The sequence below is a fragment of the Bubalus bubalis genome, chromosome 16, assembly GCF_019923935.1.
Source record: "Bubalus bubalis isolate 160015118507 breed Murrah chromosome 16, NDDB_SH_1, whole genome shotgun sequence".
NCBI lineage: Eukaryota > Metazoa > Chordata > Mammalia > Artiodactyla > Bovidae > Bubalus > Bubalus bubalis.
In genome coordinates this window covers 37,045,410-37,117,498 of record NC_059172.1, presented here as the reverse complement: position 1 = coordinate 37,117,498, position 72,089 = coordinate 37,045,410, and the positions used below count along the sequence as shown (strand labels likewise).

The 72,089-nt window shown below is 39.1% G+C and overlaps 2 protein-coding genes, 1 non-coding gene and 1 pseudogene across 3 annotated transcripts; all 4 read left to right on the top strand.

The window, feature by feature from the left end:
- The first annotated feature begins 27,518 nt into the window (after positions 1 to 27,518).
- Positions 27,519 to 28,454, top strand: LOC112579502 (olfactory receptor 51B2-like). Its single transcript, XM_025265939.2, has one exon. The coding sequence runs from the start codon at positions 27,519 to 27,521 to the stop codon at positions 28,452 to 28,454; it is 936 nt and encodes a 311-aa protein (XP_025121724.2).
- An 8,760-nt stretch (positions 28,455 to 37,214) lies between these two features.
- On the top strand, positions 37,215 to 38,166 carry LOC112579369 (annotated as a pseudogene).
- An 8,722-nt stretch (positions 38,167 to 46,888) lies between these two features.
- On the top strand, positions 46,889 to 47,045 carry LOC112579755. The gene has a single exon (XR_003104090.2). It is a non-coding gene; the product is annotated as a U1 spliceosomal RNA (small nuclear RNA).
- Positions 47,046 to 67,132: 20,087 nt separating this feature from the next.
- HBE1 (hemoglobin subunit epsilon 1) lies at positions 67,133 to 68,967 on the top strand. Its single transcript, XM_006061585.3, has 3 exons — positions 67,133 to 67,233; positions 67,351 to 67,573; positions 68,767 to 68,967. The coding sequence occupies exons 1-3, from the start codon at positions 67,142 to 67,144 to the stop codon at positions 68,893 to 68,895; spliced, it is 444 nt and encodes a 147-aa protein (XP_006061647.1). The 5' UTR covers positions 67,133 to 67,141; the 3' UTR covers positions 68,896 to 68,967.
- Positions 68,968 to 72,089: the final 3,122 nt, after the last annotated feature.

Here is a 72,089-nt window from a genome sequence, read left to right as displayed (position 1 = left end):
TCATATACCCGTCATCCAAGTCTTCAGCAAACATTCAAGGTCCTTTTTAAGTGTGATAAATAGATTGAATATTCTACTTATTCCCATCTGTCCAGAACCCCAGAGAGACAAAGCACTCCCCTCACTTGCACCATAAATTCTCTTTATATATTTGTATCTTATTAAGTTTCACAGTGTATGATTTGGGATAAAATATTTAACTTAAGGAAATTAACCCAGAATATTCACTGGAAGGATTGATGCTGAAGCTGAAGCTCCAGTACTTTGGCCACCTGATGCTAAAAACTGACTCATTGGAAAAGACCCTGGTACTGGGAAAGATTTAAGGCAGGAGGAGAAGGGGACAATGGAGGATGAGATGGTTGGATGGCATCACCAATTCATTGAACATGAATCTGAGCAAACTCTGGGAGATAGTGAAGGATAGGGAAGCCTGGTGTGCTGCAGTCCATGGGGTCGCAAAGAGTCAGACATAACTTAGCAACTGAACAGCAAAAACTTAAGTAACCCACCTACATGTCAGTCCCTTCATCTGTGTATTGGGGATTATAATGAAAAGTAATTCAATTTTCATGCCGCTTAATTAGATAAAAAGACATTGAGTAGCAAAAGTAAGATCTGACCACATGATTGACTTTATCATATTAATGTTTTTACATCCTGAAATCACGTTAGAATCTAGGTTTATAATAAGCTTTTCAAGCCAGCTTAAAAATACCTGTATTTTCCACTTATAAGTTACAGTGTTGAGTCTTAATCTTAAATGCAGTACTTATGCTTATCCCTATTACAATTTACTTTGCTAGTTTTGCTCCCTTCCTTATCTGTCAACAATACTTTTGAATCCAGCTGTTCAACAGTGATAACATTTGATAATCATGCTAAGAGGCTTGGGTGGGCTATCAGAGGAGTCAAGGCTACTGACAGCTATAAGGGGAATCAGTAAGAAGTCAGATAAAGGAAGTGGTTGGGGAAGATTCTCATGGAGGAGTATACAAAAGATGGGCAGAAAATAAAGAAAGGAAGAAAATTATACATGTAATATAGAGACACCAAGGTACTTGTGATTTATATAAGGTGTGTGAGTAAGAGAGGTACCAAGATAGGAGGATCTAGCACTTAAGATTTAGATGTGGGAGATTTCTGGTTGAGAGAAAATGACAGAGAGGTTTTTCCATGTTAAATTTGCTGAAATATTTTTAGAGAGCTCACTGTCTGGGATAGGCCATCATTATGGAGAGTCTCCGAGGTGAGGCAGAGAGAACCTAGACTGGACTTTCTGTTTCCTGGGCTTTGTATATAAGATCTAATCAGAAAATAGGATGTGGGGAGGGGGTCCAAGTAGAAGAACCAACTTAGAAATACAAAGAAATGACAATTTTCGGAGAGCAATGAGCATTACCTTTTTAGATCACATGTTCAGAACTAGGCTAGCTTCATACAGTAGCATAAAAACAACAGCAGATGAATGTTAATTAGCATAACCCATAATATTAGCAACAAACTGTAGGCTATATTTCTTTTTTAAAACTTTTATTGAAGTATAGTTGATTTACAATGGTGTGTTAGATTCAGGTATATAGCAAGGTAATCCAGATATATATGTATATTTTTTTTAGATTATTTTCCATAATAGGTTATTAGAAGATACTGAGTATAGTTCTCTGTGCTATGTAGTAGTAGGTCCTTGTTGGTTATCTTTTTTTATATATAGTACTGTGTATATTTTAATCCCAACTCTTAATTTATTCCTCCACCACTTTACATATTTCTCTCTAGCTTGATGAAAGCTTTTGTATTTTTGTTGACTATTTCAACCAAAATGAATAACAAAAAGACAAAGATTTTGAAGAAAGTTGAAGGAAAAACCTATTCAATCAGTTCATCATGTTACTTTTTCCAGGTTTTCTGTCTTCATTAGCAGAAAAATTTTATAAAGTAAAAATGCTCTGACTTCTTCTCTGTCAGAAGCAAGTGAGGAGAGATGGAAACAGGAGGTGAAACATCAGGAAGCAAATTAGAAAGTTGGAAAGGAGAAAAATTAGTATATTGATGCTTATTAGGATAAAGGAAAGGTGTGCTAGGGGATATGACCTCAAAACTAACTGATAGTAAATTGGTTGGTTGCTATTGAATTTTTAATTGTATCACTTTCCCTTTAATAAAATAAAACATATGGATTTGCTAAGGGAAACTGAAGTTTCAGGAGTAAGTTTCTAGAGCTGTATACATTTGCTAGTTTTCCTCACTTATAAAACAACATTGTTTCTAAGAAAGATTCAAAACATATATATGGGCAAATGATAAATGTATCACTTTAATTCTATTTTATAGGGCACACAAAATGTACCTCCAATTGCACATATATTTTTCAGACTGATCAAGTTTGAACCAGGCTATGTTGTTGTTCAGTCACCAAGTTGTGTCCAACTCTTGTGACCCCATGAACTGCAGCATGCCAGGTTTCCCTGTCCCTCACCATCTCCCGGAGTTTGCCCAAGTTCATGTTCATTGAATTGGTGATGCCATTCAACCATCTGATGTTGAAGCTGAAACTCCAATACTTTTGGTCACCTGATGCGAAGAGCTGACTCATTTGAAAAGACCCTGATGCTGGGAAAGATTGAGGGCAGGAGGAGAAGGGGACGACAGAGGATGAGATGGTTGGATGGCATCATCAATCCAACCATGGACAGATTTGGGTGAACTCCAGGAGTTGGTGATGGATAGGGAGGCCTGGCGTGCAAAGGGGTTGCAAAGAGTCAGACATGACTGAGCTGAACTGATCTTGCTATGAAACCAGATCCTTATTTGTGGCCCTCTCTACCCTTGTGCTTGCAGTGAGACCTCAGTGAGAAGTCTTTAGATGCCCTCACTGACCTGAATTTTGGTTCTTTCCCATTCTTCAGTGCCATAGTCATGAATGGAATTCTTAGCCTTATTAAGAATTTAATCAAAACACCATTCTTTTCATCATCTTCATGAAGTCCTGGCTGGTGGGAACATTTATTTTAGAAGCTCCTCTCCAGGGTGCATTCCTAATTTAGGTCATTCACTGTCCCTCCTTCTCTGTCTTCACTCTCTCCATCCTCCCCTTCCATGCGTCTCTCCTTCTATCTTCTGCATCCTTGTTTAGACCCTTGGCTTTGGAGATCTGGGACTTTGAACAACAGTCCCCAAGGTTTCTATCTTAGCTTTTACTTAAGCCTTGTTGCTAGGAGAGTGATTAGTTATTTATATCTATTATTATATGGGAGTAAAAAGTGAAATATTAATATTTATGAATCTGGAATGAAACAAAGTTTTTAAAGTCCTTAGAATGAGGAATGTATCCAAATTACTGGAGAGCAGGATATTTGTTTTGATGAAGTAAAAGAGCTGCCCAACCCATCCTCTCTCTCCTAGTTTTGATATTGGACTGTGATATTGGACTGCAATCAGTGGGAGCCCAGAGCCCTGTTTCCTGGCAGGGAGCTCCCTTTTCCTGTATCCCTCTGATTATGTCCTCCATATCCATGTTCTCTACAAGGAGACAGTGAAGGATGGATGTCATTTTCAATCATCATAAGTAAGATACAAAAGGCAGGGATTATAATGCCAATTGTCTGGAGGCCAGGTATCTTATTTTCTTCCCATAGAGAACTGGCAACACAGTATGCATGTGATTAAGATCATTAATGTTGGAACTTGAGTACTTTGGTAACGTTACGGCTGTGACTTTTGCTGTGCCACTTTAGACAAGTTATTCAACCTCACTGTACTTTGCATTCATTATTGCAAGAATATATGTAATTGTAATTACTGTTACATAAAGTTGCTGTGAGGTTTAGATGTAAATAGCTTAGGACAGTACTCAATATGTAATAATGACTTAATCAATGTCAGCTATTGTTACCTCTGCCATAATCAATTACACTTATTGTTTGCATTTTGGACCATCTTTCACTATTGAAGAGTGAACTGTTTGAGAAATAGACCCCATCTTTCACAGTTTAATGGCACAAAGATACACAAGTGACTAAACCATAAAATCAATGTCATATTCCCCAATTTCTGATCCTGAAGGTAGATAATAGCATAGACAATTTGACTATGTGTCTCTGATTGATAGAGAATAATTTTCATTTCCAGATTAAAACCACTAACTCATGAACACCATTTTACTTAGCAAAGAGCTTTTAAAAACCTAGATTTTAGTCATAGATCTATCTACAGAAGATATAGAGACAAGCACAGGGATGTATTCCTGCCTTAGTTAAACCAATTATAAGATTCAATTTAATTATCAATTATTTTATTTAATTATTAATATAATGAGAAAGAAAACACCATTGAGATAATACTTTATAAGTAAACCTGAGCTGACAATCAGAAGAGGCCTCAATGAACATTTTTTTAAGTAAAAAAAAATTTGAAGTTAATTTACATAAAGAAATGTTAATGAATTATGAAGGTCTAACACAAGGAATATTATATTTTTTAATTAAAATTTAGTTGATTTGAAATGCTCTACTGGCTTCAGATATACACATAGTGAATCAATATTTTATAGTTTATACTCCACTTAAAGTTATTATAAAATATTGGCTATATTCCTTGTGTTATACATTATATCCTTTTCATTTATTATATACCTAGTAGTTCATACCTCTTAATATCCTTCCCCTATCTTGTCCTCCCACTCCAGCTCTCCCCATGGGTTACCACTTGTTTATTCTATCTATGAGCTATTTTTTGTTTGTTTGTTTGTTTTGCTATATTCATTTGTTTGCTTTATTTTCTGGGTTTCACATGTAAGAAAAAACATGCGGCATTTGTCTTTGACTTATTTCATTAAACATAATAACCCTCCAGGTCCACCCATGCCATTGCAAATGGCAAAATATTATTCTTTTTTACAACCTGAATAATATTTCATTGTATAAGTATGTGAAAGTCACTCAGTCATGTCCGACTCTTTGAGACCCCATGGACTGCAGTCTCCCAGGTTCCTCTGTCCATGGAATTCTCCAGGCAACAATACAGGAGTAGGTAGCCATTCCCTTCTCCAGGGGATCTTCTCGACTCAGGGATTGAACCTGGGTCTCCCACATTGCAGGCAGATTCTTTATGGTTTGAGCCACCAGGAAAGCCTATAATATATATACATATATATATATATATATATGTATGTATATGTTTGTGTGTGTGTGTGTATATATATATACACACACACACACAAACATATATACACACACATATGTCACATCTTCTTTACCCATCCATCTGTTGATGGCTGTCGGTGGATACTTAGGTGGCTTTCACATCTCAGCTATTATAAATAATGCTACAATGAAAATTAGAGTGCACTTTTTTCCCCCCAAATTAGTGTTTTCATTCTCTTAGGATGTATACCCAGGAGTGGAATTACTGGATCATATTACAGTTCTACTTTTAATTTTTGGGATTTTCCAGGAAAGAGTACTGGAGAGGGTTGCCGTTGCCTTCTCTGTTAATTTCTGAGGAATCTCAAAAATTTTCTATAGAGGCTACAACAATTTACATTCTCACCAACAGGGTGAGATATCAGGGTTTCCTTTACTTCATGTCCTTGCAAACATTTATTTTTTGTTTGGGGCAGAAGCACTGAGGAAGCTGTGTTTCTCAGGTGTGATGGGATGGCAGTCTGGTTTGGGGTGTGGCTGGGGCCTGAGGGCTTGGGGCTGTACTACTTCTGTGCTGGTTATAATTTTTCCCCATTGTTTGCTCCTTTGTCAGAGGCTGGTTTGGGGCTGAAGGGGTTGATGTCTCACTACTCATCTGGCTTCGCTTCCTCCCAGGTTTGTGCAGGGATGCCAGGTCTGGCAAGGGGCTTCTACACTGGAGCTAGTTTTGCTTCCTCCCTAGGGGTGTTGGGTGCCTTCTTCCAGGTCAGAGGCAGGGCTGTGGTCCAAGCTCCCTCCAAGTGTGAGCACCTTTGTTGGCAATGGCAGCCTCTGCCTTAGTTGGGAAGCCTCCCTGGGAAAGAGGCTGCAGCAGGCTAGGGGGCATACTAGGGCAATCTTGGAATGCAGGCCAGAGCCCCAGGAAGTTTTCAATTTGCTCTGACTGGGAGGAAAAAAGTTTTTGTGTGAGTGGAGTCTTGGTTTCTTAGAGCCCTCTAGTAAGCTCCACTGGTTTTGTTAACACAAGTTCAAGTTGCTGATGCATAGTGATTTCAAACACAGGGAAATGTCAGAATTTCTAGCAGAGAAAGGTTTATTGCAGGGCCATGTAAGTAACTGAGGTGGTCCATGCCCTAAAAAGCCTTGAGCTGCTAGAGAGTATCAACAAAGCATTTTTAAAATCCAGGTGAGACAGTAGGGGTCACAGGGTATGTGATCAAGTTGTGCACAATTCTCTGACGGACTGATAATGAGGGAACAGGGTGGTGTCACGGGGGTTAACTTTATCAGTGCTGAGGTTCCAGGAAGCCTGTATGCTCACAGTCATCAAGTAGCTAACACCTTCCTTTTGGTGGTTTTCTGTTGGGTGTTTCTGCAAAACAACTCAGGAAATTTGCATCAAATACTATTATCTAGGTACTACTTCAGAAAGGAGCCAAATCAGAGGATAAGGAGGAAGGCCTGTCCTGGGAAGGGCTATACTCGTGGCTCTGGCGGTAAAGAATCCACCTGCAATGCAGGAGAATAGGGTTCAATCCCTGGGTCAGGAAGAACTCCTGGAGTAAGGGAGTGACTACCTGCTTCAGTATTGTTGTCTGGAGAAGCCTGGCAGGTCCCAGATCATGGGTTTACAAGAGTTGGACAAAACTGAGCAACTAAGCACTGTCCTGGGAAAGCCACATAGGGTCCAGCTGAGTTATAGTTTTCAAACTAGTTAAAGGCTCATCTCCCCATTGTTAAACCCCAGTGTTAGAGTGCCTAACATGTGGCTTGAACCCTTTGCTCTACAAAGTAATATCCTCTTCCTCTCTGTGTGCCCCACTAGGGTTGTGGGTCCTAACCGGGTTTCTTCTTTTCTACCAGCCTCTGTATGGTCCTTTCTTTAAAGGCTTCTTTGTGGAAGAGCCATCCTGCTAGTCCCCAGGCTGATTTTATGAGTGGTTTTATGTACCGTTGCATTTTTGATGTTTTCTGTGAAGGAAAGTGAGCCCAGCCATCTTGATCTCTTTCCTCCAATTATAACATCTTGCGTAACTGTGATAAAATATCAAAACCAGCAAAGTGATATTGGTAGAATCCACAGGGATTATTTAAATTTCAACAGTTTTACATGCACTTATTTGTGTGTATATGTGGATAGCTTTATGCAATTTTATCACATGTGTAGATTCATATGAATGACACCACAGTCAAGATACAAAATTGTATCTTGTATCAAATAAGTGTCAACATATCAAGATACAAAATTGATCCATCCTAACAATGAAACCAATTAGTGTCATTTCAGGGATGCTCCGGAAGAGCTTCAATACCATAGTCCTTTATGTTTCTTCTTAAGTGAAAGTGGCCACTAGGCTTCCCTAGTGGCCCAGACGGTAAAGTGTCTGCAGCACAGGAGACCTGGGTTCGATCCCTGGGCTGGGAAGATTCCCCTGGAGAAGGAAATGGCAGCCCACTCCAGTAATCTTGCCTGGAAAATCCCATGGATCGCGGAGCCTGGTAGGCTACCGTCCATGGGGTCGCAAAGAGTCGGACATGACTGAGCGACTTCACTTTCACTTTCACTTTATGTCTCAGAGCAGAGAAGAATGCAGCAAGAGCAAAGTGGTAGATAAGAAATGATTTTTTTAGAATAGGATGCTTGTGAGGTTTACAAGTGGGCAGGTGAGAAATGCCACACCCTGAGAACTTAGTAGGCTACAGTTTTATAATCAAAGAAAAAGCGGGGAGGGGAAGAAGAATGTTTTTGTCTTTCTTGAGTAGACATCATGTTTCCATCATCAATTCCTCCCCCAGAATTGGCAGGAAAGTTTACTTGTTCCATCCTATATGGTTAGGCCAGGACTGTCATAGACCTTCAGAAAAATATTTTCAGGTCTCAATACAATAAGGCTCTTTCATTTTGAAAAGTCACCTTCCCATAAATGATTGTTTTTGTGTGTGCACAGAGCCTATTTTGGGGGTCTTTAACTTACTGAGCTCACTGGACACGATGTGGGTCTCATGCCACCATTATTTTATTGTTTGGGGGCGTGTCTCATGCTTCTGTTGCATGGTTTTATTGTTAAGAAAGCTTGATGGTTTTGTGGTTAAGCAGACCTGCTTTCTCCAGTAATCATTAACTTAGAGGAGTTTCCCATATTTTTCTACTTATAATTCCTTCAGAATAACTATTTAATCACCTATTTTATCTCTTCATTCTGTCCCTATCAATAAAGCTTACTCCTGTTACACCTTTATAGACATATCCATCTTTCTTTCCACCTTTCCCTCATCAGTAACCTCTGGCAGCTACTAATCTGTACTCCCTATCTAAAAATCTAGACATTTTTCCAAAGTAGACATACAAATGGTGAAGAGATATATATCTTTTGGTCCTCAATGTCTCTAATCACCAGAGAAATATAAACCAAAACTACAGTAAGATATTGCCTCACACCTGTTAGGATGTCTACTATTAAAAAAAAAAAAAAAAAAGACTAGAGATAATGAACATTGGCAGGGATATCGAGAAAAGAGAACTCGTGTGTACTTTTGGTGGGATGTAAATTGGTGCAGTTACCATGGAGGTTTCAAAAAAAAAATCTTTATGCCTATCCTTCTACCGATACCATACAGTCTTGATTACTGTAGCTCTGTTGCAAGGAAGGGCCAATTCTGACTACCCGGTGGAACTGTTTCTTTTACCTGCTCTCCGTTGCTTTTTCTATTATAATCATACATAATGGTCTGCCTCAGAGAATCCTGCCCCTCTGGTTGACTGTTAAAATGCCTTTGTTCAGGGCCCTGTCCTCCTGTGGATGGCTGGAAGGAAGAAATGAACAGATCCCTTCCCTGAGGCTTGCCATTCTAGGAGATACTTGAAAGATTAATGGCCTTTTTACTTTGCTTCCTCTTTCCTCTCCCCCTCCATCTCTGTCCTATAAAAGAATCTGGCACTCAGGTCCCAATGAGATGGTTGCCTTGAGACTGTAACCTAACATCTCCTTTGTGAGCTGACTTTCCAAATACAGTAGCGTCCCTTCCCTCAACACTGCATCTCTAGGATTTAATGGCCTCTCATGTGGCAAGCAGAACAAACTTGGACTCAATAAGAGCTAAAAAATAAACCTTAATTTGGAATAGTCTTATTCTTCCCATTTTATTTTTTAAACTATTTTAACTATTTAGATCCCTTTTTCCCCATACAAATTTTAGAAAAAGCTTGTCTATGTCACTAAAAAGTTTTGCTGGGATTTTGACAGAAATTGCGCTAAACCTCCCATTCAATAAGGAAAATTGACATCATTCTACACTGAGTTTTTTGATCCATGAACATAGGTTGTTTGGCCATTTATTTAGGTCTTCTTTGATATTGTTCATCATGACTTTATAATTTTTAACATCTACTCCTGTACATTATTAAATTAAATTTATACCTAAATATACATTCAATATTAAAGAGATTATGTAACTTGTTCATGTTTACATTGCTAGAGTACTAGTTTTCTAGGGCTGCCATAACAGTATTAGAGACTGCATGGCTTAAATCAATAGAGATTTATTTTCTCACAGATCTGGAAGCTAAAAATTCAGGTTCAAGCTGACACAGTGTTGATTTCTTCTGAAGCCTCTCTCCTTGGCTTGTAGATGGCCCTGTGTCTCCACATGTTTTTTCCTCTGTGTATACTGGTGTTTTTCTGTGTGCCCAAATTTCCTCTTCTTATAAGGACACGTGAGATTGGATTACAACCCATTCTAACAACTTCACTTTAACTTAATGATCTCTTTAAAGGTATTTCTCCAAGTACAGTAACATTCTGAGGTACTGAGGGGAAGGGCTTTGGTATACAATTTTTTTTGTGGGGGAAGAGGGGTGGCACACTTTAGCCTTTAACAGTTACTAAAGAGTTGATGATTCTAGCAGAATTCATCTGGTCCTTAGATTTGCAATGCGTGTGTGTGTATGTTAGTCATTCAGTCGTGTCAGACTCTATGTGACCCCATGGACTGTAGCCCACCAGGCTCCTCTGTTCATGGGATTCTTCAGGCAAGAATACTGGAGTGGGTTGCCATTCCCTTCTCCAGGGGATCTTCTTAACATTACTTTAATCTTAACAAAGCATGTCAAGCTCCAAAACATTTCTTCAGGGTTGGGAAATTTGTTCTGGTAATATATATTTATTTTCTGCTAATGGTAAGATTTGGGGACACTCAACTAGAAATTCTTCCTGATTTTATCCTCAACTTTTGGATCCTCTTTCCCTTCCCTATGGTGTTTCCTCAGCTTTTATCTTTTCACTCAAGGTCCTTCTCATAAACCTAGAGAAGCTCCCAGCCTAAGACATGTGCATTTACTACAGCATGAAGTACAATGTGTATCTGCATGAAATTCTTGGGAATGGAGAAGAGGGAACTGAGTTGAAAGCTATTGGAAAAATAGAATTGATCCCTTCTACTTTGTGTAGTTTTTTTTTTTTTTTTCTGTAGTGATACACAGAATACAAGTGAACACAGAATATCAGTGATACACAGATACAAGTGAACACTACTTGTGCTATACAATCTTTAACAAGAGGGGTTTCTTACAAAATTTCAGTAAGAAATTGGGTTAAAGAATATCACTGCTGAAGGGTCAGAAGAACGGAATGAAGCTGCATCAAGAACATAGAAGAGGATCAGCCATGTGGGATCATATTTGCATCCAGTGATTGAAGAATAAATATCATTTATTATATTTTAAATAAGCATAAATTTTGGTTTGTCTCTCACTTCTGGGGACAGAATTGGGAGAATGAGAAGTAATTCTGTCAAATTTCCATTCCTCAGGGTCAATCCAAAAGGGCTGAACTATACCCTTATGTCCAGTTGTCTGGCAACTCTTTACTGCTGGAAATTTGCAGCTCGATCTCATCTGTACATGTAGAAGGTAAGAAGATAGTTTTCTTTGGGAGCATCTTACAGGCGGTGCCTTATATTGGCAAAATAACTTCAAAAAAGCATGTTTGAATGAGACCATCTTTTTAATTTGAAATTAAAAAAAAAGCTTAAAAAAACATTGTAGTATGTGACAGGCAAAAATGTAGAACATGCATTTACTCAAATTCAGGCATATATACTGATGACACTTGACATTTTCACAAGTAAATATATACCTCCCTCAGACTATCCCTTTTGAGTATAAAATTTCTATCAGTCTCCCATTAGTTCAAGTTAGAAATCTGGAGTATTCTCATTTCATTTTCCCCTCATTCTCATTTCCATCATGTCTTGGTACTTCCTCAAAAGTGCATCCTTATCTAATTTTTTTTTCCATTACCACTGCTGCTCTCCTCGTCAGAGTCATCATCACCTCTCATTTAAAGTATTTCAATAGCTTTCTCCTTCCTTTTATCTTTCCTGATAACCCATTCTGTGCTTAGCAGCCCAAGTGATCATTCAAAATGCAAATCATAATATGTCATTGCTCCTCCTCCACTGAGATTTTTAAAACTCTTCACTGTCTTCTAATTGCATTTATAGTTAAAACAAAATTCCTATTAGTGTCTCGAGGACCTATGAAACCTGACCACTGCCTGGGTTTCTGATATTCCCTGTTATGACTCTTCTGTTTGCTCACCAAGCTCCAGGCATGCTAAATTTCCTGTTTTCCTCTATCAATGAAGCAATCTTCCTCTAGATCTTTACATGTCCAGCTCTTCCTTGTTATGCTGGTCTCAGCTCAATGTCACCGTCTCAGAGATGCAGTCTCAGGTCACCCAAACTACTAGGCTAACCTGGAACCTGGATGCAATACAATTTCAAACAATCTATTGAATAGTACTGTTTTATTCTAAAATTACTCTTATATGTATCTAAATTTTTCTCATTTAGTTTTTGAATTTATTTTTAATTGGAAGATAACTGCTTTATCATACTGTGGTTTTGGCCGTATACCAGCATGAATCAGTCATAGGTATACATATGTCCCCTCTGTCTTGAACCTCCCTTCCACCTCCCATCTCACTTAGTTTTAAGTTTTAAAATTTATAAAATCAGGTACTTTATCTTATTACCATTTGTTTCCAGTGCTTAAAATGCTACGCCTATCATACATTGGGTGTTCAAAAACTTCTAGGTGTATAATGTATATAAATATATGTGTATACATATATATGCATGTATGTAGATATGTACACTTATATATGTATTATTGATGTGTATGTACACATATATCTCACATATTAGGTACTTTGCTAGGTACTGAGCATAGCAAATAAAACAAGAAGCCCATAGGCTAGTGGCAGAAGAAATGTCAAAGACTTCTTAAAGGACATGCATTTTCCTCCATTAACAGGAAATACTCTCTTTAAGCAACAATGACCCCCATTTAATATTGGGTAAGATGCATCCAGGAGCCTATGGTTAAATATAAAAGGAAGAAAATCAAGATTTTTTTTTAAATATAAATGAAGAATTTGAAAGGAGAGAAATCAAGTCCTGGGGAGTTATTTTAGAGGGCTGACAGAAAAATAATGGAAAGAGAAAGAAGCTACATGAAAATAAGAGAATAGAAAATTTTCAAATACAAGGAGAAACTATCGTGAGTCAGATCCATCCCTGGCCTAAACATTTATTCCAGTCTGAGGGTCTATGTTCATCTAAATTTGAATCAATTTGAGCCACAATAGTGGTAGGGAGTATTCTGTACTGTCTGGGTGAGGCTGATAATTACTTAAGGTAATTATTTTTGTTCTCCAAAAACTAATCCATGAAATGGGAGGAAAAGAGTCTCTTCTCCACATCAACCTGCTCCTTAGCAAACACGGTGGTGGCACAGCTTCTTTTCTTATACATTTTTCTCTTAGACTCTTGACACTTTTATTGAGAAATCATACATATGCAGGACAATGTGGGTTAAGGAAGCCCTGCTGCTGCTGCTAAGTGGCTTCAGTCGTGTCTGACTCTGTGCGACCCCATAGATGGCAGCCCACCAGGCTCCCCGGTCCCTGGGATTCTCCAGGCAAGAACACTGGAGTGGGCTGCCATTTCCTTCTCCAATGCATGAAAGTGAAAAGTGAAAGTGAAGGCGCTCAGTCATGTCCGACTCTTAGCGACCCCATGGACTGCAGCCTACCAGACTCAATAGACTATCCTGTAATTCTGATTTTCCTAACAGTTTTCCTAGATTCTCTGATTATTCTTTTCTCTTATATCCTGATTCTTAAAAGACTGTCATGGATATGGCCTCTAATGAAAGTGATCCAAGGCCCTCAATACCTGTATCTCCCACATGGTTTGTGTGCTCTTCTTCTAGTCACTGTAATAGGTCTGTCCTTCATCCACAGGTTTGGGAAGAATGTGCCAAAAGCGGTTCACATTACAATGAGCTATGCGTACTTCCTCTTTCTTTCTTTAATGAATCCTATTATCTATAGCATCAAGACCAAACAAATTCAACAAGGCATTTCCTGCCTTTTATCTAAACATAAATTTGGAAGTTAAACTCTCATGTAGGGTATTGCCCATTGAAAATGGTGGGGATATAAAATTCTCTAAGTAGAGGGCATGGAATTCCATAAGTCTCAAAACTTCCTAGACAGCCTCCACTTCTCCAAATGGCAAAATGTCATTTATGAAGCTTATAAGGATTCTGCTCTTAAATTAATAGATTTACCATTTGTTAAATTCCTGAGTTATTTTGTTTCTCATTATCTCATGTTCTTCTGTCTAAATGCTAAGTAAAGGACAGAAATATTTTTGGTCTGCCTGGAAGATTAAGTAGAGTCTGATATTAAACTTTTTGAATATTTGATTAATTTCTATGATTAAAAAGCATAAAAAGTTTTCAATTTGCTGAATCATTTGTATGTCTTACTGACTTCTCTGATCATATCACTCACTCAATGTCCCAACAGGATCTTCATACTTTCTTAATTTATTTGTGGGTATTCATCATAAGTGAAATCCAGTAAGCTATTTATATTGTAAATACTTCCATTTTATTTGTATTTAGTAGATAGAATTTAAAATTTTTTATATAACTAACTTCATTTTTATTTACTTTATTGAGATTTTTATGGCCATATGATAAAAAACCTCCCTGATTCCAGGTTTATTTATATATTTTCTTGTTTTTTCAGTGTAACTTCCTTTCACATATTCTATTTTACCATAGTTTATTATTTGAAGAAAAGTGGGCTTCCCTGTTGGCTCAGATGGTAAAGAATCCACCTGCAATGTGGGAGATCTGGGTTTGATCCCTGGGTTGGGACTATTCCCTGGAGAAGCGGAGGGCTACCCATTCCAGTATTCTGGCCTGGAGAATTCCATGGACAGAGCAGCCTGGCAGGCTATAATCCAAGGTGTCAAAAAGAGTTGGACACAACTGAGCATACTAGCACACAAGGAGTTTAAATCAAACCTCCTTATATCTATTTTCAAAGGTAGTACACTAATATTTAGTCATCCATTTGACTGATATTTTAAAGCATGAGACAAGAATGATGCTAAAACAAAGCTATAACCACAAGCAAACAGATATCGCCTTGTGTATATACAACCTACTGGGGCATCAAAAATAAAGCACACCTAAATTAAAAATAATTGCTGTAACTATTGACAAAATAAAAGGATAAACTGCCTTGAGGATGTGTGTGTGTGTGTGTTAGTCAATCAGTTATGTCTGACTCTTTGCAACGCCATGGACTGTAGATCTCCAGGATCCTCTGTCCATGGGATTCTCCAGGTAAGAATACTGGAGTGGATTGCTATGCCCTTCTCCAGGGGATCTTCCCAATCTGGGGATAAAACCTGGTCTCCTGCACTGCAGGCAGATTCTTTACCATCTGAGCCACCAGGGAAGGATCTCAAAAAGATCACATCAAGACTGAGGAAGGGAAAGTTTTCCAGAAGAAGATCCCTTCAGCTGAGATCTTAGAGTAGATTAGAAAATAACTAGTGAAAACAGGGATGAGAGTGTCAAGCAGAAGTAGTATGTGAGAGACTGCAGATGGGATGTATCATGAAATCTTCCTTGAATGTAGCTGACAGGAAAAGTGTGATAGTTCCAAGAGGAGGCTGAGAGGAAAGAGGAGGTTCAGTCAAGAGCATCCTGTTGGCTTTGGGTGTTAACTCAATGTCTTACTCCAAACTAGGGAGCAAGGTGATTTCAGTGATGTTTACAAGTTAAAAGTTCAGGTACTATTAGACTTCAGGCAAGAGGGAACAAGAAAACCAGAAAGCAAATAGTGTATCACTTTCAGAAAGCGATAGCAGTAGCTAAAATTATTCTATTAAAGTGATGGTGTATGCAGTGGATGCTGCTGCTAAGTCACTTCAGTCATGTCCGACTCTGTGCGACCCCATAGACAGCAGCCCACCAGGCTCCCCCGTCCCTGGGATTCTCCAGGCAAGAACACTGGAGTGGGTTGCCATTTCCTTCTCCAATGCATGAAAGTGAAAAGTGAAAGTGAAGTCACTCAGTCGTGTCTGACTCTTAGCAACCCCATGGACTGCAGCCTACCAGGCTCCTCTGTTCATGGGATTTGCCAGGCAAGAGTACTGGAGTGGGGTGCCATTGCCTTTTCCAATGCAGTGGATGGATATGAGTTCTAATTGGGATCCAAAACCAACAGGATCTGTGAGTATTTTTAGTTCAGTCACTCAATAGTGTCCGACTTTTTGTGGCTCTATGGACTGCAGCACACCAGGCTTCCCTGTCTACCACCAACTCCCAGAGCTTGCTCAAACTCATGTCCATCAAGTCAGTGATGCCATTTTAGACAGCCTTCAGAATGGGAGAAAATAATAGCAAATGAAGCAACTGACAAACAACTAATCTCAAAAATATACAAGCAACTCCTACAGCTCAATTCCAGAAAAATAAATGACCCAATCAAAAAATGGGCCAAAGAACTAAATAGACATTTCTCCAAAGAAGACATACAGATGGCTAACAAACACATGAAAAGATGCTCAACATCACTCATTATCAGAGAAATGCAAATCAAAACCACTATGAGGTACCATTTCACACCAGTCAGAATAGCTGCTATCCAAAAGTCTACAAGCAATAAATGCTGGAGAGGGTGTAGAGAAAAGGGAACCCTCTTACACTGTTGGTGGGAATGCAAACTAGTACAGCCACTATGGAGAACAGTGTGGAGATTCCTTAAAAAACTGGAAATAGAACTGCCTTATGACCCAGCAATCCCAATGCTGGGCATACACACCAAGGAAACCAGAATTGAAAGAGACCCATGTACCCCAATGTTCATTGCAGCACTGTTTACAATAGCCAGGACATGGAAGCAACCTAGATGTCCATCAGCAGATGAATGGATAAGAAAACAGTGGTACATATACACAATGGAGTATTACTCAGCCATTAAAAAGAATACATTTGAATCAGTTCTAATGAGGGGGATGAAACTGGAGCCTATTATACAGAGTGAAGTAAGCCAGAAATAAAAACACCAATACAGTATACTAACACATATATATGGAATTTAGAAAGATGGTAACGATAATCCTGTATGCGAGACAGCAAAAGAGACACAGATGTATAGAACAGTCTTTTGGACTCTGTGGGAGAGGGAGAGGGTGGATGATTTGGGAGAATGGCATTGAAACATGTATAATATCATATAAGAAATTAATCGCCAGTCCAGGTTCGATGCAGGATACAGGATGCTGTGGGACGACCCAGAGGGATGGTACAGGGAGGGAGGAGGGAGGGGGATTTGGGATGGAACACATGTACACCCGTGGTGGATTCATGTTGATGTATAGCAAAACCAATACATTATTGTAAAGTAATTAACCTCCAATTAAAATAAATAAATTTATATTTAAAAAAGTGTATAAGTTTGGGAGGAAAAGATATAATGTGAATTTCTGGATTATTTTTGAAATCTTAGTGCTATCAATCCTATTACTGATTATGTATCCAGTAAATTATTAGCAATCAGAAAATTTTCATTATTTAAAAAAATGTTCTGTGACTCATGGTTACCGGGGGAAAGGGATACACTGGGATTTGGGATTGACATGTACATGCTGCTATATTTAAAATAGATAACCAATAAGGACCTAATGTATAGCACAGGGAACATTACTCAAAATTCTGTAGTAATCTAAATGGGAGGACAATTTGAAAAAGGATAGATACATATACCTGTATAACTGAATCACTTTGCTGTACACCTGAAATTAACACAATATTGTTGATCAGCTATGCTCCAATAGAAAATAAAAAATTTTAAAAAAAGATAAACAATTTTTCTGGAAATTTGAGGATGATTAAAAGTGCAAATGATGAAGTTGTAACCTATAAAAATGACTTCTGGAAATATTCTATACTGCAGCACTGAATTTTTAAGGGAAAATAGTCCCATATTCATTAAGTAGTCATATATTGAAATAATTGTTAGTATGTATATTTTTTGCTGGACTATGCAGTACTTGAATGCAATTTCAAAAACAACAGAATGATCTCTGCCCATTTCCAAGGCAAATCACTCCATATAAAATAATCAAGTCTATGCCCCAACCAGTAATGCTGAAGAAGTTGAAGTTGAATGGCTCCATGAAGACCTACAGGATTTTTTAGAACTAACTCCCCAAAAAGATGTCCTTTCATTATAGGGGACTGGAATGCAAAAGTATGAAGTCAAGAGACACCTTGAGTAACAGACAAATTTGGCCCTGGAGTACAGAATGAAGCAGGGCAAAGGCTAATAGAGTTTTGCCAAGAGAATGCACTGGTCATGGCAGACATCCTCTTCCAACAACATAAGAGAAGAATCTACACATGGACATCAACAGATGGTCAACACCAAAATCGGATTGATTATATTCTTTGCAGCCAAAGATGGAGAAGTTTTATATAGTCAACAAAAGCAAGACCAGGAGCTGACTGTGGAGATCATGTACTCCTAATTGCCAAATTCAAACTTAAATTGAAGAAAGTAGGGAAAACCATTAGAATATTCAGGTATGATCTAAATCAAATACCTTACAATTATACAGTGGAAGTGACAAACAGATTCAAGGGATTAGATCTGATAGAGTACCTGAAGAACTATGGACAGAGGTTCATGATGTTGTACAGGAGACAGGGATCAAGACCATCCCCAAGAAAAAGAAATGCAAAAAAGCAAAATGGCTGTCTGAGGAGGCCTTATGAATAGCTGTGAAAAGGAGAGAAGTGAAAAGCAAAGGAGAAAAGGAAAGATATATTCATTTGAAGGCAGAGTTCCAAAGAATAGCAAGGAGAGATAAGAAAGCCTTCCTCAGAGATCATTGCAAAGAAATAGAGAAAAAAAGTAGAATGGGAAAGACTAGAGATCTCTCCAAGAAAATTGGAGTTACCAAGGGAATATTTCATGCAAAAATGGGCTCAATAAAGGACAGAAATGGTACGGACCTAACAGAAGCAGAAGATATTAAGAAGTGGTGGCAAGAATACACAGAAGAACTGTACAAAAAAGATCTTCATGACCCATATAATCACGATGGTGTGATCACTCATCTAGAGCCAGACATCCTGGAATGTGAAGTCAAGTGGGCCTTAAGAAGGATCACTACGAACAAAGCTAGTGGAGGTAATGGAATTCCACTTGAGTTATTTCAAATCCTGAAAGATGATGCTGTGAAAGTGCTGCACTCGATATGCCAGCAAATTTGGAAAACTCAGCAGTGGCCACAGGACTGGAAAAGGTCAATTTTCATTCCAATCCCAAAGAAAGGCAATGCCAAAGAACGCTCAAGCTACTGCACAATTGTACTCATCTCACACGCTAGTAAAGTAATGCTCAAAATTCTCCAAGCCAGGCCTCAACAGTACGTGAACCACAAAATTCCAGATATTCAAGGTGGATTTAGAAAAGGCAGAGGAACCAGAGATCAAATTGCCAACATTCATGGGATCATTGAAAAAGCAAGAGAGTTCCAGAAAAAACATCTATTTCTGCTTTATTGACTATGCCAAAACCTTTGACTGTGTGGATCACAACAAACTGGAAAATTCTGAAAGAGATGGGAATACCAGACCACCTGATCTGCCTCTTGACAAATCTGTATACAGATCAGGAAGCAACAGTTAGAACTGGATATGAAACAACAGACTGGTTCCAACTAGGAAAAAGAGTATGTCAAGGCTGTATATTGCCACCCTGCTTATTTAACTTATATGCAGAGTACATTATGAGAAACGCTGGGCTGGATGAAGCACAAGCTGGAATCAAGATTGCTGGGAGACATATCAATAACCTCAGATATGCAGATGACATCACCCTTATGGCAAAAACTGAAGAAGAACTAAAAAGCCTCTTGATGAAAGTGAAAGAGAGTGAAAAATTTGTCTTAAAGCTCAACACTCAGAAAACTAAGATCATGGCATCCGGTCCCATCACTACATGGCAAATAGATGGAGAAACAGTGGAAACAGTGACAGACTTTATTCTGGGTGGCTCCAAAATCACTGCAGATGGTGATTACAGCTATGAAATTAAAAGATGCTTACTCCTTGGAAGGAAAGTTTTGACCAATCTAGAGAGCATATTAAAAAGCAGAGATATTACTTTGTCAACAATGGTCTGTATAGTCAAGGCTATGGTTTTTCCAGTAGTCATATATGGATGTGAGAGTTGGACTATAAAGAAAGCTGAGCACCAAAGAATTGATGCTTTTGAACTGTGGTGTTGGAGAAGACTTTTGAGAGTCCCTTGGACTGCAATGAGATCCAACCTAAAGGAAAGCAGTCCTGCATATTCATTGGAAGAACCAATGCTGAAGCTGAAACTCCATTACTTTGGCCACCAGATGCGAAGAATTGACTTATATGAAAAGACCTTGGTGCTGGGAAAGATTGAAGATGGCAGGAGAAGGGAAAGACAGAAGATCAGATGGTTGGATAGCATCAAGGACTCAAAGGACATGAGTTTGGGTAAACTCCGGGAGTTGGTGATGGACAGGGAGGCCTGGCGTGCTGCAGTCCACTGGGTGGCAAAGAGTTGGACATGAATGAGCAACTGAATTGAACTGATTAGTAACTATATAAAAGTAGGACTTTATCAGTCTGCACTAAAAGATTAGAGAATACAACAGAAAAACACCGGAAGTTGTTGTCACTTAAAAAAATAATAAAATAAAATTAAAAAAAAAAACATAAAAAAAAAAAAATAAGCTCATAGAAGACAATGGTCTTTGCTTTCCTATCTAGGGAGAACAAGATAGATCAGGATTACTGAACAATTTTTTATTGGAATTTGCTCACAAAAAAATACGAGTCAGTTGTAATACAAAATACAGAAAATAATAGATAAGAAATAATGGTTTAGATATGGAAAATCGGGTACAGACACAGATACAAAGATTGAATAAAGAACTGGATTCCTCTGGTCAAAAAGCAATGCTACATTGGAAAATAAAGATTTTTTTTTTTTTTTGGCAAGGGCTTAAGTAATTTACCACAGGGCTGGGGAATAACCTACAGATGCCTGGTCACAGGTTTCTGAAGAAGACTATATGGAACTGAAAGCATTCATATATAATTCCTTATTTTAAATGTACCTGGAGATTAGCCATCTTAATTTGATTCTGAAAACAAGCCCACAAATTATCTTCATGTACGAGGAAGCTTTACATCAGTGTGTGCATTTGCGTGTGTGTGTTGGAAGAGGTGGTGAACATGCTAGTGCACACAGGTATAAAAATAAAAGAAAGTTGTGATTATTATTCTCTATAATTTCTAACTTTAAAATCTTTTCTTTTTCTCATAATAAAGTTACATTAGTATTTTAAGTTTACTTTTAAATCAGCATGTCTTGATGTCCATTAAATATCCTCTAGCCTGAGTTAAGAGACTCTCTGGGATCATGATTTGCATATTATATTTTCCAAGTGAAACCATAAGTCATTTTCAAGTAGAGAATTTAACAAGCTTCTGTACAATTCCAATGCATTCACCCCAGGGTGCTCAGGTCCTACACAAACATATATCTGAAGCACTTCCCACTTTGAACATTCTGGTGCCCAATCTAAATCCTTGAAGGAGAAAAACAAGGCACACCTCTCGGAAGAAGTAACTTTTTTGCTCAATGATTTACATAAACTTATCCCTTATTCTGGGCTTCCCAGGTGGCACTAATAAAGAACCCGCCTGCCAGTACAGGAGACATATAAGTGATACAGGTCTGTCCCTGGGTCTGGAAGATCCCCTGGAAGAGGAAATGGAAACCCATTCCAGTATTCTTGCCTAGAGAATCCCATGGACAGAGGAGCCTGGAGGACTATAGTCCATAGGGTCTCAAAGAGTTGAGCACTGAAGTAACTTAGCAGCAGTGTTCCTTGTCTTAATGACAGGAGAGAAATGTCAAGTACATATAGAGAAAAAAATATAATTATTTCAGAACTAAAAACATAAAGCATCTACACTTTGTAGGTACCTCTCCAGGATGAAAAATTAGAACTGATAATTTCTCTGCAACAAATACGTGCTTTCCCTTCTATACACAATGTTCTATATTGGGAAGACAGAACAACATGGCTACAAATGGAATCTAATCTGAAATGCTTAAAAAACTGGGATTAGGAGGAGTTTTCTGTATGACTGTGTGCTGAATTATTTTCAACTTAATTTACTTGTGAAACTGGATTTTTCTGTCATAAGATTCATAAAAGGAAAATGTGCCCTAGAGTAAAATGTTTAAGCCATTAATACTGAATATATACCAAAATCTTAAAATCTAGTTATTTCCCAAAGTCTTATTCTGTCCCTCATAATGTGTGCCCACAAGGCCTATAGTATATCTATCTATCTATCAATCTATCTATCTATATATCTTTAACAGAAAATGACACCCCACATTGTTCCCATTTGATTTGCTAACTTTGGTGCAGAGGTTCTTTTGCTGAGGAAAGACTAGCTTTGCAAGTCACGTTTGCAGAATAGAAGCTGTGGGGAATCTATGGTTTCTGTGAGTCACTAATGACTGATATATCCCACTTTCATAGTTAAATTTTAGAGATGGGTTGCCTCTTTTATAGTGCTAAATTTGATGGCAGAAACCCCAGTTAATCTGGCCAAGGCCTTTCAAGTTATAAATCTTGCTAGTTCCTTCATACTTAGTGAGAAAAACCCCAGTTACCTCGCATGGATCTTCATTTCACAGTTTACTTAATTACCTGCCACATATGTGTGAGAGGATTGACAGATTCAAATTTTAGTGGACCAGAATTTTTGGCATGCTCATTTGTACACATCGGAGAAGGCAATGGCACCCCGCTCCAGTACTCTTGCCTGGCAAATCCCATGGATGGAGGAGCCTGGAAGGCTGCAGTCCATGGGGTCACTGAGAGTCAGACACGACTGAGTGACTTCACTTTCATTTTTCACTTTCATGCATTGGAGAAGGAAATGGCAACCCACTTCAGTGTTCTTGCCTGGAGAATCCCAGGGACAGGGGAGCCTAGTGGGCTGCCATCTATGGGGTCACACAGAATCAGACATAACTGAAGCGACTTAGCAGCAGCAGCAGCAGCATTTGAGCACATAGAGGGTTTGGACATGAAGTGACAATATTCAAGTGTTCCTGAAGAGGTGCAAGTAGGCCTCTCACTGTTGGATAAGCAGGGTTATTTTCCATATGGAGGGAGACTTTAGGCAACTGGTAGATTTATTGGTGGAGTTGATCCCCAAGCTTTGGTTAAGAAATTGAGTGCTCTGCCAGTGAGAATGGCCATCATCAAAGTCTACAAACAATACATGTTGCAGAGGGTTTGGAGAAAAGGGAACCCTCTAGGACTGTTGGTGGGAATGTAAATTGATACAGACACTATGGAAGACAATATTGAGATTCCTTAAAAAACTAGGAGTAAAACCACCATATGACCCAGCAATCCCACTCCTAGGCATATATCCTGAGGAAGCCAAAATTGAAAAAGACACATGTACCCCAATGCTCATTGCAGCACTATTTACAATAGATAAAATATGTAAGCAACCTAGATGCACATCAACAGATGAATGGATAAAGAACCTGTGATACATATATATGATGGAATATTACTCAGCCATAAAAATGAATGCATTTGCATCAGTTCTAATGAGGTGGATGAATCTGGAGCCTATTATACAGAGTGAAGCAAGTTAGAAAGGGAAAGATAAACATTGTATACTAATGCATATATATGGAATCTAGAAAGATGGTACCAATGAATTTATTTGCAGGATAGCAATGAAATTAAAAAACACTTATTCCCTGGAAGGAAAGTTATGACCAACCTAGATAGCATATTCAAAAGCAGAGACATTACTTTGCCAACAAAGGTTCATCTAGTCAAGGCTAAGGTTTTTCCTGTGGTCATGTATGGATGTGAGAGTTGGACTGTGAAGAAGGCTCAGTGCCAAAGAATTGATGCTTTTGAACTGTGGTGTTGGAGAAGACTCTTGAGAGTCTCTTGGACTGCAAGGAGAGCCAACCAGTCCATTCTGAAGGAGATCAGCCCTGGGATTTCTTTGGAAGGAATGATGCTGAAGCTGAAACTCCAGTACTTTGGCCACCTCATGCGAAGAGTTGACTCATTGGAAAAGACTCTGATGCTGGGAGGGGTTGGGGGCAATAGCAGAAGGGGACGGCAGAGGATGAGATGGCTGAATGGGATCACTGACTCGATGGACGTGAGTCTCAGTGAACTCTGGGAGTTGGTGATGGACAGGGAGGCCTGGTGTGCTGTGATTCATGGGGTCGCAAAGAGTCGGACACGACTGAGTGACTGATCTGATCTGATCTGATCTGAATGGAGAAACAGACATGGAGAACAGACTTATGGACACTTGGAAGAGGGAGGAAGGCGAGGGTGAGATGTATGGAGAGCATAACATGGAAACTTTCATTACCATATGTAAAATAGATAGCCAATGGGAATTTGCTGTATGACTCAGGGAACTCAAACAGGGGCTCTGTATCAACCTAGAGGGTTGGGATGGGAAAGGAAATGGGGAACGAAGTTCATGAGGGAGGGGACATATTTATACCTATGGCTGATTCATGTTGATGTTTGACAGAAAATAAAATTCTGTACAGCAATTATCCTTCAATTAAAAAATAAACAAATTAAAAAAAAGAAGTTCAGTGCTCTGTTCCAGGTGCCTTCACTTATTTTTTTTAAGTTTTATGTATTTATTTATTTTTTACTGTGTTGGATCTTCATTGCTGCACTGGCTTTGCTGTAGCTGTGGCAAGCAGAGGCTACTCTTTGTAGTGGCTTCTCCTGTTGCAGAGCACAGGCTGTAGGAAATGAGGGCTTCTGTAGTTGTGTCTCCCAGAGCCACAGGCTTAGAGCACGGGCTTAATAGTTGTGGTGCACAGGCTTGGTTGCTCTGCGGCATGTGAAATCTTCCTGGATCAGGGATCTAACTCATGTCTCCTGCATTGACAGGCAGATTCTTTTCCACTGAGCCACCAGGGATGCCCTGCCTTTATGGTTTTTTTAAATGAAATTTTTTTCAACATGATTTCCAGCTTCTTGAATTCCTATTATCTAAAGAATAGAGAAATAAATTATATTTTTATAATGAATATTATACTTAAATATGAACTAACTCCCAGCATGGATGCATCTTAAACATGATATTGAGCAAACAGTAAAAATCAAACTCTTGTGTGAGTCTACTTAGACCAAATACTAAAATAGGCAAAATGAGTCTTACATTGCCTTTTAATCACTACCTCTACCCAGAGTAACTATATCCTAAATTGACCGCTTATAGGCAGAATGACTGGGAGAAGGCAATGATACCCCACTCCAGTACTCTTGCCTGGAAAATCCCATGGATGGAGGAGCCTGGTGGGCTGCAGTCCATGGGGTTACACAGAGTCGGACACGACTCAAGTGACTTAGCAGTAGCAGTAGCAGACAGAATGACTGAAACAGAACAAGTTCTCTTTAACCTTTTCAACATCTAATGTGTTAAAACAAAGCTTAGTGAAAAAGAGTCAATCAACAAATAACTGTTTATTAATGAATGAAGTAATTATCTTCCAGTGATCTTATGTTTACACATGGAATTATCCTTCAGTCAGCTAGGTCAGAAATACAGTTGTCATCTTTCCCTTAATCTACCGTATGCAATCAGTTATCAAGTTCTATTCTTTCTAAGTCATAGACTCTCTCTTGCATCAACTTCTATCCAGCCCTACTGATAATAGCTAGTCACATCCCTACCAACACAGTTTCTCATGTAGATTACTCTTTCCTGATATTTCTCTTTCTTTTACCACCTCTTTTCCAATGTACTAGTCATACTGTAGCAAAGTGACCTATAAGCAATGATCACCTGATCATAAACACAGTCTTGTCATTCATTTAATGCGAATTGCCATTAGGTGATCAGATTTATGTGATTAGAACATACCACCACAGATTCATTTTATGTCAAGCTTTCTTTCAGGTTTTGTTTTAACGATATTATAAGTTTTTAGTGCATCTAATGTAGTATAAAATGATTTTTTTGTTTAAAGTCATCATATTTTCTCTTGTCTTATGACCAGTGTAGATGTTTTTGTTTGATTTGGTTTTGTTTTTCTCTCTGCATGAAACCAGTGCCAATTCTAACCCAAACTATCATATTCCTTACTTGTCTCATTATTCAATTCTCAGCTTAAATAGTACTTCTTTGAGGAAGTTTTCCAGATCCCAGATACATCTTCTGTGCTCCCCTTATAGCACATTAACTTTCATGCAGTGATGATTGTGTTATGAAAATGTATAATAGTATTTCCTTTCTAGCTTGCATTAGATTTTTAAGTTCTGCTAAAGAAAAGAACAAGTCCATCACCCTGAATTTGACACAAATGGGCAATAATCTGAGTATTAGCAAAGTAATTTTAAAACACAATATAAGATGTCCTTTATGCACCAGGCTATTCACAGATCTGTTGAGGATTCTGTGAATCAGAACTGATTTCCCCAAAGAAGCAGGAAAAACAAAGATGCAACTAGGATTTACAAATTCTTGGACTAATAAAGGCACGTGTAACTCATGAGGGTAACTACTGTCTCCTTGACCTTTGAGACAGACACTGGGAAGTCATGCATGGATTTCCTAAACCCTGATGCTGAGGATCCTGGGGTCACATCCTCACATCTGTGTGGCAATCCCACATGGGAAAGCTGTGGCATCCTAGTACCTGTATGGCATTTGAATTTCTACTTTCCTGATACATCCTTGGGGAACTGTAGACTTGTAAACATTGTTTGAGTGGCTCAGCTTCTCCCAGAATAAAAAGGAAGGGAAGGAAATGAGTGGCTGGAAAAATACAACTCTGGGGAGGTAATTTCTATATACATAAAATCTCTAACCTGGACTCTTCAACGGTTTTTGAGATGGAAGTGTCTGGGCCAAGTCCTCCACTAAGACAGAAACAAGTAACCATTACCGTAACAAGACTGTGTTATTGGTGAGTACCAGGAACAGAAATATGAAATGACTCCTCTCCCAGCTGACGTTAGATGAAGTCAAGAGAAGATAGATTTTCCAGAGGTCTGCAAAGTGGGGCATCCACTACCCTGGATGGTCAACACCTATAGCACAGATTTTTTTTTTTATTAAGACATGTATGTCAAGGTGAGTTTGAAGTTTCTAATGGGGTATACATGGACATGCTTTAGAAAAACTGAATTTCTTTAGTCTAAAAGTGATATGTCTGCTCTTGTCCATTTACTGCATAGACTGTTTATGGCTTTTGTTTAGAATTCCACAAACCAATAACACTCAATTTCAAAATGAAACAAACATTTTCTAACAAAAACTCTCTATCATGGTTGTGAAACATAAAGTCAAGCTTAAATGTAGTAAAAAATTTACAATTAAGCAAAAAGAAAATCTATTGAAGCAATATTATTGCCCATTTTTATATATCTATATTTCTTTTTTGTTTGTTTTTGGGGGGCCCATGCTGCATGGCATGCGGGATTTTAGTTCTTCAATCAGGGATTGAACTGCACCCTCATAACATGGATTCTTAACCACTGGACCACCAGAGAAGTACTCTATCTTCTTTTTTGTTACTTTTACTCCTTCAAACATTTTCCAGTATATACATTAGAGTGGGGCCTTGTGTTTTTTTTTTTTTTTTAATTATGAACATTTTAGCTATTAATCTAATATTATACATAACTTAGGAAAATACCATTATTCCTCTTCCTTAGTACAGTCTATGCATCTGTATTATTCTTCTAAAAGAAAATAGTTGCAAAACCACATATATACAAATTCATTCTTTTAACTACAAAGGGTATAACTGAAACTGTTGTGATATATTCCCACAAGGAGATATTGCAAATTGAAAACTTTGGGTTTTTGCATAAAAGGTTTCCAGAAGGCTGCTCTCCACCTGTGGACATGCTATGTGGCCCAACACTAGTGAGGACCCCTTCTTGCTGACTGGCTTCCCAGGTCTGGAGGCAGCTCATCACTGGATCTCCATCCCCTTCTTTGCAGTCTATGTCTCTGTGCTTCTTGGCAATGGTACTCTCCTCTACCTCATCAAGAATGACTGGAGTCTCCATGAACCGATGTACTATTTCCTTGCCATGCTGGCAGCCACAGATCTGACGGTGACATTAACCACAATGCCAACTGTAATGGGTCTCTTATGGGGCAATCGCAGAGAAATAAGCCCTGGAGCCTGCTTTCTGCCGGCTTACTTCATTCACTCCCTTTCCATTGTAGAATCTGGTATCTTGCTTGCCATGGCCTATGACCGTTTCATTGCTATCTGTACCCCTCTGAGGTACAACTCTATCCTTACCAATAATCAAGTGATGAAGATAGGTCTTGGAGTACTAATGAGAGGCTTTTTATCCCTTTTGCCTCCAATTCTGCCACTCTGTTGGTTCCCATATTGCCATTCCCATGTTCTTTCCCATGCCTTTTGCCTCCACCAAGATGTCATGAAACTTGCCTGTGCTGATATTACATTTAATCGTGTGTACCCAATTATTCTGGTTGCTTTGACTTTCTTCCTAGATTCTCTAATGATCTTTGTCTCTTATATCCTAATCCTTAAGACAGTGATGGGCACTGCCTCTGGGGAGGAGCAAGCTAAGGCGCTTCACACCTGTGTGTCCCATATCAGCTGTGTCCTGGTCTTTTACATCACTGTGATTGGTCTGACTTTCATCCACAGATTTGGGACACATACACCACATGTGGTCCATGTTACCATGAGCTATGTCTATTTTTTCTTTCCTCCATTCATGAATCCCCTTATATACAGCATCAAGACCAAGCAGATTCAGAGAAGCATTGTTCGCCTATTTTCTGTGCACAATAGGGCTTGAACTTTTATTTCAGAATTTTGAAAGCTCCAGGATGTCTAGGCCTTTTATCAGAGTAAGATAGGCTTCAATTATTACATAAAGATACAAGCTAAGTTGAGCAAGAGTGCAATAAAGATAGGTAATTTCTGCATGTGTGCTCAGTCGTGTCTGACTCTTTGCAAGCCCATGGATTGTAGCCCACCAGGCTCCTCAGTCCATGAGATTTCCCAGGCAAAAATACTGGAATGGGTTGCTATTTACTACTCCAGGGGATCTTCCCAACCCAGAGATCAAATCCTCATCTCCTAGATTGGCAGGCAGATTCTTTACTACTGAGCCACCTGGGAATCCATAGATAATTTCTACGTAGGTAGAATTTGGAGATAGGTAATATATCTAAACATAAAAAATACTTCAATAACCAGGAAAGATAGGGAAATTCAGATTCCATATTTTTAACAAGTGATAAGTAACAGTTTAGAAAAAGTCAAGCTAGATGTCCAGTCCGGGACAACCACAGCCTACTATAAAGAAAGTAGGTAATCACAGCTTCATTTGAGGGCCATACAAAGATGAACTAGAGCATGTGGATTGAGAACCATGAAACTCTATCTCAAAAGCACTATATTTCAATGCAGGATTTGCTTTCCAGGTGATAGAGTGTCATTTACAAAGCTTTATGCCAGAGTATCTCTGAACTCATGAATGAGTTTGATGGAGATGGAGACAAACAGAAGAAACAATCAGAGGATGTTAAGAGTAGTTTTAAAAAGAGGTAATAGCAGCTCAGTTTAAGAAAATAGAGATGGGAGGTAATGGATTAACATGAGATAAATTTAGGATATAAATTGAATAAGATTTATAGGATTTTTTCTTTTCTTTTTTTTTTTTAGAAAAACAGAGGAAAAAAGGTTGAGAAGGAAGCAAAGATAACCCTGAGTTTCTGTTTTACACTGTTTGAAGAATAGATGTACCATCTGAAAAGCAATTATTGGTTGTTATTAATTTTGTTAATTTATAAATAAGAAAAATAGTACTGTAATATATGTACAACATATATATGACTATATTTAATTTTTTTCTCAAGAAAGAAGAACACATATATATATAATATATGTGCATTTGTGTGTGCTTGCACACATGTAAAACAGTGATAAACCTTTCAATGTCTTATCCTATAAATAATTTCTGATCCCAAAACTTTCACAACTTTCAAAATAAATTTAATGAAATAGAATGAATGTACTGAATTATTTTTATTGTGGTTTATATATATTTTGCATTTAATATGTATATAATGTAAAATTTGCCATTTTAAGTGTATAATTTCATGAAATTAATTCACAATATTCAACTATCATCCTTATTTCCAAAAGGTTTTCATTATCCCAAGCAGACATGCTGCATGCATTAATCCATAAGTCCCCATTCTACCTTTCTTCCAGGTCTTTGTTACCTCTAATCTAATTTATATCTCCATGACTGCCTATTGTACATATTTTATAAAGCAGAATCTTATAATATTATTTTGTGTCTGGCTTATTTCACTTAGCATAACATTTTCAAATTTCCTATCACAACATCTTTTCTTATGTGGCTGAATAATATTATGCTCTATGTATACATTACATTAAAAATCTACAGTCATTATTTTATTTCCAGGTTTTTTGTTTATTTATTTTTGGCAGCTGGTTAGCCAGATCACCTACCCCCACCTCAATGTGGCTTGGTGCACCAGACACCCCGGTTGGCAGTCCAGTTCCGAGATGCATGCCCGGAGTCCCGGGCCACTTGGGAAGACCACAGGCCTCTCTGCCACTCCCTGGCAAGAATAACACACATGGCCCTCTATCTCCCAGAGCGTAAGCTTCAGTTTCTGTTTTTCCCATGTGGTGACAGAGCTGACATCAAGAGGAAGCAAATAAATTTAACTTGTAGTATAGCATCCTCTGGGTAGAGATTTTATTGAAACTGAAACCCTTTTCCAAGTATTAGTCTAAGCAATCAGTAGTCTGGGTAGATTATAGCATCAGGTGGACTTATTGTAATTAAACACCAATAACACTTTTCAAAGTAGTCTTTAAGTCAAGATAGAGAAGTATAAGCTCTATAATAGGTGGTTGAAAAAATCTTTTCTTAATCCTCACAAATCAATAAAAGCACTCAAGGAAAATAGACACATCTCTCCTCTGTAACATGATGGTGTCATGTTACACATTTCTTTCTGCAATATGGTTGAAATAAAAGTGGGACATACATAAATGATAAACAAGAAAAGAACAAATAATTCGACATACTTGAGTGAGGGACTGAATCTAAAATAATTAATCTTCTTATAAATAAAAGTAAAAGATGTACGACTAGAAACCCGATTGCTTGATAACATGATTCTGCATTCATTCACTCAGCTAGTACTTAATGAGCACCAACCACAACTAAGCTTTTTGCTATAAAATGAAAATGCAATTCCTTTAAAAGTCTTTCAGAAGTTTTATTATGAGTGCAATGTTAATTAACTTGATAACAAAGTTATTAAAAAGCTACAATCCCCTAACTATAATTCTGAAATCAAAGATTCTGCAAAACTATTTATGAAGTATATTTCTATCAACAAAAATCTGACACAGTCTAAGATCACATTGTAGCAAAATCTGACCTGAGCATATGAGTTAGTCTTTCTTCATTATCTTAATATAAACAGATGACAGTTTATAAGGTATTACAGGTTGCAACCTGCTAGAGGTGTCATAAATAATATAGAGTGCACATTTTATGACTATTTTGCTTTAATTTTGGACCATGCTGTGTAGCATGTGGGATTTTAGTTCTCTGACCAGAGACTGAACCCGCACCCCCTGCAGTGGAAGCAGGGAGTCTTAGCCACTGGACCACAAGGGAAGTCACTTTATGAGTTTTTTTAAATCTGAAAGACTGGATTCTGGAATGCAGCTTGAGACAAGGGTTTTGGATTTGCAGACCTGCACAATCATAGACTGCTAAAATAGAAATTAAGCATGTGGTTCAATGGGTATTTGCCAAATGAGGCTGATCTGATAACATCCAGATTATTATGGAGCAGGACGATAATAAAAGAATCAGAACTAGGAAATATTATGTGAGGAGTAGTTAACATACTACTGGATGCCCAGCTATCAAGAAAGATGTCTCATAAATATTAATGCAGATGTTTTTATAAGATTTAGAGGTGGGATATGAATATGATTGTTTAAATTTGATCATTTGACTTCAGAGATCAGGACTAGGGATAAGGGGTAGATCATTCAGAGAAGTAGATTTATATTTCAATGTATAATTATATCACATATATAATAGAGTCAAAAATGGAATGCATTACCTCAGGAGGTAGGGAGTTTTCAATCCATAGAAACAACAAATAGATGTCTGATGAAATTTTATTAATAGATGGTGGCTCAAGGATTTGGAGAAGGCAATGGCAACCCACTCCAGTACTCTTGCCTGGAAAATCCCATGGACGGAGGGCCCTGGTAGGCTGCGGTCCATGGGGTCGTGAAGAGTCGGACACGACTGAGCGACTTCACTTTCACGTTGATGGTCTTCCCTGTGACTCAGCTGGTAAAGAATCTGCCTGCAATGTGGGAGACCTGGGTTCAATCCCTGGGTTGGGAAGATCCCCTGAGAAGGGAAAGGTTACCTACTCCAGTATTCTGGCCTGGAGAATTCCATGGACTGTATAGTCCATGGGGTTACAAAGAGTCAGACAGGACTGAGTGACTTTCACTTTCCCTTTAAAAATTTGAAAAAGAATTGGATCTAATGGTCTCTTCATATTGCTGTTTCTAAAAATATTGTGGTATGTCAAAATATAATTCAAGAACAGTTTAAAAAAAAAGAATTGAATAGTTTTTGCCAAGGCCAACAGTTTTGAAGAATCAGTGACTTATCTTCCTGTTCTATGACACATAGAACTCTTGAGAGTAACTTGGATAGGCTTGCTTCATCTGATGGTAGAGACACTGCTTCACTTAGAGATTCTCCATACGAGAAGAAAAGGAGGGCATAGGGGGCAACTTAAGCAGGCCAGATCTTTTTCAGATGGGAGAGGGAAAAAAGGATCATTTGGTATTCCCAAATAGCCTATGTTGGAAATGAGCTAGATAACTCTCTTGGGAGTTGTTTCTTTAACAAATAAACATCTCAGGACTCTGAACACATGGTAAAGATACAGAACAAACCAATCCACAGATTGTGCTCAGGAACCACAAAGAAAAAGCTGTGGCCTGGGTAAGGAAATACATGGATTCAGATGCAGCAAAAAATGCTTTAAGAGTAACTCCTTGGCATGGCTGTTAAGGAGGAGAAAGCATTTTAGTCTTATTTTTTTTTTAATGAAATGAATAATTTATGAAATAGGATACTATATGGGAAGGCAAACTTGGGCAGATGTATTAGTATTTACATTCAATGGATGTTGGTTTAGATAATGAGTTCAGGGGTCAGATAAACCTGAGTTTGAATTCTTATATGCCACCTATTAATTGTATGATTTTTGACAAATTGTGTAACCTACTGAAGGCTCAATTTTCTCATCTGTAGAATGAATGTAAATATATTTCACTCTCATTAAGTATTCATTTTCCATTTTGCAATCATTCTGATCGTATTTCTAAAGTTTTATTGAAAATGTCAAGATCACCGAAAGCCTATTGCCCTCCAAATGGATATTTTCCATTTTTATCTTACTTGGAAATTCTATGACATTTTTCACTATTAAACTACAGCACTGCCTAATTCTATAAAATTTATTTTCCATTTGCTTTTTAAATTACAGATCACCTTTACTATCCTCTTATATTTCTGCCTACTTCTTTGTCCATTTTCTTTGAGATATGTCCTTCTATCCTAAAATGAATGCTTCCCTGGGTTCACAAATTTTCTCTACATCTATTTTCCATCATAATTTATACCTAAGACAAAATTTAAACTTACACTTAAAAGCTGAGATCTTTGAGATTGTTGCCTCCAACCCGTCTTCTCATTATTAGTTGAGATTATCTATCTAAATATATAGATATCTAGATATAACTTTTTTAACAAAAGAGTACAGATTCTTAGGCAATATCTAAGTGTGAAGGAAATGGAGTCAGGAGGTGATGACTATATGGGGTGCTTTCAGATTACACAGAAGTAAAGAGAAGATTTTTCCATTTCTTCAGCATAATTCTAATGTGCTGTCTTCTTTCCCTTCATTTTTCAACTTCTTATGTCTGTACTACAGGTTTATAGAACAGTTCTCTAGTTTCTAGCCAGCACAGCAGGCTGAATAAACTCTAAATGATTTATCTGAGTTATTCTTAGAAACTACTAAGGACTCAGGGAATTTTCAGAGAATTTTTCAGAGAAAATATTTTCAGAGAATCAGACCAATGAAGACTCTGAGGAGACAGTGCATGCAAGCCAGTTCGCTTCAGTCGTTTCTGACTCTTTGCGACCCTATGGACTCTGTCTGTGGGATTCTCCAGGCAAGAATACTGGAGTGGGTTGCCATGCCCTCCTCCAAGGGATCTTCCTAATTCAGGGATCTAACCTGAGTCTCTTATGTCTCTTGCAGTGGCAGGTGGGTTCTTTACCATTAGAGCCACTGAGGAGGGAGAGGAGATAGTAAATTCTAGTCATCTCTGCATCTCTGATGGAGCCTCAAGCTTGCCTGATGGTGATGAGATACTCCACTGAAGCTACTATTGTCACACATTGCGAATAAGAGCCACCCTAAAGTGGGCGGCTACTCCCTCTGGCATTTTGGGAATATGAGGACAGTTTCTGGAACTGCCATTTTCCATAATTAAATGCCCGTGTGGCTGCTGCTAAAGACTGCAGGTAACGAATAGAGTACAATTCTAATTTAGTCTATCAAAAATAATACATTTTAATGTCTATTCCCAAAACAATCCCCATACAATTTGTGTACCTGAATCACTTCAAATTCCAAAATCCAAAACCTTCAGTTCAGATTTTACAAGTCCATGTCATTTAAGCAAGTTTGGATTTTTCTCCTGCTTCCTTCCTCTGGTCCACTTACTGGGTGACAGTTGGTCCTAATAGGTCATCTGTACATATCCCAAACAGCAAACTTTTGCATTTATCCATTTTCTTTCTTTTCATTTCACGAGTTTTATTATTTTAGAAATACAATGTTGAAAGGTTAAGGGGTTGGTGTAGGTAGGAATGATGATTTATACATCAGGTAAATAGGCATTGACAAGGGAGCCTCACATGGGTCATAGTTCAGCGGATCAACTTAGTGGCAATCTCATCAGTACCCACATCAACAAAGTACCTGCCACTTAAATGTCCAGACTGATCTTTTTGTCATTGACAGTATTCCCTGAAGTGGTGGTCATTTCCACAGAACATTCACATTTCCTCTGTCCATCTCCACTCACCATCCACTGCTCTTTATTAGATACATTACTATATGCAAAATCCTCAAAAATCTATTCTTATTTTTATATTTTTATGAAATGGAAGTGGTACAAAGATTGTTGTCATTTCATTCTTTCTAAATTCCTCTTCAGAGATATCAGTAATGATGATAAGAGAAAACGAATATTTAACAAGACTCTGGGTAGGTTACTAGGAGGAAGTGATACTTAGGGACTTTGGGAAAGTCATGTATACACTGAGATATTTAAAATGGATAACCAACAAAGACCTATAGTACAGTACATGGAACTCTGCTCAATGTTATGTGCCAGCCTGGATTGGAGGAGGACTTGGGGGAGAATGAATACATGTATATTTATGGCTGAGTCCCTTCTCTGTTCACCTGAAATGGCCACAACATTGTGCTAATCAGCTATACTCCAATACAAAGTGCTTTTGGTGTTAAATAAAAATTAAAAAAAAAAAAAGACCCTGGGAACATAAAGGTTCAGTTGAATTTGGAAGAAACTAATGTTTTTCTTCGGAGAAGGCAATGGCACCCCACCCCAGTACCCTTGCCTGGAAAATCCCATGGACGGAGGAGCCTGGTAGGCTGCAGTCCATGGGGTCGCTGAGAGTCAGACATGACTGAGCGACTTCACTTTCACTTTTCACTTTCATGCATTGGAGAAGGCAATGGCAACCCACTCCAGTGTTCTTGCCTGGAGAATCCCAGGGACAGGGGAGCCTGGTGGGCTGCCATCCATGGGTTCACACAGAGTCGGACACGACTGAAGTGACTTAGCAGCAGTAGCAGCAGTGTTTCTCTTATGTTAAATGTTACTTGCTCAGTCATATCTGACTCTTTGCAACCCCATGGACTACAGCCCACCAGGCTCCTTTGTCCATGGAGCTTTCCAGGCAAGAATACTGGAGTGGGTTTCCATTCCATTTGCTAGGCTATCTTCCCGACTCAGGGATCAACTGGGGTCTTCCCACCCAGGTCTCCTGCATTGCAGACAGATTCTTTACCCATTTGAGTCACTAGGTTACTGCAATCAGCTTGCTGTGAAATTTCTTGGTTATAGGCAATCAAAGCTAACTTGATTTGATAAGAGTATAATTATAAACATTTCATATTTAAAAATTTTCTATAGAAGCCTATTCTTAATTTTTTCTGGTTATGAGCTTTCTAAATTCATAAATACAAGAAGTTCTATATGATGCCTCCATTAACAATATAGCAGCCATCTTTTTCACTCTGGGAGCCTTATCTTTTCCATAGAGATGGCTGTGTAAAATTTATGCATTCAGTTAAGAATTTCTGATATTGCTTTTGTCATTCAGATACTCATGATTTTTTAAAATCTATGACTCAAGGCTTCTGAGACATTTGTTCCAGGAGCTGTCTTCCCCAAAATGTTTCCTGTGAGAGCTCTCAACTACCATCTCTTTTCCTGTTTTACAGTTTGTGTCTTGGTGTTTCAGGCCTCAGGTCTTCTGCAGTACAGAAAATGTCCTGAGCCCCGTGTCTACGGAGTGGGGCTCCATATACCTTGCCAAAACAAGTTTACCAATTCTTCCCACTGGGGGGCGCTAGTGGTAAAGAACCCGCCTGCCAATGCAGGAGAGGAGATGTGGGTTCAATTCCCAGCTGGGGAAGATCCCCTGGAGAAGGGAATGACAACTGGCTCCAGTATTCTTGCCTGGAGAGTCCCATGGACAGAGGAGTCTGGGAGGCTACAGTCCATAGGGTCCCAAACAGCTGGACAAGACTGAAGTGACTTAACATGCATGCATGCATGCCCACTTATTCTGATTTCTCTAGACTTTGACAAGTCATCTCCTTATTCAAATTCCTCTTAAGATATCACTATTGATATTTCTCAAATATTTCTTGGTGATGGACTCAATTCTATGGATTAATCATTTTCTTCAGTGATTAATCAGTGACACAAATATCTGATTGATTTCAAGAGAGAAAATCTTAATTGGTTCATATTGGAAGAATGCCTAAATGTGAAAGATTATATGAAGAGGAATAAAGGAGTGAAGAGTATGAAATAGAGCCACAGAATCATTTGGGTAACTAACCATAAAGGCTAGAAACATAGATGTATGATTGATAGAATAAAAGTTGGATGCTGAAGAGTAAATTGTTGAGATTATTAACTTGGTTAGTATTATGTTTGTTTATTATTCCAGGAAAAGGCTTTGTGGATAGAGATTTATAATTAATTAAGACTGAGACAATACATACATTCTTGTACATTTAAGGAAAAAATGGCTTGATAATATGCTGTAAGAGGATGGAGAGAAAGAACAAATACAGTATCATAAGAGTGCCTTGAACAAGGCACTTCACCTGCAAAACCTACCATGTGGTCCAACAACAGTGCAGCTCCCTTCTTGCTGACTGGTTTCCTGGGCTTAAAAGCAGTTCACCGCTGGATCTCTCTTCCTTTCTTTATCATATACCTCTCCATCCTTTCTGGCAATGGCACGCTGCTCTTCCTTATTTGGATGAACACAGTCTTCATGAGCCCATGTACTACTTCCAGGCTATGCTGGCAGGTACAGATCTTGGGATGATGCTAACTACAATGCCCATAGTCCTGGGTGTCCTGTTGCTGGATCGGAGGGAAATTGCCCAGAGTGCTTGTTTCACTGAATCCTACTTCATGCACACACTGGCTATCGTAGAATCAGGTATCTTGCCTGCCAGGGCCTATGACGGTTTCATTGACATCCGTAGCCCTCTGAGGTACAGCTCCATTATCACCATTTCCTGGGTGATGAAAATAGGACTGTGGGTGTTAGTGAGTGACTTTGTGTCCAGTACCTCCAATTCTGCCACTCTATTTGTTCCCATACCGCCATCCCCATGTTCTTTCTCATGCTTTTTGCCTCCACCAAGATGTCATGAAACTCGCCTGTGCTGATATTACATTTAATCATATGTACCCAGTTATTCTGGTTGCTTCGACTTTCTTCCTAGATGCTCTGATGATGCTCTGATGAATCTTGTCTCTTCTCATCTCATCTAATCTTTAAGACAGTGATGGGCATTGCCTCTGGAGAGGAGCGAGCTAGGGCTCTCAACACATGTGTCTCCCATATCAGCTGTGTCCTGGTCTCTTACATCACTGTGATTGGCCTGACTTTCATCCACAGGTTTAGGACGCACGTACCACATGTGGTCCACATTACCATGAGCTATGTCTAATTTCTCTTTCCTCCATTCATGAATACCCTTATATACAGCATCAAGACCAAGCAGATTCAGAGAAGCATTGTTTGTCTATTTTCTGTGAGCAATAGGCTTGCTTGAGCCTTGTTTCAGACCTTGAGATCTCTAGGATACTTTGGCCTTTCTCATTATTGGAAGAGAAACTTGGTTTTATGCTCACTCGTTCTTTTCCAAGATAGATGAGATTTAAATTATTACATACAGCTGTAAGTTGACTTGAGCAGGTTATATATACTACTTATTTACTATTTGACTATAGAGTATATATTAGAATAAATACATAAAATATTCTAATAATGAATATGATGTCAGTGATCTTGGGGAAAGGGATATGGGAAATAGTGAGATGGGACATTCTAGATCATGTATGTAAAGGAACAATAAGTATCAAGATAAATAGATGAAGAGAGAGAGGATGAGATGGTTGGATGGCATCAATAATTCAATGATCATTAACTTAGGCAAACTCCGGGAGATGGTGAGGGACAGGGAAGCCTGGTCTTCTGCAGTCCATGGTATAATGAGAATTGGACACAGCCTGGTGACTGAACAACAACACAGCCTGGTTCAAACTTGGTTGGTCTGAAAAATATATGTGCAATTGGAGATACATTTTGTGTGCTCTATAAAATAGAATTGTAATGATATCATCTTCCCTTATCTATGTTTTGAATCTTTCTTAGAAATGATATTGTTTCATAAGTAAGGAGAACTAGCAAATGTATACAGCTCTAGAAACTTACTCCTGAAACTTCAGTTTCCCTTAGCAAATCCATGTTTTATTTTATTAAAGGGAAATTGATACAATTAAAAATTAAATAGCAACCAACCAATTTCCTATCAGCTAGTTTTGAAGTCAGATCCCCTAGCACACCTTTCCTTTTTCCCAGTAAACATCAATATACTAATTTTCTTCTTTCCAATTTTCTAATTGGCTTCCTGATGTTTCACTTCCTGTTTCCGCCTCTGCTCACTTCCTTCTGACAGAGAAGAACTCAGAGCATTTTTACTTTATGAAATTTTTCTGCTAATGAAGACAGAAAACCTGTCAGTAGTAATGCTGTGCACTGATTGAATAGGTTTTTCCTTCAACTATCTTCAAAATCTTTGTCTTCATGCAGTTCATTTTGGTTGAAATAGTCAACAAAAATACAAAAGCTTTCATCAACCTGGAAAGAGACATGTAAAGTGGGGCAGGGATAAATTAGGAGTTGGGATTAAAATATACACAGTACTATATATAAAATAGGTAACCAATAAGGACTTACTATATAGCACAGGGAACTATACTCAGTATCTTGTAATAACCTATTATAGAAAAGAATCTAAAAAAGAATATACTTATATATCTGGATTACCTTGCTATACACCTGAAATGAACACAATATTGCAAATCAACTATACTTCAATAAAAATTAAACAAAGAAATATAGCTTACAGTCTGTTGCTACTGTTATGTTATGCTAACTAATATTCATCTGCTGTTGTTTCTGTGCTACTATATGGAGCTAGGCTAGTCCTGAGCATGTGATCTAAAAAGTTAGTGCTCATTGCTCTCTGAGGATTGTCCTTATTTGTATTTCTAAGTTGGTTTTTCTACTTGGACCTCCTCCCCACATCCTATTTTCTGATTAGATCTTATATACAAAGCCCAGGATATAGCAAGTCCAGTCTAGGTTCTCTCTGCCTCACCTCAGAGACTCTCCATACTGATGCTTATCCAGACAGTGAGCTCTCTAAAAATATTCCAGCAACTTCAACATGGAAAAACCTCATCTGTCATTTTCTCTCAGCCAGAAATCTCCTAGATCCAAATCTTAAGGGCTAGATCCTCCTATCTTGGTACCTCTCTTACTCACACACCTTATAGAAATCACAGGTAGCTTGATGTCTCTATATTACATATATAATTTTCTTCCTTTCTTTATTTTCTGTCCATCTTTTGTATACTCTTCCATGAGAATCTTCCCCAACCACTTCCTTTATCTGACTTCTTACTGATTTCCCTTGTAGCCTTCAGTAGCCTTGACTGCTCTGATAGCCCACCCAAGCCTCTTAGCATGATTATCAAATGTTATCACTGTTGAACAGCTGTATTCAAAAATATTGTTGACAGATAGGGAAGGGAACAAAACTAGCAAAATGAATTGTAATAGGGATAAGCATAGGTACTGCATTTAAGATTAAGACTCAACTCTGTAACTTATAAGTGGAAAATACAGATTTTTTATGGTTGTTTGAAAAGCTTAGGTGTAAACCTAGATTCTAACATGATTTCAGGATGTACTAATATTAATGGGATAAAGTCAATTCTGTGGTCAGATCTTCCTGTTGCTATTTAATGTCCTGAGAGCTTCAAACTTTTATCTAATTAAGCAGCATGAAAATTGAATTACTTTTCATTATAATTCCCAATATACTGATGAAGGAACTGAGACTTAGGTGGGCTACTTAAGGTTTTGTTGTTCAGTTGCTAAGTTATGTCCAACTCTTTGCAACCCCATGGACTGCAGCACACCAGGCTTCCCTGTCCTTCACTGTCTTCCAGAGTTTGCTCAGATTCACATTCACTGAATCAGTGATGCTATCCAGCCATCTCATCCTCTATCATCCCCTTCTCCCGCCTTCAATCTTTCCCAGCATCATGGTCTTTTCCGAGTCAGTTCTCAGCATCAGGTGGCCAAGTATTGGAACTTCAGCTTCACCATCAGTCCTTCCAATGAATATTCTGGGTTGATTTCTTTAGGTTAAGTATTTTATCCCAAATCATATATTGTGAAACTTAAGAAGATATAATGATACAAAGAGAGTTTGTGGTGCAAGTGAAGGGAGTGTTTCTATCTCTGGGGTTCTGGGCAGATAAAAATAAGTAGAATATTCAATCCATTCGTCACACTTTAAAAAGGACCTTACATATCTGCTGAAGTCCTGGGTGAGGGTTGCATGGCTCAAGATATCATATCCTAAATATATATGAGAGGGTGAGCCTATAAAGGAGAATAAGATTGGTAAGGCAAAGTTTGTGAGAGTATTCGTAAGACTCACATGATGCTTGTCTGTGTGAAGAGGCTATATTTATGAATAGTGTGTTTGTGAAGGTGTGCCTGTTTGCTCCTAAATCTCCTGGTGTGCCTAGAGGTATCAACTACTTTCAGCATATAGATGTCTATTCCTCTGCAATATCTCTATGCCTGGGTATAGAGTCTCTCCTTCCCTGAGTCTCAGTGGAAAGTTTGTATCATAGTGTATATCTAATAGATACCTGAGGGATCATTTAAAATTTATCCATTCACCAAAACTCATTAAGTGTCTAAACTGCCTCAGATCCTACAGTAGGTACTGGATTAATAAAGGTAAATAAAATACAATCCCTAATTTAAAGGGCAGTTTAACCTAACTAGGGAGATATACAAGAAATACAGATTCGAAATATGTTGAAATGAGAATATAAGAAATGCAGCTTATTTATCAAAAGCTTCTGGGATCATAGAACAGAGGGTCAGCTCACACTGCCAGGGGTAGATAAGAAAGAGTTAACCAATATGAAGTGACCTTAAAAGAGAAAATGTATCAAAAATTCCCTTTCCTTATCTCCTTATCATGTTGTTGTAATGAAGCAGATGAATACAACAGACACATTTTAAAAGGTAATATTTATACTGGTTAGACGTTTTAGCCTAAATCTGTCTTTGAGCACTGAAAACGCACCCAGTAACCTGTTATTAAGTATGAATTGAGATTAACATTCTATACATATGAAAGAATTGGAGAGGGAAAAGCAAAATAAGAGTGATGAAGATCCAATCGTAGATAGAAACTGAGGAGAGATTAGAATTGAACATTATGTAAAGACATAAGATGGGTAGTAACATATCTGTAGAGTGGCATTTTGAGCAAAACTAATATTCCATATTCTGAGTTTCTTTATATAAAATAATTAAAATCTGCTGTGGGAAGATGCAAGAAGGCACATCTTTAGATCTATATGGGGAAGATGTTTCAATAATCAGAGCTGTACACAAATGGAATAGACTATCTTAAAGATTGCCCGCTACTATAAATATCTGAATAAAAGCAACACATTTATTTACTAGCATTTTAAATATCCAGGTAAAACATAGATGACTGTACAAAGCCTATAAATGTTCTATGAACTTTAAGATTCCCTGGTGGCTCAGATGGTAAAGCGTCTGCCTGTAATGCTGGAGACCCAGGTTTGATCCTTGGGTTGGGAAGATCCCCCGGAGAAGGAAATGGCAACCCATTCCAGTATTCTTGCCTAGAAAATTCCATGGGTGGAGGAGCCTGGTGGGCTACAGTCCATAGGGTTGCAAAGAGTCGGACATGACTGAGCGACTTCACTCACTCACTCACTCAATGGTTCATTACTTAACTTACAACATTTTTATATATTAGCATATGGTGTACCCCAATCAGAAATCTGTGTACATTACTGGGAACTTCTCTTTAGTGACTTTGTTCTTTCTGGAACAAAGAAGATTTTGAGATAATGCTAAATGCTAGTGACCAGTATTGCAGAGACAGTGCAGGGTCCTGAAATCTATGTGCTCTCTATCAGATCCATCAGCCCTTGTGATTAACAGGGCCATGTGACTGGTTTGGATAAAGGAATATGAAGGTAATAGTGTGTTCCTGGCAAAATCAGGGGTGTCATCATATCATTTGTTCCCATACCGCTCTCCTTCCATTGGGAGGACTAAAAGGATTCTGAGGTAGAGAATTCAAATGCTGTGCCTCTGCTTGGAGGCACAGCGCCCAGGAGAACTACCTAATAATCAGTATCTGCTTGGAGGTGAGCACCCAGGAGAATTACCTTATAATCAGTATCTGCCTGTTACATAATCAATGAATAAACACTAATTGTATGAGAACCTGCCCAAACCTATTGAGACCAATCATGTCGGATATTGTGCATTTATATTTGTTTATGCCTTATTTGTTTGCTTTTACTCCTATCCTACTTTTTATTACAAAGCCATTTAAAGTTCTCACTTAGGATAAAGTGACCATCACTTCCAGACCTCCAAAAATGAAAAAGATTCTCTTAGTTTCTTAGTTTTCTCCCACATTTGCCCATTTTCTCAAGTTCACCTAAATTGATCAACATTCATGGAATGTAAGGAGCCACTGAGCTTTATCTAAACCCATTGTTGCATTCTTATGCATCTGAGATTTGAACTGTGGCCCAGATTTCTGAGTGACTTTAAGGCAAAGGCCTCTGTGGTTCCTTTACCAGTCACACCCACAGTGACTAACACCAAGAAGCTCCTACTTCAGTCTCACAGGCATACCTAGCCCTCTCCTCCAGAATCTCTATCTCATTCTGTTAGCTCTGCATGTCCCAGTGGGCAGTGCTGTGGTTCTGGCCAACATCAGAAAAGAATCCTTTTTTGGTGAGCCTATGTTCTTCTCCATGTGAGATAGATGCATCTGGTCATTACCTTCACCTGAGAAAATTGTATGTGGCTCAAGAATCAACTGTTAGAACCTTATATGGAACAACTGAATGGCGCAAGACCGGGAAAGGAGTACGACAAGGCTATATATTGTCACCCTGCCTGTTAAACAAACATATATGCAGAGTACATCATGTGAAATGCCAGGCCAGATGAATCACAAGCCGGAATCAAGATTGCTGGGAGAAATATCTGCAACTTCAGATATGCAGATGATATCAATCTAATGACAGAAAATGATGAGGAACTAAAGACGGTGAAAGAAGAGAGTGAAAAAGCTAGCTTAAAACTCAACATTCAAAAAACTAATATCATGGCATCCAGTCCCATCAGTTCATGGCAAACAGAAGTGGGAAAAGTAGAAGCAGTGATAGATTTTATTTTCTCCAGAATTATTGTGGATGGTGACTGCAGCCATGAGGTTAAAAGATGCTTACCTCTTGGAAGGAAAGCTATGACACACCTAGATAGTGTAAAAAAAGCAGAGACATCACTTAGCCAACAAAGGTGCATATAGTCAAAGCTATAATTTTTCCACTGGTCATGTAGGGATGTGAGAGTTGGACCATAAAGAATGTTGAGCGTTGAAGACTTGATGCTTTTGAATTGTGATGCTGGAGAAGGCTCTTGAGAGTCCCTGGGACTGTAAGGAGATCAAACTACTAAGTTGTAAAGGAAATCAGCCCTGAATATTCATTGGAAGGACTGATGCTGAAGCTGAAGCTCCAATACTTTGGCCACCTGATGCAAAGAGTCAACTCATTGGAAAAGACCCTGATTCTGGGAAAGATTGAAGGCAAAAGGAGAAGAGGGTTGCAGAAGATGAGAGGGTTGGATAGCAACACCAGTTCAATGGACATGAATTTGAGCAAACTCTGGGAGATAGTGAAGGACAGGTAAGCTTGGTGTGCTTTAGTCTATGGGGTTGCAAAGAGTAGGACATGACTTAGTGACTGAAAAATAACTTAATCTTCACCATCCTCCCCACAATCTTGGAATCCTGTGTTTTAATGCCTCAGAGCTTATCTTTTACACTTAAGTCTAATATTGCTCCATCCTTAGATTACTCTTTGTGGGATCCTTTTCCTGATGGCCAAATCCTTTGACTACCACGTGGCTGTCTGCTACTCCCTGCCTTACCCCTCCTCTCTTTACCAGGGTCTCTTTTGCACTGTAAGCATCACAATCGGCTATTGTTATGTTCTTTTCTACTCTCCCAGATCAAACGGCTTTTTGTTTCTTGCCATCGATTCTCCCCTCTTGCCTCCATGACATGATCCACATAGCCTGTCTTTGTGTCTGAACTAAAAATTGGTGAAGATTTATGCTAGAGTTGCTCATTCTAATATGGGGTCCATTGTCCACTATTCTTCTCTATGCACTAATTTGGAGAAGACTCATTTCACACTTTCTGGAAAATATTTGTAAGCTTTCTAATTCACTCTGCTTAACTGTTTAAGTTTAAACCTGTAAGCATGAGGTTACCTTTTCTCTGATTTAATGTTTCACAGCCGATGGCCATCAGTGTAACCAGAGTGACCACATGAAAGGCTGAGATAGTGGTAATCATAATGATAAAAAAGGACAAACTATATATTTTTATCTTATCAGGGTGTTAATACTCTCCGATATATACCTGGAAGATTTGTTTAGAAAAGTAGGCTGTTGCTGTTGCTATGGCCATCAGAGGGAAGGAGATAACTGATGTAGTCACCAGGTTAAGATGGGTGGAACCTCTTATGAAGGGAGTGCTGAAGAGGTCTCTTGACTGAAGGTAGGTGTCCCCACCTTGCAGAGACAAGGTATTTGGGTACCTCTTTCAGCTTCCTTTTCCCCAGTAATGTCTCCTGAGAAAATGGCTACACCCTCTTTCCCATTTCTAATAGTAAAGCAAAGGATAGTAAAATATCAACTTATATTTTCACAATGTCACAGACCTTCAAATGATTTTAAATATTAATCTGCCTTTATTTATCCCAGATTTCAAAAAGGAAATATTACCTTCAATTTAACATAATAGGAAGAGCTCTTACAAGGGATAAACAAATATTGAATCTCTTTCCTCACCCCTCTGTTCCTCTTTCTCTCTCTCTCTTCCTCTCTCCCACACCCATCCCCATGAATCAGAAATACATTCTGGAAGGATTCACACCAGACTGCTAAGGCTGGTTTCCTGTAGGAAGAGGAATGAGAGTAGGACTGTAGGATAAGAACTATCAATTTTCAGTTTGAGTGTTTGTATTGTTGGAGTATTCTATAAATAAAATTATTTTCTAGCTATATAATGCTTAAATATTTTCTTACATATTTTGATTTATATGTGACTCACTTGGAAAGGGGAATAAGTGATTTATGCACAGTGTATTAATGACTAAGAGAAATTTTGCATGCAAAATTCAAATCATTAAAATAACATACACAGTTGTGTCTGACTCTTTGCAATCCCATGGACTGTAGCCTGCCAAGCTCCTCTGTCCACGGAATTCTCCAGGCAAGAATACTAGAGTGTGTAGCCATGCCCTTCTCAAGGGGATCCTCTTGACCTAGGGGACAAACCTGGATCTTTTGCATTTCAGGCAGGTTCTTTACCATTTTGATCCACCAGTGAGGCCCAAATAGTATGCTGAAGGTACTTAAAATATATATATTAAAAGATAATATTCATAAGGGTTTTACTTTATGCAAGGAACTAAAGTAAGTATGTAGATACATTAGAAATTAAGATCTAATTTGTATAGTTTGGGGTCTATAAATAGGAGACCATTTATAGACCTATAATATGTCTCCCAAATAGGAGACCTTATCATACAAATTTCGTGCTGAAGACTTCTGGACTTATACAAGTTAATTAAATTTCTCAATGCCATATATATGTTTCAAAGGCTGAACTCAAACTTCAGTTTGTCTAATTTTCAAAAATGATGTCCTACGTATGACACAATTATTCTATTTTGAAAATTATTATCCAGAGGAAATTAAAACACAAGAGAGGGCAGTGTTTACACAGCATCTCAAAATCAAAACTAAGCAATTGACAGAGACTTGCAGGGTAGTCTGGAGACCACGTGGAGGCAGCAGAGTCGTACTTCCACTTAAATTCAACCCAGACAGAAACACACACACACACACACACACACACAGAGGGACCTGAGCACTTACACACACACAGGGACCTGAGCACTTTCATACTATCTGTAAGCTTTTTGCTTACATTTATGAATGAATGAATATTATAGATAGATAGGTGGTGAATAGATGAATAGATAGATGAATTAAATCTTCCCTTCATGATTGTCTCCTTACCCTGTTTGAAAAATCCAGGTCTCATATTTACCTGGCAGGAGATACACATGATCCCTAAGGTGGTTTTTCCAAGGGCAAAGCTTATCCATTGCACTCTGGATGCAATGTGGGAAACTCAACTGCATAATTTGTGGTATTGAGGACAGGGATGAGGGGAGGAGAAAGAAACACTATGTCTCAGATCTGAGATATCTGGCCTTGTTTAATTCATTAGTGCCTAGGTTTAATTCTGATGTCAAAGGAAGCCAAAATATTTTTTTCTTAAAAATTGATTTGCTGTATGACTCAGGGAACTCAAACAGGGGCTCTGTGACAGACTGAAGGGTGGGATGGGGAGGGAGATGGGAAGAAGGTCTGGGTTGATTCTTGTTGATGTATGACAGAAAAACCACAAAATTCTGCAAAGCAATTACCCTTCAATTAAAAAACAATTCTGACTGGCAAATCATATTTCCTAGATGACTGGACTAAAAAGTTTCAGGAACATATTAATAATGTTAATAGGGAATGAATGAGATCACTTATATGTGAAATATAAAAAATAATACAAATGAGTGCATATGCAAGAATGAAACAGACTCACAGATATAGAAAGCAAACCAGTGGTTACCAAAGGGAAGAGGGAAGGGAGGAACGAATTAAGGAAATAGGATTATCAGATAACCCGTGTTAGCAGAAACTTCCTTTGGGTTTTTCCGTTAGATGTTATAGAAAAACCTGAACAAACTTTTTGGTCAACCGAATACAAACTATTGTGTATAAAATAGATAAGCAACAAGGATATATAGTACAACACAGGGAAATATAGCCACTCTCTTGTAACAATTCTGAATAGAATATAACTTGTAAAAATACTGAATCACTATGCTGTACACCTGAAAGTGTACAGCATAGTACAGATATAATACTGTAAATACTGTACTTCAGATATAATACTGTAAATCAATTAGAGTTCAATAAAAGGAGAAAAAATAGGAAATGGATACTAATATCTCCTCTTTCCCGGCATCTGAGATCCCAGGTTCTCAGCACTTTCAGTCTCTATCCTACTGTGTGAGCTGTGGAAGTAGACAGGAATGTTAAACTTGGACAAAGAAGACTGTGAGCCCTCAAAGTCACTGTCCCAAACTCCCTAAGTCTTCCCTCACCCTGAAGGTGGGCCAGAGTCATTCTCTGCTGACTTCAGGGAATAAGACAAGGACTTGCTTGACTTTTTGCATGAGAAAAAATATTTTATCAGGGCACTGCTTTGGGGGACCACTAATTCTTTACAGTGATTTCTACCTGAAGGCAGTTAAATAGAAACTACAGGACCTCAGATTACTCATTCTAGTCCAGTGCCAACTCAAAACTTATTGAAAACTCAAAGTCTTATTCTTTAAGTTCTTTTTGATTTGTTGTTATATTTCAACCACTCAGTCATGTTTGACTCTTTGTGACCCCATGGACTGCAGCACACTAGGCTTCCCTGTTCCTCACAACCTCCTAGAGCTTGCTCAAACTCATGTTCATTGAGTCGGTGATGCCATCGAACCACCTGATCCTCTGTCATCCCCTTCTCCTCCTGCCTTCAATCTTTCCTACTATCAGCGTCTTTTCTAATGGGTCAGCTCTTTGCATCAGGTGGCCAGAGTATTGGAGTTTCAGCTTCAGCATCAGTCCTTCCAATGAATATTCAGGATTGATCTCCTTTAGGTTTGACTGGTTTGATCTTCTTGCTGTCCAGGGGATTCTCAAGAGTCTTATCCAACATTACAGTTCAAAAGGATCAATTCTTCAGTGCTCATCCTTCTTTATGGTCCAACTTTCATATCCATACATGACTACTGGAAAAATCAAATTAGAGCTTTGACAATGTGGACCTTTGTTGGCAAAGTAATGTCTCTGCTTTTTAATACGCTGTCTAGGTTTGTCATAGTTGTTCTTCCAAGAAGCAAGCCTCTTTAAATTTCATGACTGCAGTCACCATTGACAGTGATTTGGAGACTGAGAAAATAAAATCTGTCTTTTTTATTATTAAAAATTAAATTCTAACCTTCATCCTAATGCTGCCCTAGACACGTTTTTTGGGTTGGAACTGTTAGTCGTATCTGACTCTTTGTGAACTCATGGTCTGTAGCTTGCCAGGCTCTTCTGTCCATGGACTGTTCTAGGCAAGAATACTGGAGTGGTAGCCATTCCCTTCTCCAGAGGATCTTCTCCACTCAGGGGTCAAATCTGAGTCTCCTGCACTGATGGCAGATTCTTTATCATCTGAGTCACCAGGGAAAATTAACTATGTATTGTCTATATTTACTATCCTACAGTCAGGGTCAGCATGTTGTCATTGAAATACCTTGCAATGCCTTTCCTGGATTTTCTATGACTTGTCAGGCATACAACTAGATGCTATATATTAATTATCACATAATTGTGTTAGTTTCATAATATTTATATTATTGATAAAAAACTGAGGCCTAGTTTTTATTTTCTGACTTTGTATGGCTTTCTCTTTGGTTTACCACAATGTATTGTAACTTTTTCTAACAGTAACAAATGAAAGCTATTGTGACTATATATAAGCACAAGAAAGTTGTTGTGAAATTAAATCTATTGCCAATTTATAGAGGGAAAATGTATGCACTTTCCCATTAAGTCACTGAAGAAAGAGAAACAAGGAAAAAATTGAAAAAAGTAAATTTTTCAATGATGCCTTAACTATTATGTAAAGACAAGCATGTGGGCCTGGGAAGAGAGATATGATCCATGTCAGGTGTGGGCTGAGACAAGGGTTTGTATGGGATGGCATATAGTGCAAAGACCTCACCATCATTTTGAGAGCAGAGAGCTCTTTACCTCTTTATGGCTGAAGCACACAAAAAGGGAAGCAGGCTCTACATAGACCTCTGTGTGTCCTTCCTTTTCTTAGGGAGAGAAGAGTCATAACTGAGTTTGTGGACTATAAGCCCTTTCTCCTCTCTCCCCCCCAGCCTCCAGGTCTGAATGATAGATTTGTTCCTGTCCCAGACTAGGCTGACTCATGTCAAGGCCCAGTCATGGGAGGGGCCCTGCCAGGGCCCTGATAGCATTATCTGTAGGACCAGGACCTGGAAACAGCAGCCTTTCCCTCCCAGCCCCTGAGCAGGGTTTGCCTATTTCTGTATTCAAATGGCATATTTATTTTTAAAGAACTAACCAGGATCCCACCCAGCCTGGCTGTAGCAGGGAAACTAACCTAAGATATTTTAGGTTCCATCTATTCCTTCCTCTCAGAAAGAACACAGTTCAAGGCCAAAGGGCCTTAGGGAAAGTGCCCTGGAGAGCAAGTCAGGAGCTTTGAGTCCTGTCCTGGGCATTTTCATGACAATTACATCACATTGAGAAAGTCCTCATCTTTCCCTGAGCTTCAGATTTCTCTTTTGGACATGACTAGAGTGACTTAGCGCACAGTGCAGATAAAATGGTCTTTCTACTGACAGAGAATTTCTGTTGATTAAATTCGTGAGTTCCCTCAACACTTAAACCAGGAGTGTTATTGAACCCTATACTTCTCAACCAGCAAGATATCCTGAGGTCTTCTCATTCACCTAGGACATTCTCCTAAGCAGACCCACTGGTAGTAATGTGTGTGTGTTGGCTCCTGAGTGGAGAAGAGAACATACTCTTCTCCCCTCTCTTCTCACACCTCTAGGAAAGAGCTTGACACTCGCCCCACTTAGCTGCCTCCACTAACTCACTTCAGAGATTGAACCATTTACTTCAAAGAAGTCTTAGTGGAGTAGAGAGCCGTGGTTAAGAGCACGGACTATGGAGTCAGATGGTCTGAGTGGCTGAACTCAGCACGTTACTAGCTGTATGACCCAATTCTCTCACCTGTAAAATGGGGTTTTAACATCCTCATAAGACTGTTCTGACACTGAGAAAGTAAATATATGCAAAGTTTGTGGCTTATATATGCTAAGTGCTCTAGAGTCTTTTGCCATTTTTGTTGACTATTTTATTCTGCACTTTCCACCAGTGCATTTGTAACAGTAATAATAAGACAACTGGCATTTATTGAAAGCTTACTAATGTGCCAGGCATTTCAGCAAGGATTTTGCATAACATATCATTTAACTTATTTCCCTGAGTATACTAGGAAAGAAAGAAGAGTATACTAGAAAGAAGAATATACTAAGTAGAAAAAGGGTGGTGGTTATGATTATTGCCCTCATTTAAGTAGTTGGCTTTGTGAAGTCAAGGACTGTGACTCTCTGGGTCACTGGTATGTCACCATGTTACAATGCATGCGATTTGGGTTTAACAAATATGTGTGTGACTATTCCAATATGGGAAGGTTATCTTCTGAAACAGGAATTATTATGTGATGCAGGATTAAAGAATTTTCATTTGCATAAGAATTTTGCAAATATTATGTTGTTTAACAAAAGCAAGGGCTCAGTGGAAAAGCCACAAGTGCCTCCCTGTGAGAGGAAGAGCTTCACCATGACTGTATGAAACAGGGTAAGCTGAAGATTGTCCTTGATGAATTCTAAGAGTCACGTAGCTCTATGAAGGTCTGTGCTGTTACATTTCAGTCTCTTCTTCCATATCTTATACACAGTGATGGACACACACGAGAAAAGGCTCTCCCCCTCACTTCTTCACTGGATGAATCAAATTATCAAGTGGATGTGCTGAGCTGAGGAAAAGAGGTAAGCAGAGTGAAAAGAGAGTTCAAAGTGAAAACCACAATATTTTCTCCCCATTCAGGGGTCCACCTGGTGGGCAGTTAGGGCTTTGTGAAGCCTGGCCTAAAATCAGGAGCCCCATAGGATATGCACAGGAAAGAGACCAGTGCCCATAAGGGGCAAGTTTTCTTAGTGTGACAGGGATCCCTTTGCTCCAAACCTCCAGAGCCCCTCTCTTCAATCTGTCCTATTAAAATGTCCTTACCTCCAGTCTGAAACTGTTTTTCCCAGTCTGTGTCCCATTTTGTTGAAGCAGTTCCCTAGGAGCCCAGCATCCAGAGACTGGTCCTCAGCTTCCTACTCTCAGTTCCTTGAGTACAGCTGCCTGGGTTCCTTCCTGGGCTCCCACTGTTGGCTTTCATACCCTCTCCTCCCCTTGAATGCTGCTGAGATGACCCATCTGATGAGTATGGCTCCTTCAAGAAATAACTCACTTGTTAATGGCATCACTTCATGGGAAATAGATGGGGAAACAGTGGAAACAGTGTCAGACTGTGTCAGACTTTATTTTTTGGGCTCCAAAATCACTGCAGATGGTGACTGCAACCATGAAGTTAAAAGACGCTTACTCCTTGGAAGGAAAGTTATGACCAACCTAGATAGCATATTCAAAAGCAGAGACATTACTTTGCCAACAAAGGTCCGTCTAGTCAAGGCTATAGTTTTTCCAGTGGTCAGGTATGGATGTGAGAGTTGGACTGTGAAGAAGGCTGAGCGCCGAAGAATTGATGCTTTTGAACTGTGGTGTTGGAGAAGACTCTTGAGAGTCCCTTAGACTGCAAGGAGAGCCAACCAGTCCATTCTAAAGGAGATCAGCCCTGGGATTTCTTTGGAAGGACTGATGCTGAAGCTGAAACTCCAGTACTTTGGCCACCTCATGCGAAGAGTTGACTCATTGGAAAAGACTCTGATGCTGGGAGGGATTTGGGGGCAAGAGGAGAAGGGGACGACAGAGGATGAGATGGCTGGATGCCATCATTGACTTGATGGATGTGAGTTTGAGTGAACTCCAGGAGTTGGTGATGGACAGGGAGGCCTAGCGTGCTGCGATTCATGGGGTCGCAAAGAGTCAGACATGACTGATCGACTGAACTGAAATGAACTGAATGGCTTATCCCCCAAATTCCATTCTAAACATCTGAAATCACTATAAGTAAGACAGAATGAAGAGGAATGTGGGGGAATAAGGAGATGTGGACTGAGTAGGAGAGTTGTGGAGAAGATGTACAGGATTAATGGATGATAAAATCTACTATTTATTGAGAACTTTTATATTCTAAGGGCTTCCCTGGTGGCTCATATGGTAAAGAGTCTGCATGAAGTGTGGGAGACCCAGGTTCGATTCCTGGATCAGGAAGATCTCCCCAAGAAGGAAATGGCAACCCACCCCAGTATTCTTGCCTGGAAAATCCCATGGACAGAGGAGCCTGGTAGGCTACAGTACATGAGGTCACAAAGAGTTGGACACGACTGAGTGAGTTCACTTTCCTTTCCTTTTTTCTATATTCTAAACTCTAATTAAATAAGCTGCTGCTTCAGAGTGTGTCATATTTTCTTCTAACCCCACATAAACTCTAAAAAATTGGATAAGATCATCATCCTTATTTTGAGATGAGGGGATGAAGATTAAGCTTAGAGGAGTCAAGGCATGTTGCCTAAGGTCAGACATGTAAGAGACATCGCTAGTTCTTGGACCCAAATCAGACTCTGAATCCACAGCTCACAAGCCCTTTGCTGCACTGCTGAGGAGCATGAGATGGGTAGGCCTAGGACAGCAGAGGAATGGGGCTCTGAATGTAGGAGGCAGGCCTGGAGAGGTCTGGGATTGTAACCCTGCAAGCAGGCATTTCTTTGGGCTTGAACTTCAGCGAACTTTGACTCAGCAAACCTGAGGTCTCCACAGGGACTCTGGGAGCTGGGGTGCAAGATGTGTCTATCAGAGGTCACAGAGAGGGCAGGGCCAAGACTACTTGCTGGCTATCAGAGCCCAGAAGGGCTACAGGTCTGTTGGGCCAGATAGGTGGTCAGGTCAGGTTGGCGGCTCTGGGTGGAGTCGCGAGTCTCAGGGCAGATAGATTGTGAGAACAGAAGTGAGAGGGGAAAGGGGAGTAAGCCCAAGTACAGCAGCATTTTATTTTTTACTACCATGTAAGACTCCCCAGCCCAACTAGGGGGGCTTGGTCCTCTGAACACAGTCTTGACATCTATAAAATAAGGATAATAATTACATCTATCTTTGGGGTTATTGAAGACAAAAAGAGATACACACCCTCAGGACCAGTAACAGCAATTCAGGCTAGAGCTATGGGCTCACTAGGGACCAGATGTCTCAAAACAACAGATAAGTTCTAGAAAATAACACCAACCACTCTTAAAGATCTACAGACTGTCTCAAAGCTCAATACATCATTGAACAATGGCCTGAGATGCTGTATAAGCAGAGCCTTCCCCTTCCCTAGTTGGGCCATCTTCCCAGTTACTGTGGTGAAAGTCAAGAGCTTAGCTTTTGGACTGAAACTCCTGAAGGCATAGGTGCAGATGAAGGCAGCTGACAGCAACTTTGCTTTTTAAGAAAATCTCACTTCACATGGAACATGTACAACCCTAGATCCTGAAGCATAAGAGGTCCACTAAGAATCTGACCAGAAGTTGAACAGGAAACAGGATGATTAAGGGACTGGAGACCACAGGAAAGACACTTGAAGAAACAAAAGAGATTTAGAGTAGGGGAAAATTAAAAGAGGGTGGGAGTTAACACTTACTGAAATCTTTCTACATGTTACATACCATTCTAGGTACTTAAATAGTCTCCTTTAATATGGTAGTTCTGAGAAGTATATATCTTGAAATATGTTATTGCTGTTTAGTTGCTAAGTCGTGTCTGACTCTTCACGACCCCATAATTCATGCTAATGATAAGTGATATTTCTTGAGTTTTTCATATATGCTAAGATATAATTTAAGTTCATTATATGAATTAACTTAGTTTATCCTGTATGAATATTCAGAAGTCCATTAATGTTTCTCAGCTGATGAGGAAACCAAAGCACAGAAAATGTAAGAAAATGTCTTGAATAAGTAGTCAATTTTTAATCTGAACCCAGGTGTTCTGAGCTCCCCTATTGTCCATATGACACTGTCTTTTTTAAAGGGTGGGTGACTTGAAGATCAAAGAGATGAAATAAACTGTCCAAGCTGGTAAGTACTGAGGTAAGATGCAGGCCCGGTTCTCTTGTTGCTAAGGACTCTGCTCTTTCTACAACAAAACATCAACATGGACATCCACTGTGGACCCAAGGAATAGAAGCAGGTTAAACTGCCCCTATTCCCTACCTTTTTTTTTTCCATAGAGATTAAAGATTAGGGTTCAAGCCACGGTTGTAGACCATACCTTCTCTACATGGGTGTATCTCTCTGTAGGAATGTTTGAAAGAGAAAGAAAAAAAAAAAAAGAATTGGAAACAAGCTCAGGTTAAAAAAAGACTCTAGCTTGGACTACAGAGTTTGTTAGATTGTAGGTTAAGTCCATACTAGACCAAATGTCCTCTTGACCCCTTGGCCAAGCAGCAAGTTTGGTTAAGGATGAGAGTGTATTAAAGTCAATGAACTTAAAAGATAGGTGTATCTATTTATTTAGGTCTTTGTGACATCTTAATTTGTGCCAAGCACTCAGGACACTAAACCACACCAGGGGCAGTGCTGTGGTGATGAGTTAAGAGCACAAAAAATGAGAAGGTCTGCAAGTTCCCTGAAACTCCCTTTGCAGAGCTTTGACAGTGAGTCTTCACAAATGTTACCAGTGTAGGACCCTGCTTTATATGTTAACTTCTCCAAGGTCAGTTTGAGCCTCATGCTGTCTTTATTTTGGGGGTGTAAATAACGTAAGGTGAGCCTTGAGAGATGAATGGGTTTCTCGTAATACAGAATACCCATTGTGCATCATTCTTCATGCAAGATACATAGAACTAGCTGACATGCAAGGTTGTTTAGTCACAAAGTCGTGTCCCACTCTGTGCGACCCCATTGACTGGAGGAGCCTGCCAGGCTCCTCTGTCCATGGAATTTTCCAAGCAAGAATACTGGAGTGGGTTGTCATTTCCTTCTCCAGGGGATCTTCCCGACCCAGGGATGAAACTCACATTTCTTGTGTTGGCGGGCATTACTCCTGAGCCACCAGGGAAGCCACAGTACCGTGAGGCAGAATAATTGAGCCTTAGTGAGGAACCCTTTAGTCACAGAATGAGACTTTTTCACTCACCACAGTAAACTCTCCCTTCTTCTTCTTCCCTACATCAGAGGTTTCAGAAGTCTATTGGGGTCAGGAAAATTATGTTAAAGTAGATAGGGTATCAGGGTCTTCAGTGACTACAAGAACATTACTAATCAAATAAGGATGATAATGCTTTAGTCAAATGTTACCTTGAGGAACTGGTAGCGGTTCAATGATCCCTTATATAACCCTGGGCAAGATTCTTAATGTTTCCATGTGTCTGAAATATAGGATGATAATATGAATTATAGGGTAAATCATGAGAATTAATTTATTGTGTAAAGAGATAGGGACACAATATATGTTCACTAAGTATTATCCATTACAGTCACACCTTACATCCAAAGGATGATTGGAGATATAGATATTTTAAGTCTTTTTTTTTTTTTTTTTTGCTTTCTTTTTTAAATAAAAATAATACCTGTGTTAAGTATATAACATGACGATTTGATACATATCATATATATAGTATATATACGTGATGGTGGTGGTGATGGTTTAGTTGACTCTTGAGACCCCATAGACTATGGACAACCCAGCTCCTCTGTCCATGGGATTTCCCAGGCAAGAATACTGGAGTGGGTTGTCATTTCTTACTTAAGCAGATCTTTCCAACCCTGGGATCGAACCCATTCCTCCAGCACTGCAGGCAAATTCTTTTACCACTGAGCCACCAGGGAAGCCCATACATATACATAGCAAAATGATTACAACAGCCAAGTTAGTTAACTAATACCCTGCTTTGCAGAGAAGAAAATTAGAGAGTCATAATTTTCCCCTCACACACATATCTCTATTAAGTATGTAAAATATTATAATATTGTATATATTATACATTATTAACTATTGTTTCTGACTCCTGGACAGCAAGATACATGTCTTATTTATGATTCAAGCACTGACATTAGTTTCTACCACATAGCAGCTGCTCTGAAAACATTTACTGGATGACTCTCCTGCCTACAGGCCCGGGCCCCTCTATCCCCTCTAAACATCTCATCTCCAACTAAATAAGCTCCAATTTCCCTTTAATTCATAATTCATTTTTGTCTAAACCTCCACTGCTGCCTTCCCATAGGCATTCATGTTCGGGGCCACCCCCAGATCTGAGTCAATGCCCTGTTCCCTATCTTCTAGGTCTGCTTAGCCTTAGGGACAAGGGTCTGCCCCCATCTCCAACACAGCCATGCTGAATCATGCTGAATCATGCTGAGTCACGCTGAGGCTTAGGGTGTGTGGCCAGATGTTCTCAGCCCTGCCTGTTGACTGCTATCTGTGTTCCCAGCAAGAGGCTTACAGGACAGATGACAAAAAAGGAGAAGTACACTGCCTGACTGTAACTCCACCCGAGACAGCATCAGGAGGAAAGAGGGATACTGAGGCAGAATGTGATATATCCTGGAATATGTTCCCTTTGGATTTAAAGTGTATTTCTGGTTGTCCCATAGATGCCATTGAATGATCAGTCATTGTTCATCACATATTCATCTTGCAGGTAGTCTCCCACAGCTAGAAGAAGAAAAAAAAAAAAAAAAGAAAGAAAGAAAACCTTATAAGTACATGCATATGAACTTTTAATTTACAAAATAAATCAAATGTGATCAGAGTAATTTAAAGCATGAAGCCTTTGCTAGTGAAGTCCTGATTCTTTCTCATGTCCTGTATAACCCAGGACAGAGCCCTTATAAACCGTTGCCTTCAGTATATAAAGATGTGTCAGGGCTGGATGACTAAATAATTTTTCCAGATCTCACCTTTTTAAATTTTCTTAAATTTTTCTTGTGGTTGCACTAGGATCTTCTTGCTGCCTGGGGGTTTTCTCTGTTGCAGTGAGTGGGGCTACTCTTCATTGCAGTGTGCGGGCTTCTTATTGCAGTGTCCTCTCTTGTTGGTGGAGCGCATACTCTAGGCACACGGGTTTCAGTAGCAGCAGCGTGCAGGCTCAGTAGTAGCAGTGTGTAGGCTTCGTTAGTTGCGGTGCAGGCTCAGTAGCTGCGGAGCACAGGCTTAGTTACTTTGGAGCATGTGGAATCTTCCCAGACCAGGGATCAAACCCATGTCTTCTGCACTGGAAGATGAACTCTTATCCACTGTATCACCAGGGGAGTCCTAGGTCTCATGTTTTTAAGATTCCATATACTGCACATCCACTTTGCAGGGTTCTGTGGTTATGACTGAGATATGAGGATGAAAGAGGGGGGCACGAAACAGGAACAGGAAAACAATGTTAACCCCGACATCAGCTGACAAAGGGCCCGTGACATGCTGGGCAGATCTGACTGGGGATGACACCAGGCAACGCTCGACTTAAGGAACCATCTCAGGCCCATCTTGGTGCTACTGCTCTCAGGGGAAAATGTCTTACCTTCTAGGCCTCTGATCAGTACCCAAGAAGTGCTGTCACTCTCCCTGTCACTTTGGCTAAAAGTTGAATGTGTGAACATGCTCCAGAGATATTTTCTGAGTTTCCTACCTACCCATCCACCATCTTCATTTTATTTTATTTATTTAATTTTGGCTGCGCTAGTCCTTCATTGATGCATGTAGGCTTTCTCTAGTAGTGGCAAGCGAGGGCTACTTTCCAGGCATGGTGCTTAGGCTTCTCACTGTGATTTCTCTTCCTGTGGAGCACAGACTATATGGTACATAGACTTTAGCAGCTGCGGTGCTTAGGCTCAGCAGTTGTGGCCCACAGGCTTAATTGCTCAGTGGCATGGAATCTTTTTGGATTTATCAGGGATTAAACCTGTATCCCCTACATTGGCAGGTATTTTCTTAACCACAGGACCACCAGGGAAGTACCACTATCCTCATTTAAAAGCAAGAAATCTGAGGCAGTTAACGTAATCAACAAAGAAATTGATGAAACTCAACGTAAAGACTCTCTTCTCTGACTTTCACATGCTCCCACACAGATACTCGCATTCAGAAATTAGCATGTACAAGAGCATGTGCATGCATGCACACTCATACACACACCCACAGCTCACAAATTCCACATCCTGTTAGAAAATCTACTTGGTGTTAAATATTTATTTACAGTTTGACCCCTTGCTACCACCTCACTGGTGTAAGGCAATATAATCTTCACCTGGATGCTTACTGCAGACTCCTAACTGATCTTTCTACCGCTGCTCCTGACAGTGTTTTCCCAATATGGCAGTCAAAGCACACTGGTAAAAATGCAAATTGTGTATGGCAATCTCTTTGTCCAAAGTTCTCTGGTATTTTCCTGCATCACTCATAATAAAGCCTAATTTCCTACAATAACAATTGCTAATATTTATATTGGGACCTACAGACTTTCTCTGTGGCTCATTGGTAAAGAATCCACCTGCAATGCAAGAGTCACAGGAGACTCAGTTTCAATCCCTGGGTCTGGAAGATCCCCTGGAAAAAGAAATGGCAACCCAGTCCAGTATTCTTGCCTGGAGAATCCTATGGACAGAGGAGCCTGGTGGGCTACAGCCCATAGGGTCACAGAGTAGGAAGAGACTGAAGTGACTTAGCATACATGCATGCATGTTGGCACCTATATATTTAAAAGGGCTTCTCTGATGGTGCTAGTGGTAAAGAACACACCTGCCAATGCAGGAGACACAAGTTCAGTCCCTGGGTTGGGAAGATTCCCTGGAGGAGGGCATGGCAACCCACTCCAGTATTCTTGTCTGGAGAATCTCATGGACAGAGAAGCTTGGCAGGCTACAGTCCAGGTTGCAAAGAGTTGGACATGACTGAGGCAACTTAGCATGCATGAATGCATATATGTGCACCCAACCCACCACAACCTGCATACCACAACAAAGTGGAGTAATGCCAAAAGAGGTAATGCCAACCAGTGCAATTTAGACTTCAGCAAACAGGGCCTTGATCATATTAGTTAATTTCAGAATGTGGCCCATTTGTTTGTAGGTTGAGATTGATTCTTGAAGACTTATTCTTGTCAAAATAAAAGGCACACAAGCCTAAAAATAGAAATCAATGTAATTTTTTATTAATTTACATTGGGATTTATAACTTGAATTTTCATGTCTTTCTGAGTAATACATGCTTTCCTTATATTAATCAAGTAAATAGAGGAAGCAAACTGTTACAAGGCAAGTAGCTGGATTCAGTCATGCCAAGGAAGCATCTTGATAGTAAATTCAGACATGGCTTATTCATCTTCTTCATGCGAAAGATAGATATGGCCTGAACATAAATGTTATGTGAGGTTCAGCATCTCTAGATTCTAAGCCAACAGAGCAACCTTCTATTTCCTAGACTTCCCTTGTTGGTCAATTCTCTAATGATTAATACTCTAATGATTAACACATCAGAACATTCCATAGATTATAGTTAAGAATCTCTGGCCTGGGAAATATGCTTTTTTCTTTCAGGTGATTTTGTGTCTGTCTTTTGTATTTAAATTAGTTTTCAAAGCTTTTTAAACTAAATTTATTTTTAATTGCAATTAAAATTAGAGTGAAATTTGTCCCCCTGGCTTTCAAGGTCTTTTTATGCTATCTAGTCACTGTAGCCTTCATATTTTGACAGTACTCACATATTTATAAACATACACACACACATATATTTTACACAGGGCATATTTACCAGGCATTTCTGAACAGTTAACCATGCAAGACCCCAAGCACAAACCCATAATCTCTTTCACTTATCTACTTGTATGGAAACAAAAGACAGAGTCTTTGAAAGCAGTTAAGAGAAGCACCCTGGCTTTCATTGTCTTTAGCTGGTCCTCTCTTTGCCACTCCCCTCTTTGTGTACTTCTGAGCTCTTATCTATGTTCACAGTTTCTGACCCATCCAGCTATCTTACCAGCCCAAGACCCCCAAAAGAGAAAAATACTGGATCTGCTTCCCTTTGTTAATTGAAAACAAAATAAAATAAAATAAATGCCACCCCTCCAAAGTCCCAGAAAACTTGTGAACACATAGAATAAGAAGGAGATGGAGGAGGAGAATGAGATAGACGAGAAGGAGAAGAAGGAGGAGAAGGAGAGGGGTAGAGGAGGAAAAAGAAGCAGGAGAAGAAAGGGAAGGGAAAGAAAAATAAAAAACAAAACAGGTGCAGGAAATAACTGGGGACACTAATGCATGAATGGGGCTAGAGTAGGGTGAGGGGCTACAGCAGCTTGTTGGTCTAGGGACCTAAGAAGTTTTCCTTTCCCTCAGAGACACCTCAGACTCAGTAAGACAGGGGTTGTGATAATTTGGTTTCAGAAAGAGCCCTTCTGGGGCTAGAATTAGCAAAGGTTGAAAGGGGCTTGGGGCTTCCCATATGGCACTAGAGGTAAAAGAACCCACCTTCAATGCAGGAGACTTAAGAGATACGCGTTCTGTCCCTAGGTTGGGAAGATTCCCCTAGAGGAGGGCATGGCAACTCACTCAAGTATTCTTGCCTGGAGAATCCCATGGACAGAGGAGCCTGGCAGGCTACAGTCCATAGAGTCTCACAGACTCAGACAGGACTAAAGTGACTTAGCAAGGCACAGCACAGTATGGAAAGGGACTTGGGAGAGGAGCAATCACTAATGGCCCTCACTAGACCATATAATACACAGGATCCTACTTTCTCACAATTCCTCATAGTAGATGATCTTGTTAATGGGTAGGGATTATAAGCATAATCATCACTGCTCCCATTTAAGCCCTGCTGTTTCAAAACCTCAAATCTATCCTGTTTCAGATATGTGTAGATTTCTTATTGAAGAGACATGCCGTGCTATAGATTCAGCACCAAGTATCTGAAATATTGAAGATAATACAACTAGAAAAAAAATTTTAGTCATTAATCTTTTAGAATTCAAAGTCACCAAGTCAAGGACTTCCCAATCTTAGGACACAGAATTCTTAACCCCATACCTAGAAGAATCCCATATGAATCAACTCTAGGTAGAAATTTAAATATTGATTTTATGTATGCTTCAGAGCTACTATCAATACATTTGAACAAAGCTGGAAAATTACTATCTGACTAAAGCCTGAGTAATATCCATGAGATATGGGCCAGTGAGCCACGGTAGTGCAGTAGTGAGGAGGAAGATTAGCAAGTACTGGCTCCAATGAGGGCTTCCTTTGTGGCTCAGATGGTAAAGAATCTTCCTGCAATGCAGGAGACCAGGGTTCGATTTCTGGGTTGGGAAGATAACCCTGAAGAAAGGAATGACTACCCACTCCATTATTCTTGCCTGGAGAATTACATGGAGAGAGGAGCCTAGAAAGCTACAGTTCATTGGCTCCAGTGATGGTCTCATTCCTTCTAACTATTCAGAGTTGCTTTAATTCATCAAATACATTAGGCAATAATATTTAAATTGGGCATAAAACCCCTGGAATTTCTCAAAAATTTAATCATAAATGTAAATAAAAGCAATTTTTTATAAGGTCAAAAATCATCAATGGAGCCAAGAAAGTAATGTTATAAAATGGGAAAATGAGAAGTTTGTGATTTTTCTAAGTTGTCAGATTCCAGCTCTTTACCTTCAAAGTTCATTGCATAGACAAGTGTGCAATAACTTGCTGGTTCTGGCTTTCCTTTCCCTCTTCCTAGTGAAGTTTTCTCTTGCTTAAGTAACATACACAGGCATCTCTGGCTATGCCTTAGTCACAGTGCTCCCAGAGGTCCATCAAACCATTGATGCCTGTGCTGTCAGCCACGAACATAAAGGAATCCCTCTAGAAATGGACCCAGCTGGGGTTCAGAGTCACCCTCAGTCTTTGTGGGAGCTGAAGCAGAGGTCTTGTGTTTACAAGGCAGGAGTGTTGCCTGGCTAGTAGTTGTGCCTATTCTCTCCTTCATCGCAATTATTACTATAACAGAAGATATACATTAGCCTGCTGCCTGGTAGCCATTAGATTTTCTAGCTACTAGTGGTACCCAATTTATTCTAGGCTAATTCAACACTTAATAGGAACTTTGATCCTATCTATTTCTACTATAACAAGATAAATTAAAATTATAATGTATAGCCTCTCTGTAATCAAGAATACTAAGCAGCTCTTTTTGTATCTTCAGTGGTTTATAAACTGTATTCATAATTTTCCAGTTTTAAAATTGAAAATAAAAAAAACACTTTTGTGATGAAGAGTAACTTCTGCAGTATTTTTTTTTCTCAGCTAACACTATGAAAAAATATAGTGATATCAAATATCTATTTTTATCTATTAATAATTTATATAAGTTCCATACTAATAGCATCTAAAGATAATACATAATTTGTCTTACAGGATTAGTATAGATGTCATATTTAGCTAGAAAGTTTTAATAAAATATTTTACTTTTCCTTGCTAAAAAGCAGTGTCTTATATTTCTTAGCATCCTGCAGAGTTTACCAAAGAACAAATGTTACAAAATTCCTTAAGATACAAGAGCTAGTCTTTATCAAATTTTGACATTTCTTTTAAAAAGTCCTTTTTATGTAAATACCTTTAGAAGTAACATTTTTATTTTATTAATTTTAATTAATAGCCAATAAATGAATAATCTTAGATTTTTTCTGACCATTTAATCTTTCTGATGTATCATGGATAATCATATCACTTATCTCTTTAAACTTTGGGTTTTTCATCTGGGAATAAGAGACAATTATCATGGTATTTCATAGGAGAAAAAAGTAAATTATTTTAAAATGGGCAGCTGAGATAATTGAGTTTGAATGAACAAGCATTTAAGTAAAAATGAAACTCTGTTAGGCTACCTGACTTCAGAATCAGAATTCATAAACCTTGTACTAAGCTACAGACATGCTGTCTTTCAACCCTATAACCTTTCCTAGAACCTTTTCAACAATGGTTAATAATAAGAAGGCAAGAGATGGGCCAGATCCCTGGAGGGAAGCCAGGTCTCTTCCCCAAGGCGTTTCTAGAGAAGGATGTACCTGAAGTGGGTATGAGGGAGAAGGAGAGGGCCCGACTCTACATTCTGAAATTGAGAAGACTGGTGTCCACACTCTAGAAGGAGAATGGGAAGTACTCATACTGTCTGCTGCAGATGGGATTTGTTTCCCAAACTCTTGGTCTTACAGGGCCTGGTTCTTACTCCCTGGGCTTTGACAATATCTGATCCTCATACCCAAAGTTTAAGGAATGAGTCACTGTCCTCATAGTGCGTATCTATAGAAATTTGCCTTGGAAACCAAGAGCCCTAAGTCTACTGATTAATATATCAAACATAATTCAAAAAGATACATGCACCCTTATGTTTAAAGTAGCACTGTTTACAACAGACAAGACATGTAAACAATCTAAATGTCCATCAACAGATGAATGGATAAAGAAGATGTGTGCATATGTGTGTGTTTATGTGTGTGTGTGTATTGTTGTTGTTTAGTCACTAAGTTTTCTGACTCTTTTGTAACACTATGGACTGTAGTCCATCAGGCTCCTCTGTCCATGGGATTTCCCAGGCAAGAACACTGGAGTGGGTAGCCATTTCCTTGTCTAGGGGATCTTTCCAACCCACCCATTTCTCCTGCACTGGCAGTTGGATTCTTTATTACTGAGGCACCAGGGAAGTCCCCCAAAAGATGATACAAAATAATTTATACAAAAAATAGTAATAGACCCACAGATATAATAAACTTATGGTTATCAAAGGGGAAAAGTGGGGGAAGAATAATTAGAAGGTTGGGATTAGCATAAACACGCTGCTGCTGCTGCTGCTGCCTCGCTTCAGTCATGTCCGACTCTGTGCGACCCCATAGGTGGCAGCCCACCAGGCTCCCCCATCCCTGGGATTCCCCAGGCAAGAACACTGGAGTGGGTTGCCATTTCCTTCTCCAATGCATGAAAGGGAAAAAGTGAAAGTGAAGTCACTCAGTCGTGTCCGACTCTCAGTGATCCCATGCACTGCAGCCTACCAGGCTCTTCCATCCATAGAATTTTCCAGGCAAGAGTAATGGAATGGGGTGCCATCGCCTTCTCCGATAAACACACTACTATATATTAAATAGATATACTTACTGTATAGCACAGGGAACTATTTTCAATATTTTGCCATAGACTACAAGGGAAGACAATTTGAAAATATATATTATATATAGAAACATTAAGTTCCATGTATATGAATGAGTTCAATTCTGAGAGTGTGTTCATAAGTCCAATTTGTTCCTAGATCCAACAAAGTTAGCTAGGTACCCAACTAATGAGGCTTCCCTGATGGCTCAAGCAGTAAAGAATTCAACTGCAATGCAAGAGATGCAAGAGGCATGGGCTCAATCTGTGGGTTAGGAAGATCCCCTGGAGAAGGAAATGGCAACCCACTCCAGTATTCTTGCTTGGAAAAATGTCATGGACATATTAACCTGGAAGGTTACTCTCCTTAGGGTCACAGAGTTGGACATGACTGAGCATGCACTCAGTCAACTAACAAAATCAACTAACATAAGCAGCTATAAAGTACTGTACTGTAATGTGTTTATAATACTTGTTACACAAATAACACACACAAAACAAATACCAAAAATAAAGAAAACATTTTAAATCTTAAAGCATACTATCTTGAAAACTACAGTAGTACAGCACAGCAGCTGGCATACAGGGGCTGGCATCAAGTGAACAGGCAAGAAGAGGTACTGCCTGGAGGAGGGAGAAGAGGTGGGAGATGGTAGAGCTGAGGATCATCAGCAATAGGAGATGGAGAGCAAGCCACGATTTCCCTCACACCTGAAGTTGATGGAACACAAATTCACATCTTTGAAAGTTTGCAACTTGAATGCTCATATATAGGGGGCTTACTGTATAACTGAATCAACTTGCTGAACACCTGAAACTAAATATAGAACTATAGAAACTAAATATAGAAATGTAGAATTTGCTGAACACCTACAAACCAAATACAGGAAAAAAAAAATTGCTCTTATTCACACAGGGGCTATTCTTCACAGTTTAAGCCGATGTCTCTTGTCCTTTCATTGGTCTTCTATATTAGTGATAAAATACCTGCTCTCTTGACCTAAAAGTGTGTCATCCTAGGTTATGTAGTCTAGCCCAGGGTGTCTTTCTTATTTTCTTAAAGTAGTGGGGGAAGAAAGGAATATTTGTGAAGGTCACAGCACAGGAAAACTGATCCACTAAAATTTAATTTTTTAATTATAGAATTCTATGCTGGTTTGCCTCTACCATTCCTTACCATCATATCAACTCCTGTATAATAATGGTGGATCGCAGCTGAAAAAGTTGCATACTCTATTTCATGATGAAACATGAAACACAGGCTTCACAAGAACACAAGCTTGTGTTCACAAGAACACAGGATTCCCTGTGTTCTTAGGTAAGCCTACAGACAACAGGGACATCAAAATTCAAAACAAAACAAGGCACTAGAGAATTTTGAAGTCTCCATCACTGATGGCTTCAACAAACATTGAACATACTCCAATACCTAGACTCTCATATCAATTCATGTTTCCTCAGTGTGATCACAAGTCCTGGTTTTAAATAATTTAAGACTTCTTAGCTGCCTAGCTGGTATAAATAAGAAGAAAAAATTAAGAAGAACACTCAGGGCAATATCTCCAGAGTAGACAGTTTCCCTTGTTGTCACAGAGAAATGAACAGAGTTCCCTGGAAGCACAGGATGTAAGCTTATTCTGCCTGTTCTCTCTATGAAATAACCTTTGGATATTTTAATCTGGGATTGAGCTCTTAGTTCTATTGTAGATCCCTTGCATTTCCATTCAGCTTCATGAAGTAACCATGAGTGTCTGTTTTGTTTGGTTTTCTTCTCCCTTGGAAAACTAAAATCCAGAGCTTGGTTATAATTCACTCCTCAAGAGAGCTAGAACTGATTGAGTTTCTTGTCTGCAGTAGTATTTTTTATCTTGAGCATGTTTTTGTCCTTGTCACCATCTCACCATCTTTAACCAATACTAAAATCATTTGAATAGAACTCCTTCCTTGCCTGGTGCTTAGCTACATTCCATGGATCATTCTGGAAGAAGGAGAATGGGAGAGATGGATGCAATTGTGGAGGACGACAGGGGAAGAACAGAGGGTGAAAATGGGGAATGAGTGGAAAATAGTGTTGAGGATAGAGGAGGACCTAACATACGAAAGATGTCTCAGGAACCAACAGGTTATCATACACTCAATATACATCTTCCTTGCTGACCATCAGCTGACCTGACCCCACCCCTGAGGGACACAGCCTAACCTTGACCAATGACTTCAAAGGACAAGGGGGAGCAAGGGGGCAGAAGTTCAGCAGTAAAGAATAAAAGGCCACAGCATCCAGCAGCAGCACAGACTTGCTTCTGATGCTTTTGTGATCACCTGTAAGCTCCACAATTTGACATCATGGTGCATTTTACTGCGGAGGAGAAGGCTGCTATCACTGGCCTGTGGGGCAAAGTCAGTGTGGAAGAGGCTGGAGGCGAGGCTCTGGGCAGGTAGGAAGTGGACTTCATGGGGGAGGATGGTGAATATGAGCCTGGCAAATTGGCCAGCAAATTCTGAAAAAATTTCCTAGTCGCTGATTTTCCATCTGCTATGTTTCCATCTCATAGGCTCCTGGTCGTCTACCCCTGGACCCAGAGGTTCTTTGACAGCTTTGGCAACCTGTCCTCTGCCTCTGCCATAATGGGAAACCCCAAGGTCAAGGCCCACGGCAAGAAAGTGCTGACCTCCTTCGGAGAAGCTATTAAGAATTTGGACAACCTCAAAGGTGCCTTCGCTAAGCTGAGTGAGCTGCACTGTGACAAGTTGCACGTAGATCCTGAGAACTTCAGGGTAAGTTCAGGAAGTGTTCATGTGTTCCCTGTGGCTTTTTACTTTGCAGTAATAATGGAAGTTGAGTGTTTTATTGGAAAGACTAGAAAAGATCTCAGAAATCGTAGATCAAACTAGGTGTTAAGAAGACAGACTTCTAGTGGGCATACTGAGCCCACCTTGATTCAGGACTAGTGACATAGGGGGATCCAGGATGGGGAACACGTGTATACCCATGGTGGATTCATGTTGATGTATGGCAAAACCAATACAATATTGTAAAGTAATTAACCTCCAATTAAAATAAATAAATTAAAAAAAATAAAAGGATGTTAAGAGCATTAAAAAAGAGCTATGAGCAGCTTTAGAGTGTATGCATGGTGAGTCATTTCAGGTGTCAGACTCTTTGTGACCCCATGGCTGTATCCCACCAGGCTCCTCTGTCCATGGGATTCTCCAGGCAAGAATACAGGAATGTGTTGCCATTTCTTTTTCCAGGGGATCTACCCAGCCCAGGGATCATATCTGTATCTCTTACATCTCCTTCAATAGCAGGCAGGTTCTTTATCGCTAGCACCATGATGAGCATCCTTAAGTTTGCTTAAAATTTTTCTGGAACTTCTGTCAGAACTGGATGTATTTATGCCAGAGAATATCAAAGAATAGCATATTTGTTCAAGGAGAAATGAAATCTGGCTTTTGATAGAAGAAGTCCAATCTCAAGAAAGGAGAATTATCCTATGTGATTCCTGATGACTGAAGTTTAGGAATATATTTGGGAGAATAATTTTTAGCCGGATAATCTCAAAGAAAAATTGATCAATTCTCAATTAAATTACCCATCAGTATTGTGACTAAGTGGAGGCTTATTGCTGCATTGAATTGAGGCTTTACTAAGCTCATTCTAACAACCCCTGTAGCCCTGAAATCCTATGAATATAAAAATTAAAGGGAGGGAAAGAGGCAAATATAAATAGTGAAATAGGAGAGAGGCAGGGGATATAGGTAGACAAAATATTGTATGGAGGGCACATAGAATTTAAATTAAATTGAAGGACAAGCTCATCTGAGTTTATTGTACAGGTACAACCCATGGAGAAGTTTAAGATGTGGACTTGGGAGTGGGTTTAGGTACTAAGCCATTATTTTCTGCAACTCTTTTAGCAAACTTCGACTTAGCATACCTAATTCTCATTCTGTCTCTCACCCAACAGCTCCTGGGCAATGTGATTGTGATTATTCTGGCAACTCACTTTGGCAGAGAATTCACCCCTGACGTGCAGGCTGCCTGGCAGAAGCTGGTATCTGGTGTTGCCACTGCTCTGGCCCACAAATACCACTGAATCCTCTTCTCAATTCACCATTTTGTGTCCCCGGTGCCTTCCTTCTGCCCATGGGGACTGGGGTTTGGCCTTGAGAGTCCAGCTTCTGTTTAATAAAGTACATTCTATTCAGTGATCAAAAATTAACATTGTATCTTCTCCATCATTTCATCTTGTACTAAAGGAGAAACAGCTCATTATCTGAAGAATGGGGAGAGACATAGGAAGAAGTAAGAGTCCTTAGAGAAGCATTTGGGGAGCTCATCAACAGAATATAGACATTATGGAAGGATGATTGAGAGAAAGCTAAGGTGGGGAAGAAAGTTTTCCGGGGTGGGAAATATTTATTTTAGTGGTTGGAGACTGAATGCCACAGTTCAGGGTGGCACAACTTACTGTATCAGGAAGGCAGAAGTAGTAAGTGGTGTCTGAGAAAAAGCAAGACATATTTATGGTACACGTCAGAGAGTTTGCAGAAAAAAGTAAAAGTTTTGTAGGGATTCATCATCTAGACTCAGGTTACTTTTTCAATTTGTTCTAATGTACATTTTAGCTCAACTATGTTGTCATATATCTTATGAGATTGAATTGAAGATAAAAGATCAGTTGAAGGATGGCTGAGAATTTTCAAAAAAATCTCCATGAACCAACAATAGCCTACCCTTTCTAAAGGATTCCACTGTATCCTTACAAAACCAAGGCTAATACACTTGAAATCATTCTGCATCATATTCTGGTTGAATGTAGTGTGCACTAAAATAAAATTAGAGTTATGATAGTATATAAATTGGGGAGACAGGAGGATGACCAAGATTTCATGTAGGAGATAAGACACTAACAAAGTCTCATAGTCTAAAATTAGCCAGCCAGTGCTCAGTAAGGTGCATGAATATGGCTCTCTTGAAGTGGAAGAGATATTAAGACATAGGTAGAGAATTAGGAAAGACTAGATAATATAAGTCTTTGAACATAAAAATAAAAGTTATTACTATGATAGTAGCAAGAATAAGCAATAGGTATTCTTAGAACTTTAAATGACTCAAGGAGTAGGATTTAGAGTGGGCAAATAATCTGCTTAATTCACACAAAATGAATTGAAAATTGCAGAGACCAGACATGGATTTTAATTGAGGAGAACAGATATAATGGCCTCAATCCAAGAAGAGCAGTGTGTTCAGCCATGTTTGACTTTTTGTGACCTTATGGACTGTAGCCCACCAGGCTCCTTATCCATAAAATTTTCCTGGCAAGAATGTTGGAGCTGATTGCCGTTTCCTCCTCAATGGAATCTTCCTGACCCAGTGATGGAACTTGCATCTTATGCTTGGGAGGCAGATTCTTTACTGCTAAGCCTCCGGGGAAGCCCTGAGAGAAGATCAAGGAGGTCTGCAAAAAGTGAAGGATGAAGAAGGGGAGAGTGAAGAGGACATATTTTCTGATTGGCTAGGGTGAATGAGGAGGAAGCGGGTGGCAGAAGATGAGAAAACTCACAGCGTGGTTCTAACAAGAAGAGGCCTGCAGTGACCTGGGGAGTTCATGTAAGAAAAGCATTAACTGAATTATTCTTGAGGGCATCACTGCCAGATTGCTCAGGGAATCATGAGCTCCAGGCTTTGAGTCAAACTGTCCTCTTGACGACTGGCAAATTTAACTCTATGAGGCATTCATTTCATTGCTCCCACACATGAATTATAATATGTCCTGTGAATTACCTTCTAATTTGGCCTTTTGTCTTCACAATGGGAATAAAAGACCAGTGATTACATTGTTGCAGGCTGTCAACACACTGGTCACTCTGTGTTCCATTGCCTATGTATTGATTTGAACACATTGGACCTTGGTAATGGATGGGAGATCTTTGTTGCATCATGTGAGCTCAGTAGCTACATCTCGTGGGTAGAGTTGCCCTGCAGCATGTGAGATCCTAGTTTCCCAACTAAAGAGTGAATCCATGTCCCCTGCATTGTGAGGAGGATTCCTATACATGGGACCACCAAGGAAATCCACCATTGCCTTTTATTATGTCCCTAAACAGAGTAAACAGAGGCTCTGTGTGGCACCAAGACCTTTCCACCCAGTCAACAAATGAGAGCAAAGTACTTTTTTTAATCTATCGATCTCTTTTTCATCCTTCTTGCCTCTCAACTATTACTCTGATTCTGAATATCAAAGGGTCCTGGATGGTGATGATGAAGGAGCAAGCAGAAGATACATTCTTCCTCCCTTAATGATCTAGGTTTAGCTCCAAATTTTGCCAGTTCAGGACAATTTACCTGAAAACAAAAACATATAATTTACTCACATATGAATATATTCAGGTCTAGAGGACTCAAATCTTTAATAGATGAAAAGTTGTCTAATTATTGTTGATAGACAATAAAAGCCAGCTGAGAAAAATAATGTGATAACACAATTATCTGGGAATATTAATTTAAGAGTCAGAGGGTTTAGAGATTGTCATTACCAGGTTTAAAATACTAGAATGGCTTTGTATTCCCTATCCTAGAAAAGAAGTTCTAAGTTATTAGGTTTTTGCTTTCTGTGCAACAATATTTTCTGCCATTCTCACTTTTACTATTTACATATCAATCACACCAACCCTTCACTCATATTTCTAGCATAGCAGACATTTGTTTTACCTTCCTTAGAGATTTGGATCCAGTGTCCCAACTTTCAGGACCTCTATCCCAATACTCTCCACTACAGATTCCTTCTTTTCATTCTGGGCTTCCTCAACTATGATCTTCTTAGATTTATTCCTGATCTAATTGTGTCCCTCTCTCATTATGTACAGATATTAATTTCCTTCACAGCAAATGATAATAGCTGAAATTATTTGTTGATGGGTTTAATTATTCATTTTATGTATGTTCCACCACAAAATTAGATAAAGAGGAAAGCTTTCTTTTTTGTCTATCTTAAATCTCCAGTACATAGAACAATCATAGCACAGAGTCATCCAACAAATAGTTATTGAATGAACATTTGAGAACCCATGGGAATGGAAGTTTGAAAAAAACATTACAGTTAATTTTACTTAATGTAAGAAACATAGTTTTGATCAGCTCTCTTGAGATGGAATGTGTTTCTCAGAGTACAATCAAGGGACTCGTGCCTAGTCTTTCCCTAGTGTTGTCATTTGTACTAATGGGGAGCCAGCTCTAAACCTAAGAACTTGCTGCTTTGGTTTGAATTTGAGCATCCTGCTAGCTCTA

Bases quoted from the DNA above. Each gene is read 5' to 3' on its own strand.
- HBE1 (XM_006061585.3), top strand. From the start codon at position 67,142: ATGGTGCATTTTACTGCGGAGGAGAAGGCTGCTATCACTGGCCTGTGG. The intron at 67,234-67,350 runs GTAGGAAGTGGA...TCCATCTCATAG, and splicing joins GGAGGCGAGGCTCTGGGCAG to GCTCCTGGTCGTCTACCCCT. The intron at 67,574-68,766 runs GTAAGTTCAGGA...CTCACCCAACAG, and splicing joins TAGATCCTGAGAACTTCAGG to CTCCTGGGCAATGTGATTGT.
- LOC112579502 (XM_025265939.2), top strand. From the start codon at position 27,519: ATGTGGCCCAACACTAGTGAGGACCCCTTCTTGCTGACTGGCTTCCCA.